The 72,089-nt window shown below is 44.7% G+C and overlaps 1 protein-coding gene across 1 annotated transcript; it reads left to right on the top strand.

Moving 5' to 3' along the window:
- Window positions 1-19,042: 19,042 nt before the first annotated feature.
- SIAH3 (siah E3 ubiquitin protein ligase family member 3) lies at window positions 19,043-66,115 on the top strand. The gene is made up of 2 exons (XM_074816955.1): window positions 19,043-19,265; window positions 65,347-66,115. The coding sequence occupies exons 1-2, from the start codon at window positions 19,131-19,133 to the stop codon at window positions 65,938-65,940; spliced, it is 729 nt and encodes a 242-aa protein (XP_074673056.1). The 5' UTR covers window positions 19,043-19,130; the 3' UTR covers window positions 65,941-66,115.
- The last annotated feature ends 5,974 nt before the right edge of the window (window positions 66,116-72,089 follow it).

Here is a 72,089-nt window from a genome sequence, read left to right as displayed (position 1 = left end):
GTGGTCATAGTACAGATCATCGCTTAGTGGTCTGTTGACTTGTTTCTCTGTGTTGTCCATGTTGTCTCTAATGCATCACATTGAAGCACCAAGGCAAAACTTCCTTGATTAGCATACCCTTGGAGACCTCTAAATATTGCCTCACTTCATTACTACTGCAAAATGATCAATATGCCTCACCAAAATTAACTGTACTTTGGATATCTCCCTTGCCTGATTACTGTGCATTTTTTATTCCTCAAGGATAATGGAGGTTTGTTCCCAGCCAAGATGTTATCATGGTTGTAGGCACAGCTGCAGAGTCCCTCTGTGCCTGTGGCCTTTTCAGAGTCTTAGTTGCTAATCAAAAATTCGTCTTTGTACATGTGCACGCTATTTGTATTTGGTGAGTATGAGCTGGAATTCATAAATGGGAAGTGATTGATTAGAATAACATACCCCTGTGCTTTTATAAACATTGGGATGAGGGCTGGAATACCTCACTCCTGACTGTCTTCAGCGTATGTCCACAAATCAGAGGTTGTTTTCCCACCCCTTGTTTCACGCTGAACTTTTAATGTACTAGCTGAAGCTAATCTTATGTGTACAACACCATATTGGCTTGATGCATTTGTTACAGATAATTAATATTGCTCTAGTCAGCCATCTTCTCAATTATTATCTCCAGTTGCTTCATAGTTATTAAACTATTATTTCAAGTGTGGTCAAGTGTCCATGATGATATACAGAGGCCTGTCAAGTGGAAAACTTTTAGGTGCCTTTTTATTACTCAGATCCCCAAGGAATACTGCTGTGGTCATGCTGTCTTCAAATATATATTTGACCTGTACTTCATATGCACAGTTAAAGGTTAGAATAAATATGCATGTTTCCTCTGCTTGTTAAGCGAAACTCTAGACATTAAGAGAACATGAGAGGAGTTTCCACTGATCTCCCAACTAACAGAGGAAATTGCTCATGCTGGCTGCACCTGCCTGCCTCAGCTCTACTCCACTCATCCATGCTGCTGTTTTTCCATATGTGCATTCATAGAAATCCATTTGCATGGAAATACAGCTCAGTAGTTAAGCCTTTGCATTGTAAATCCAGCTTTAATATTATCAGCAGTGTTCCCTGCTGTGCATCAAGGTCCAGTAAACCAGTCCTCCATACTGTGGATCGGAGGACCCATTGCACATCCTGTGTCTTCTGGAAAGACAATTTCACCTTCTTCCATGAGTGATGCCAGGTCCCTCTTGCTGCAGTGGAGGCCAGCTGAGCTGCTGCAGTAAGTGCAGGAACCTCCTAGATGCAACACCACTAACTTGTTCATGTGTTGTCCTCAGTAAAATCTCCTTATGAATGGTCTTCTTGAAGGACCCTTTCTGTACAGGAGGAGTTAGATCCCAGGGGAGTGTGAACTTCAGTGTGGAGGTCTAAGCGACAAGATCAAAGACTGCAAAACCCTGTCCCCCGCAGCTCACCGCCACATCTGTAGTCCTGAGCACTGGAAAATCAGTGGGAAAGAATATGAATAAATGTCTAAAGAAAAAAGCGAGAGTGAGAAAATGACAGGACAGATGATGTTAAATCTCTGTTCATCAGGTAGTAAAAATCTCCCCTCTAGAAAGAGAAAAACTGTTTACTCTCCAGGACAGATCCAGCTCCCAACAAAGTCATGCTGGATTCAGAGAATTGTCTTTCACAAGCTTCTTCCCAAGCACAAAAATGTCTTGGCTTTTTACTGAAAAAAATCTGAACACCAAAAGTGGTCAGGAATCCAGCTAAGGATAATCTTCAACGCCAGTAATCCTGTTTGACCAAGACAGGTCTCCCCCTTCTGCTCTCTGCTGTCAGACCCTCATACTTCATTTTCTCACAGTCACTCAGGAGACCCTTTTGTTCCCAAGCACAACTCACTGGCTGCAACAGCAGCCCCCAACCCCCTTTCCCCTCTCCTGTTTAGGTATGTTTTCACCACTGCCGTGACCTTCAGAGCTGATGTATGGAGCATCCCTGCAGGATTGTTCTCTCTGACATTGAGCACAGGGCTGGGCAATAAAATGAGGAATTAGCAGACATTTACATTCCAAAGTTAACGATGAGAAGTGTGAGCCTTATGAACATCTGTTTCCCCTGTTTTCAAGGGGGCCTTCAATTTACTCCTGGTTCTCATCCATGTGGCTATTACCGTTAACTGTCAGCCAGCAGTGCCTTGGGTCTGGGGAACAGAGGCTGGGTTGTGGAATAAAAACCCTCTAAATCACAGTACGTCTCCATTTTGGGAGGACAACTGTAACAGCCATGGGGTTAGGAAACACTTGGAGACCTTCTTTGTGGGTGCTGAGAGAAACACAGGGAAAGCTGTGCTGTCCTTGAGTCTGGAGCTGGACTCAGGGCTGTATAAATGAGGAAATTGTTCTGTAAGCGGCTGTGATCAATCTCCCAGGGCACCGCTGGTCCGTCTCTTCCATCAGCCTGCTAAGTCCTAGGCTGGTGACTGTCACCCAGGGAAAGAACAAAGACCTGACCCTAAGGTGAGAGAAGGGCCAGAAAATCCAGAAATTGGCAACTTGCAGGGGAAAAAGAATGAGAGGGAAAAAAATAGTAAGGAAAAAAACCCCAACCCGGGATTGAGTGTGTAAGGAAGAAGAAGTCGGGAGGGATGGATGAAGGGAAACTCTGGGAAATGACCACTGTTTCAAGATGGACTTGGCAGACACAGGAGCAGAACACTCTTCTCCAACAAAACACAGGCAGGAGTGAAGCTACCAAAGGTCAGTCATCTCCTGATCCAGGGTACGAAGGGGGCAAACTGGGCACCCTGGCACCTGGTCAGGGTGTGAGAGCAAAACATAGAAGGGACCCCTTATGGAAGAAAATGCCTGAGTGGATTATAAAGGTCAGTATAACAATAAATCTTTCTGGTGCCTCTGCCTTTGACTTTCAAAGCCTTGTAAGACATTTTTCAGCTGTTACACCCCTCCCTGATTTAGTGACACTGGAAGTAGCCTTCACCTCCCAGAGTCCCACACTTCATTGCCTTTAATAACCTCATGAAGGGTAATGAAGCATTTTAGGTTTTGTGTCAAGCTGGCTGGTGTGGTGGGAGTGGGACATGAGGGCTTTGGGACACCTGGTCAAGGTTTCAAGATGCCTTTGTGAAGGGACCTGTGGTGGGGATGAGGCATCCCAAGGCTCAGTCCTGGGGACAGGGTCTGCTGCTGCAGCAGTTTCATCTGAGAGCTTGGGGAGCTCCCCCATGTTTTGTGCCAGCTTCACGACCTTTCCCAAATTCTTCCTAGTCCCTCCATAACTTTCATGTGGAAATTTGGGGCTGAGGCAGTATAAGGACGCAAGGATGAAGAGTGGTCATCTGAGCCTCACATCTGCTGCCCACCCACAGGCAGAGCTGGAGGTGGGTTTTAGCGTTCCCCCTTGTCAAAATCTATGCACAATAATAGCCGGGGGAGGGGGGGTGGGGGGTGGGGGGGGTGGGGGTGGCGCTTTACAAGCCTGATGCCAAAAGCTACTTTCATTATGCATCATGCCACTTGCAGTCATCCGAATGCTGCGAAGCTGGTGCACACCTTAAATTATGGATCTGTGACAGCTGGATTCAGCGTGGAGGTGTGGGAAGCCTCCGTGGTTTACCAAATAACAGGGAGAGAAAGGAAAATCAACATGTCACACCAGTGTCTGTTGGCAGTCTGACTGATTTAACTGGCTGCATGCTTTTTAGCATTTGTGTTGGATTTGCTTGGCTTTTAAACACAGATGGGCTTTCAGGCTTGCAGCCATTTTCAGATCAAACACTCCACACCACTCCTGCCTCCATCGTCTTCTGAGATGCTTTTCGGCTGGCATAGATTGTCTGATGAGGATTTGGTTCCAAAACGGTGCCTCCAAGGTTGTAATAGAGCTTTTTCTTTTTGTCTGTTTCCCTTTTAGACAAGGTAACCAAAAAAACCCCAATTTGCACCCGGGAATCCTGATTGCATAAGTAGTTAAGTCCATCAAGTTCCCAGTGACACTTTCTGTCTGTGAGTTTCAGATAAAGACTGGGAGCTAAAGTAGCTTAATGGATTAAAGCAATTGCCTTCCCCACCTAGATACTTTGGCTGGAATCCGATTTTGGTGCTCAAGTGAAATTACTCATTTGCTTCAGGGGAGGGAGGTGGGGACAAAGTACCCAAATTACCCCGGTGTCCAAAAGCCCCCATGTGGCAGCTGAGGGGTGGCTGTCACCAGGACCGGGGCCATTGGTGCTGGTAGATGGGATGGCCCATTGATGCACGTGTCCCTGCAAGTCATTCCCCTGCCTGATGCTCTCCCCATAGGGGACTTCCTCCCTGCTAAAAATTTAGCCCCCTTTTGCATGGAGTAACTATCCCTCACAGCGAATGTGGAGAAGCTTGTCCCACTATTGAATACACTATGACAAATTCTACCAAATTCTTGTTCGCTTGGAAAATGGTGTTCAGAGTGAGGAGGTGCTAAATGGTTAACCTTTCTATCAGATCAGGGAGAGGCTCTGAGGTGAAAGCACCAGTAATTTACCTTCCATTAAGATACTGCAGCTTCTCATCTATTTGAAGGTTGATAGAAATTGTTCTCAAAATAATAAAGTTTTCCATGTAAAAAATACCATAGGTAATGGAAAGATTAAAACAGAAGTTGAGACATCACCAATCCATATATTCAATAAATGCCAAATGCTTTATGTAGTCATTCTCTGCTTCCCAATACACGTTACTAGGACCATAGCAGAAAATTCAAGAGAATTTACAGGAATTGCTGCTATTTTAACTTTCTTTGTATTTTTTTTCAGTTCAGCTTTGAGGTCCAGGAGAGAATAATTGAAAGCTGTCCAAATGACCTGAGAGATCAGTGGAAAATCTTGCAGAGAACCCATGACTTTTCATTTACAGGCCTAGAGCCACTTCCACAGGAGCAACACAGCTCTCAGGGCTGTTCCTTTCACTCTTCAGTGTGGTTGTAATAAAAGTGGACTTTCTTAAAGGATTTGTTTGTTTCTGTGTGCAGCTGAGGCCCATCACTCCTTATTTCCCAAGACATCCCAGAGCACCTGAGAAAATGTGTCCTGGAGGGTCACCTCTTCATTACTGTCTTCTCCAAGGTGTAACATCACAGTTTTGTCTGGTGACAGTACACCACAATTTTCACAAGAAGAAAGTTTCTCCAAGATAGCCAGATTTTGATTAGGAAGAACAGAACCAGCAAAGCTGAATCTGAACAGTCAGTGCCCTTTTTTCCTATGTAATATCTAGAAAAAAATAGCCTATGAGATCAGTAGTGAAGAAGAATCCATTTCTAACCTCTGCAAACACTGCTGCTTGAAGCTTATGTGAAATGTATCATGGCCAGTGCTTCACAGGAATGATGCATCTGTGTGACAGAGGAGAGAGACAGAAATACCACTTAATGCCAGATTAATCCAACACGATTTAATAATAAGACGCAAAAGAACATAGTTGTCATTTACCATCTGCTTTAAAATGCTTTGTGTTAACCGTATTTACTCCTCCGTCCGATGTAAGCTGTCCATTTAAACCCTCTTGACACACTCTCTCTGTTACCATTTCCTACAGATCCCTGCTTTACTGCCCCTCTCTTCTGGGCTTTTCTTCCTGCCTTAACTTTCATCAAAGTGTGATTGGAGCAGAAAAATGGCTCAAAAGCTGCTACAATGGGTGTCTCACATTATTTTCTGTTAAGAGTCTAGAAGACTGACCTTGACATAAGACAGTGAGTCATTGCCTCTGCTCCATGCTACATCGTGTATCCATTATTCCCTCTCATGAGGATGTAGAAGGAAGCCTGCTCTGCAGCCCTGACAAAGGGAAAGGTTTTCCTTGCCAGTGAAGTGAGCAAATAGGGTGGGAAATTGTTCCTGGGTCCTATCTGCAGCATCGTTTCTAGACTGCAACCAGAGCTGATGGAGATTTTTTTTGCCATGGAATTAGGGAGTTTTGTGGTCTGTGCTGATGTTTTTTCAAGTTTCTCCATGAGAAACCCAGAGTTTGAAAAATGGGAATGTTTGGGAGTTTCTTGGTGATGAAAACTTTTCAGATCATGAAAAATCATTGAAAGTAGTATGTTCTTGAAAATGTTTATTGAGTGGAAAAGACGTTTTTCACTGGAAAATATCAGGGATAATTTTCTTCTCCGCTCTAGCAGATCAAGTCACACCTGAGCTCGATCTCCTTTTTCACACTGCTTCACTTCTGTTTATTTTGCCTCCCTTCCCCCAAATGCCCCTCTCCCTCTCTGCCACTGACAGGGATGGTGCTGTGGTCAAAGGGTCAGCGCTTCCCATCTCAGCCCCTGTAGAAGACTCACAGCATCCTTTAAACATCCCGGAGGCCAGCGGGATTTCATGACACTCTGGTGTTGAGGTAAAAACACCTAAATGTTCCCCATTTACTTCTGACTCTAGGAAGCAGGAGAAGGCTGCAGCCAGAAAGGGGAACAGAGCTCTGAAATTTGGGATACATGGGCTCTCTTCCAAGCTCTCTTTCAGACACTGCCCAGACTTTTTGTGCAGGTGGCGATGAGACACTCAACCCCCATGGCCATGTGCAGAGGGAGGCTGTCATACTCACTACTGACCCACCTCCATGCTCTTTCTGTCCCCTGCATTGTCACATAAAAATTCCAGTGATCCTCAGCTGAAATGTTGTGGTACAATGACAGTATTAGTAGGATATGAGTGTCTGCCTTAGTCCTACTTGTTAGGACTTGTTAGGATCCACTAGCTAAAGAAATTGCTAGTTGTCCCAGTCAGCCACCAAATACTGTTTATTTAACTTACAAAATGCAAATGCTGGCAGTCAGAGGGTTAAGAGAAAGCAGCAACTAAGTACTTGTAAATTGATGTAGTGCCCTGAGGGTACCTCTGTTGGTAATAAAGTGCATCTCATAAACAGATCTGACTCAGTGCTACAGTCCAGCAAAGCAAAGTGGAGTGGATCCATCCCAAATTAACCTTAAGTGAGACTGACACTCTAACACAAATCGAACGCCCCTTAGGGCTCTGCTTACATTAATTACAAAGCCTTGGAAAACGATCTAGAAGGGCTTTCTCTTCTCCAGGAGAAATTAATTGAAAGGATCTGTAAAAGGTGGAAAAATCAGATGTACAAGAAGCAAAAGCCATTTAAATCCTTTTCTTTGCTCACCTTTATCATGATGAAAACCAGTAATATTAGCAATAACTGCTAAGTGTGGATTCATCTGGGTGCTGTTTTCCTCCTCCACCACTCTCCTTGTCCCTGACCTTTGAGATGGAGAAGCTCATCTTGTCCATGGATGTGGCCACTTCCAGATATGCCATGGGAAGCAAGAAATCACTGCTCCAAGGCTGGCGGTGGGAGGCGAATGGGGCTGTGAGAGCAAGAACTGTGTCTGGAAAATGCATGGGCTGGGAAAGGCTGGACTCCCCAGGGGACTTGAGGACACCCATGGGGGCTGTGAGTGCCCCTACAGCTGAGATTGGGGTGCCATGGATGCTCCCCACCCCTGCCTTGCCTTGGAGCACCCAGACACTCTCTGTGCCCAATCTTGCTGCAGGGACATGCTCTGTGTCCTGGCTGCTGCTGTCTCCAAGCCTGCACCTCTGCCCTCCTGCTGAGGGCTCCAGACCCATATAGGCTCAGCCAGGGAACAAAGGACAAGAGACACAGGGTGGCCAAGCCTCCTCCAGCAGTGTTTTGGAGGAACCAAAGTGTTCTTCTTTTTCTTTGCTAGAAGGAAATGCATTTAGCACCCAAGATCACCAGAGGGGTCAAGTCCTTCATCAAGACTTTGTCCCATTTGGGCTTGTGCATTGGAGCATCTCATCCTCAGCAGGCAGCAGCAGAAATGCAGAGGAGGTGGCAACCCCCAGGCTGCACGCTGGACCAGGGGCTGAATGAGGTTTGGATCCAAAAAAAAATGAAAAAAAATCCCTGGTCTGAACTTCGGGACTGAAATTTGTCACAGCGCCCCCTTTCTTGCGACAGGGTGTAGGGCCAGGGTAGGTGTTAGGTGTTCTCCAAGGCAGAGCAGCTCCTCCTGAGCTTTGGTTCAAAGCCACCATGCCATCAGGCAGAGGGGTGAAGGTGTTGCTTCGTGCCTTATCCTCCAGCTCTGCTGCTTTGCATTTCAGATGCAGGGGCATGGTTTATAATCTAATTCCAAAACAAAGGCTGGCATCTATTTTTTATGCTTTGTTAAGTAGCCTGTTTGGATTTTTATGATTCAACTAATATTTGTGGGTTTTTTTATTGTGAGCAGCCATCCAATAGCAATGTTAAATAAAAAGTGGAGTCTCTTTATTGATTTGCTTTTAGTTAAAAACAAACATGTCATATATAATCGAGATGTACACTGCTTGTAGATTGTAGAGAGCACATTTATAAAACCATCGAAAGAAATAATTAAATGGAATATATCACAGCCACCTTTCCGAATCATTTGAACAGGGATGTTACACACATAAAATGCTGATAGTCCTTCTGGCAAACTTCTAATACAATCATTTGGTTTGCACTTTAAATGCCTGGCATATTTTAACCCTGGAGATAAATGAATCTCAGTGGGATTGCTGAGTAATTAAGAAAAGTGTCTCTGATGGGCTTGCTTCTTACAGAGAGGTGAAATAACACCAGGAGAGTCAGCTGATCATTTGATATCTTTACATTAAAAAAGAAAGAAGGCAAACCCCAAGGCATGCCATTGTCATGCTATGAGACAGAGATTGCTTTCAAACAAGTTGGATTTTCAGTGTTAGCTGTATCGTGGTTTTATAAATTGCCATTTAAAATGTAAACCAGTGTCTGTTCTGGAAGGAAACCTCTCAAGACCACCCGAGTCAGAGCACGATGGCCTTGAGGCCACAGGTCAGGGCTCATCTGTTCAATGGGGCTTTCTTTGATTGAGGGCGATAGCTCGGTGGGTAGGTGGCAGTGGTGGAAGGGCTTGCAGAGGAGTGGTTTGCTGTCCGCTAGCTACTTGCTTGCAAAAAATCCACATGACTTGTTTATTTTCTAGTAATGGGTCAAGGTATAGTCAGGATGGTCTTGATAACCTTCTTCAAGGTTTTGTGTTGAGCTATCTGGATGCTCAGTCTTCCTGAAGGCTCAGAATTTTTTGGTAAGAAATATTGAATAGAGATTGAAACACTGAGCCCCGAAAAAAAGGAATCAAGCCTTGAATTACTGTCTGACTCTTTGATGTGCCATGATTAGCAACGCATGCAGTTTTAGTCCCAGTGCTATTACACACAGATCACACTGGGAATTCTCCCTTAGCTATGACTGCCAGCAGAGGGATGTTTTCGCATTGTACTCAAACTAGTCACTTTGCTGGAAAAATCTTCTTGGAGAGCAGGCTCTGAGAGTTTTCCCTTCAGCATAAAGTAGCAGAGCTAAATCCCAGGCTGGGAGCTTGCAGCCTTGACCTCTGAGGTCAGGCTCTGCTTGCCCCTTGGGGGTTAACTGTATCGCAGTCAGAAACATAGCGTCAGCTGGGATTTTTGCCAGTAATATTGCTCTCGGTTTCCACGTGTGTCCTCCAGCATGAAAAGCATTCCAGGAAGAAGGTGGTTGTATCCCCAGAGATGACAACTGATCTCGTTATGGAAAACATTAGTTATTCTCTGGAAAACAGACCCGGAATTAAGACATTAGGCAAATAGGACAGTCACCCCTTTAAATGATTATTTTCAACTAAAAGGCGTTGTTATTATTGGCAGAGAGGTGGCTGCAGGAGCAGTCCATTTGACAATTGTATTTGAGAGCAGGGGACAGAAGCACCTGTTTATTTGCTATATAAATCAAATTAATTTAGTTAGATTTACAAAGGCAGGAAGAAAAGCAATAAGGTCTGTCCTGTGGCTGTGCCCCAAAACAGAAGCAACACTGTCAGTATTAAAACTGCTCTCTCCAGGGAAACTGAGAGTGCAATGTGTCTGCAAGTATTTATTTGGTCATTGTAATTTCCAGCGCTACATATTTTAAATTTATTTCAAACACTGTTGAGAACCTACACCAGTGAGAAACCACCTGCCCAGAGGCACCCAGTGGGGTGACATGCTCACCAGCATGGAGGGGAGTTTTGCCATCTTGCTCCAAGGAAATAGTGACTTGAGGGTTTATGACCAAGGTTAATAACTCCAGATATATTTCATTCTACCACACAAGGAAGGTGGACTATTTGTAGGCACGTGTTCTGGACACTTAACTCTGATCTTCTGCCCCTCTCCCCCTACCCCTTTCCACTGCTCTACCAACATCCTCTGCCCTGTCTGTGACTCCAACAACGTCTGAAACATGGCACAGCATCACTTCTCCACCTGTGATGCAGAGAGGAGGTAAAAAGAGGTCATACTTCGACAATCCACCCCAGTGTTTCTCGCCTTGGTATTTGCCGTGTTAGTCAAAACAAGACAAGATGTGATGTGAGTCCTGGACATCACAGGCTGTCTCTAGCTCATGAGATGCTAGTCCAGATGCAAAGAAAGAAATGGTCACTGTGGATGTAGCCCAGAGGGAACTGGGTGGTTTTCACTGCACTGGTGATGTCAGGCATCAGTCTGCTCTGTCTTTGCTGACATCAGCATAATTGCAAGGGTATAATAAGCTGAAGGACTAGCAGCCTCTGGTTTTACCTCCTGAGAAGATTCTGAAGGTGAAATAAACAGTCTAAGAATGAAATTCTGCCATCAGATACCTGTCTACAAATGCCACTGGTGTCATGGGAGCACCAGATGTGAACAGGGGACGAGGATTTGGTGCTCCAGGTAAGGCTCTTCTTGTTGAGCATCCTTTTCTGTGCACACTTTCTAGGCAGACGAGTCCCTGCACCATCTCTGACCTAGGTGGGCTCAACCTTAGCTACCTGTGAACTGAAAAAATGCCACCGGCTGCCAGTATGCCTTTTGTGTATGTACAGATGTGAAAGGACATGCTCCAGACAAGATGTTACCAGGTGCAGCTCACGAGGAATGGATGCCTCTGGTGATACACTGGGACATGGTAATCATTTTAACAGCACTTGGCACTGAGTACTGTCTCCCATCCACGTTGCTCTACGAATCTCTGTGCCATTAGTTAATTGAACTTCACAGCAATACCTCAGCAACACTGGCATTGGCAGGCACATTTTTCAAATGAGTAAATGCAGACTTGGAAAGGCTATGTGTCCCACCTGGCCGGTGGTCATTAGTGGGATCTGTGAGCCTTTAGATAGCAGGAGCTGGTGAGACCTTCAGATAGAGGTGGTGGCTCCTGGGCTCACCAAGACCACGTGGGGAGGTTACTGCTAGACTCTGTCCCAGAGACTCTCATGAAAAGAAATTTAGAAAAGAGGTCTGAAATTTAGACCCAGTTGGCACTTGTCCAACCAGTGCCAGCCCATGTCTGTGTTGGCAAGGGGTATGGCTGTCCATGGGGAGCTCCACCGCCCGAAGCAGGATGGAAACCAGAGGGGACACAAAGGCTCTTGCACTGGTGTGTACCAAGACTAATTTGAGGTCACCTGGGCTCTGGGGCCTTCACTAGGGCCAGGCCAGAGGGATGCCACAGCCAGGGAGAGCAGCATGGGCTGTGCATGTACCCCTGCAGCAGGCAGGACCCCTTGCAGAGACTACTCCCAGCCATGGCCAGGGCTGGCCTTCCTGCAGTTCTGACTGAATAGTGCCAGTGACAAGTAGTTCCTCACTGAAGCAACCCCTGCCACAGCACCCACTGTCTGGGTGGGATGTGCGGGGGTTTCTGTGGGGTCACAGGGTGACACGTATTGGAGCTGCTGCTTGTGTGGCAATGCCCATCTTGCTTGGTTTGGGATTCACCTCACCTGGTTATGGAGGAGTGTGGTGCTACATCTGTGGGAGCTGCAGGTGTACAGTCAGTGGAGGCAATTTGGTACTTTTAGGTGGTGAGTCATCTACCCGTTTTAGATATCTCCTTTAACCTGAGGTGCCCTACACATTCTTCTCCCCATTGTCTCAGGAGGAATGAGTGGCTAACTCAAGCATTGGCATCCACTAGAGGAAGATGTGCACCACCTCTTATAGCTGGAAAACCCTCAATGAACATTTCCTAAATCTGCCTCAACTAGATTTTGAAGACAGAAGAGTCCAGGACCAGGAAAACATGGATGTAGGATCCAAAGCTCTGAAGAAAGCCTGAATTATTTATCATTCTTTTGACCCAGAAGAGCAGGGACTTTAGTCTGTCTTGCTGGGTCATTTGGACACAGCCCTCCACCTCTTCATTGCCCAGGCCCTCCTCCTCCATGGGGGAGACAGGAGCAGCATGACCTGGTTCAGCCAGGGCTCACCCACATGCCCAGAGCTGCTCACACTTTAACGTGAGCGCAGTGTCTGTCTTATGCCTGCTACCTCTCTGTCCTTTGCATGTGTCTGCATGTGCCTCTGTGTTTGTTTTAAAGCAGTTGGACCAAAAAAAAGCCCGTTGTGACTCTGGCAGGCTCCTAGGGAGGCCCCCAGCATGCTGATTACAAACCAGTGCTGGAGCTGAGAGCACACTAAGGAGATTAAAGGGTGACAACGGCGCTGCCGCCAGTCTGTGTTGATGACTGTCACTTCCCCTGGCTGAGTGCAGCTCTGGGAGCGAAACGCCAGCCCGCAGAGTGTGACCAGAGACAGCCTTTCAGGTGAGCTCCCTGGCAAATGAGAAACTCTCTGGCCCTTAAAACCTGTTCAGAATTAGAGACTGCCTCTGAACAAGCTACTGCCCAGGCTGTCAGCAGGAAAAGGAGCCTTCTCCATCCATCACTACGGGCTCCTGGTGAAAACAATATGTCCTTACGGTAATGTGGGCACCAGGCAGCCACTATGACTAGGAAATTATGGCAGTTACTTTATCTAATAACAGCATGAAAATGTGTCTTTATTGAGCTGCTGGCTTGCTGGTGAGAGTTAAAGGAGATGCTCTCTTGGGTATAACATTTACAGAGAGAAGTGGCATGAGATATTGCCATAAACTATGCTGTTAATAAGTGAGCAGAGGAAGAGAGAGCCGAAACCAGGACACAAATGCAGTGGTGTGAAGGTGGAGGCAGCAACCTTTTTCCCTAGGTAGCAAATGTCCCCCAAGGAGGAATGAATTCCCCTCTTGACCCAGTGACTAGAAAACTCATGTACTGCTAATAATAATGTGGGAAGGATAGCTTTTAAAGGAATAAAAGAAAAACACCTCTTGCCATATTAGTGTCCTTCAATACCAGAGGGAAATGTAAGTTTCTGCTGAAGGGAGATTAGCAGGAAAAGCCCAGCTCAGCAGCTGTGCATTGACAAAGTGCTGCAGGCAGCCAGGGGGTGCAGAAATTACTTGTCCTGTGACAGATGGGGGAGACATGACCCAAGCATATGAACGATGGCCGCATGCATCTCCAGTTATTCCATCGATGGTGTTAGATGTGCAGTGTTGCAAAGTAGCTCTGAGGGAGGTGACCACATGCAGTTGAAGGCAAGCTGCCCAGAGGGAGGAGGAAGACAGCGCTGAGGAACTGTTGGGAAGAACCTCAGAACTGTGAAATTGGTTCCAGTTCAGCAAATTCTGTTTTTTCCCTAGTTTTGTAAGATTATCTATGGCATTTATCACTGATATCTTAATCGGCATGTTATGTAACTGCTTTAAAGACTGCTTTTGATAGTTCTTGCCCAATAAAAGCTGTCCTTATAAGAAAATGAAAATTGTTGAGGCATTTAAGATCAGTTTCTGCTTAGAGCATCCTTTCAATTCCAGTGCAGCTATTCCTTATATTGCTGCATGGGGTCAAAATGGATTTTGAAAACATATTTGGCAAAATAATTCACCACAAATAAAGTACTTCAGTAAAGCCAACAACTTTTGACAGCACTTTGCTTTTGAAAAAATAGATCATTTTTGAAAAGACGGAAAAAGGTTCTCTGGTGTTCTTGACTCTCAGCACTGTAGACACCAGAGAAGATAAGAGGAAGGAGTACCTTCATGTATTTTCTGGGGAGGTTTGCGGTTCTCCTCCCTGCTCATAGGCAGCTCTGGCTCCCATGTGGCTGTGCTGAAGTGGTGTGAAATCTGCCCTGCAAGTGAAGAGGAAGTGTGGAAATGGGGACGCAAAGGAGTGGACGTGTCACGCCTCTGACCAGTGCACCATGATGCTGTGAGCCAAATGGGTCATTTTGCTTCTACACTTGTTGGCCCTGAGGAGCAGATCAGACTCAAGAAGAGATGAGGAGGGGGTAGAGAAAATGAGTAGAGAAGCTGCTAGGATGACCTGATCTTGGGCAAGAAAGGTGCTTTGCAAAGGAAACATTATCTGCCTATTGGGTTTGCTGAAGGACCTTTTGGGCAAGAACTGTCTTCACATGGAGAAGGTCTGTGATGGCAGAGTCTGCCCCAACTCAGGAAAGGAAAGCACAATGACTTTCTGCAGGCAGAAGCTTATGTAGGAAAATAATTCAGGCAGGAAATATGATAAAAAATGCTAGTGGTGAAGATAAATAACCTTTGGAAGAACTTAACAGGAGGTGCCACTGATATCTTTCATGGGAAACTTCAAAGCCAGGCTTTTTGGAAAGGGTGGGCTCCAAGCAAAGCACAAAGCAGTCTGTATAACATGACATGTGCTTTACAGGGGGCAGACTGGAGGGCTACAACTCTCCTCTCAGTTTTAAAAATTGCTGGTGCTGCTTCCCTAGGGATGTGCCTTCCAATGCCCCAATACAGCAGTTATAGGAGCTGAGGGAATACCAGGAGAATGGACAGCAGGTGGTGGCCCCTACTTACAAGCCAGCTGGAAACATCGTCTCACATAGTCACTGCTGGGGACAGGGTGTTGGGCTGGAGGAATCATTGCACTGAACTAGTGAGACATTTCTTACATTTTTGATTTAGAGGTCTGGTGAACAACAGAGGAAAATGATAACTAACTGTACAAACACCTCTCCTCAAAACCTGCTGTGAGACCCAGGAAAGCAGATGAAGCTTCATACATGAAGTTTGTATTCAGAGGATGTAGAAAACTGCCTGATGTCCCAGCCAGGTCAGGGGAAATGCATCCTCAGCACTTTCCATTCCCCCCAAGACTACAAAACGAGCTGAGCTGATGTACTCAGATGTAGACACTCACAGGAGAGGTACCTCGTTGACATGGATCCTGATCTTCCACCCCCTAGCCAGGCAGAACGTGGACTTGCACCTTGGCTAGAAGGTGGCAGAGACCTGTTTAAATAGCCAACTAGCATCCCTAGAAGGCAGGGCTGAGGGTGTAAAAGAGGTCTTTCCCTGATCCAGGACACAGGGATATATAAGTAGCAGAGACAGAGTACATCTCGCATCAGCCAGCGCTACCAGAAATCCTACCAGCAGTCAGCAATGGGGCCGTGCAAGCAGGCTGGTAATCTGCCTGAATGGATACTAATGATGCCCTGGACAACATCTGCCTCTCCTGTCCCTGGGACAAAGGCTAGTGTCGATGTTGTTTGAGGCAGATTAAGTTTCCCCTACGGCTGTCAGTAATGGAGGGCAGCCTGATGCCATCTGCATGGGAGTCATCCCAAGGATGTCAGAGAGAGGCACTCACCCAGGTTTATACAAGTAGGGATGAGAAGAGGGGACTTGGACTCACTGTGGTGTCTGGTGGGGCAGGAAATGAGAGCAGCATGTAGGAAGGTCACCCCCAAAAGAGCCCAGTCAGAAAGATAAAGAAATCTAATTGAAATCCAAGCCCTGCAATTTAATGTTGGGTTTGGACTGAGCAATGCATCTTCCAGGCTGTTGTCCTGCCAAGTCACACGGTGTCTGGACACCCACATCTTCCCACGAGTGTTCCCCTTTCACCTCGGCAGCTTGGACTGAAAGCAAAGTGGGCAAACTGGAAAGCTAGCACTGCTGCAGCCAGTTTTTATGTCTAGCTGATCCTATTATTGTGCTAACCTGACGCAGCTGCACCATCAGCTGAGCTGTTAGAGCATTATAATCCCATGCGTATTATGGTGATGCCACTAGAGCTGCTAATTTGGCAAAATCTGGATCTTAATGAAGATTTAGCCTATGGACTTTTGCCACATCATGCTTGCATCTTGGAAATAACATCTACAGTTACCAGAAATTTGCAACTAACGGTTAAATGGGATTAATCGAGTGCCCCTTCCACTTGCATGTGTACTTGTTCCTCCTCTCTGGCTGCATCCATACAGCTAAATAATGCCTTCAAGGACCTTCTCCATGGTTTGGGGTCAGGTAGGGCAGCAGACCTTGCATCCCCAAGCCTGGATGAGACCACCACAAACTCAAATTAATCGAGTTACGCTGGTCAGAGCCCCTGTATGCAAAAGCAGAAGAAAGACCTGGATCCACACCCACACACCAGATCACACTGCTGAGATTTTGCTTGTAAGCAAAGGCGTGTGCACGGCTAGCCGCCGCTGTTCAGCAGATGTAGGGTCACTTGTCAAGCTGATGCTTGACAAGTCATGTGTTGAAATGCAGTAAGTGGGTGCTGCGTGTAGGTCTCGGGACATGAACAATATGGGCAATAAAGCATTTTCCAAAAGCATTGCTGTGAACATGAACTCACGCACTGAGCAAGAGTTATGTTCAGATGCACTGAGGGCTCGTTTTCATCCTTTTCCACAAATATTGCTGGTGGGGAGATGCTCCTCAGAAGGTCACGTGTAGAAAGTGAGATGGGAACAGATGCATACGGGATTTGGACACTGCAAAGGTCCCTCACCCACCCTTGAAGGAGGTCTTTTCTTTGTAAGAACGACAACACTTTTTGGATACCAGCCTAGTGGCCAGGATGTCTATTTAGGTGGAAGATGTCCCTGTGTGCCTGTGGGATCAGGGACACCTGTCCTGCCCACCCCAGGGAGGCATCTGGATCTCAGGGGGGCTGGATCGTGGCACTGCAAGAGCCCCGAGGCTGGCTGGACAGCAGGGATGAGGGGTGCCTTCTCTGCTGCCCATGGATGTGGCCATGCCCCACAAGCCTAGGCATTCAGTTGAGCCAATCTGTCAAACAGAAATAATCCCAGGGGATTTAGGTGGCAATAACCAAAAAAAAATAGGAATGACCTTTTGCTTGTTTAAGGCTTTGATGGCAGAATACTTGTACTGATAACTCCAGATTGAAATTTGCTGGTATAGTGTTCAGCTACCAGCTACAAATCAGGAAGAAATAAATAATAAATAGCTGGATGCTCACAGTTACTTTGGGAACGGAGAAAAGGATACATTTAAGCAAATCAATTCACTCACTTGTCCTCAAGTCTGTCTGAAAATATTCTCAAAGTGTCTCTCAGCACTGCAAAAATTATCTCCTCATTTACAAGCAAATGTTAAGAACTGAGAGATACATATTCCTCCTGTCTTCAATGTTTGGTGGGGGGTGTTGTGTTGTCAGCTGTTCCAGCATTCACAATTTCCCACTTATTTATCTACCTAGGCCTCCTTCTTTTTTCTTTTTCTTTTTTTTTTTTTTTTTTTTTTTTTTTACGCACAAGCTCTCTGCAGTCTGGCAGAGCCAGTATTGCAGTATTGATTTAGGAAGAGGCAGTTGTGACGATCCAGTCCCAGGCTGAAGCCTGTGCTGTACGGGGGCTGCTCTATCCAGAGCAGCAGCCCCACCCCCAGCACAGGGCTCACATTTAAAAAGAAGCAAAAAAAGGAAAGAAAAGCTACTTTTATCTGTTCTGCTTTGAAGGGAAAAAGGATTACCAAGGCTAAATAAGCCATGTGAGTACTTAGCTAGCAAGCCTAAATAGCACCCTGATAGGAAGTTCTGGCAGAGACCTAATTAAATTAACTCTCTTTGATTTATTAACAAGCACAGCAACATATCACACAGGATTGTCCCGTGAAATGAATGTGTTTTCTGATTCCCTCGGCTGCTTCGGTGTAGTCACCTCCTGGAAAACCCAGTTATGGGGACTCATGTTTAATGAGACTCAATGGCTCGAGAAGGATCCCTGCCCACCAACAGAGATATGCACTGGTAATAATATGCAAAAGCATGTTATTTTCCTTGCACTTCCCTAATTCCTTTTTAATGCCTAGGACGATCTAATGGCTAATTCGTAATTTCCTGTCCACCGATATGCAGATGAATGACAAGCCAAAGTCTTCTGCATGTTTAATTATTCTGTTGATTTAGAAGCCACTTTTCCCTCAGTGCAAGTTTCTCTCTGTGTGTGCTCTCATGCATCATGTATTTCATTATTTTTAGAAGCACGTTCTGTGCCTTTTTATGCTCTCATAGTTCCAGCATCCAGTAATTGCTGTGTTTTGTGTCCAATGGACCTGATCCACCGGCAAGTGTAAATCAGGAAAACATCACTGACTTTAAATGGAGTTATGCCAAGTTACACCAGACCCGAGACCTGACCTCTCCTATTTTTAGTGATGGGGGAAATGTTATTTGTGTGCTGGGACCCTTGTGAAGTACCAGAATGTAAAATTCAGAAAACTTCAGAGTGGTTAAAATCCAAATTGAAGCCTGCAAATGCACAGACGTGAATCTATTTATATAGCGAGCTCTACTTCTGCTTAACCCCTGCAAGGAACTGTAACTCTCTTTGCATATTTGATTTCTCTCCCTCAGTAATACGTACTCTACTTAATCTATTTTTGCTACTTTCTAACAGTTTCACTGGTGGGCTTCTTCCCTACGTCTTACATTTACCTTTGGTGTTTGAGCGCTCTTTGGTTAAATTAAGGTAATTAATAAATGGAGACATTAAGCAATCAATTTTGCCTGCATATCTCCACAGCCTTACGTATGACTGGCTGTAATCACAAGATAAATGCAATGTGCTGATGTATGGTAATGTTCAATAATACATTCTCCACCAAGCTCAATTCATCAGGGAGTTTCTGGAGGGGAGGCATTTGTTATTGGCTGTCTCCGGACCTCAAGGATAACATTTCTGTCCTTTCCATTGGCCGCCCCGCTGCTGCAAGCCTCTTCCCGTCTTATTTTGATGATGAATATGAAGGCATGCTAAGCCGTGCCGGAGCGTAGCGCTCGCCGACTGCACTCCCTCCCCAGGCTCAAGGACTCAGGGGCTCCCTCGCTGCTTCCCCTACCCACCAGCAGCAGCAGCAGCAGCAGCAGCAGCAGCAACGCCAAAAGTTGTGATGCTTTTCTTCACCCAGTGCTTTGGGGCTGTGTTAGATCTTATTCACCTGCGGTTTCAGCACTACAAGGCAAAGAGGGTTTTCTCGGCTGCTGGGCAACTTGTCTGCGTCGTCAACCCAACGCACAGCCTAAAGGTGAGTTAAAAATATTTTTTCTCTTCTGACATCTTCTCGTCTTCCCCCACCACCACCACTGGCATTTCTCCGCAGGGAATGAAATGATGCTCTGGCAGCAAGGGGAGAGTGCTGTTAACACATTGCAGCCCTGGCAGAGAGGATGTTTGCATTGTCTGGCTGCATGATTCCCCTTGGAGCGAAGGAGAAGCAACCACTGCTCCAAGCGATTGTGGGAAGTTGCTGCTCCCCCTCCCCAAAGTTTCCTCATCCCTTTCACCTGTGTAATAAGCACGCGTGTTGCAAGAATCTGGAAAAAATTATTGGAAAAGTTAGTTGAATATATTTAAGACCCTTTTTAGTGGAAGGATGTTGGGTGGTCTCCCAGGCTGACACCCAAGCACAGGATGCTGCCAGGCAGTGGGGACCAGGGAGGAGGGGGGGATGGCAACAAAGGGGTCTCTGGCTGCTGGTCTTGTTTGCTTTTTTGGGGGAAAAAGGCTGTATTTGTCTTCTGAAGGGAGTCTGAAGGCGTTCCTCTGGCACTGAAACTGTCCTTAAGCTGTTTGCAAGGTGAATCTATTTTAGGCGGGAGAATACATTTGCCTTAATGCAAAACTATTTATAGTCCCCATAAAACATTTCTCTTACTCGCACAATTCTGGATTTTCACAGACAAAGTGTCAACAGCTCTGTCTGTGTCAGAGCCTTGATGTTTGTATGTAAAGGAGCAGCAGGGGCATAAAGCTATTTGGGAGGCTTTAATTACTTTATCATGGCAGTGAATGACCAACTTTAACAAAGTGACTCCTTTTTTGCAGTAAGTCCTTGCGTATCTGACTTGCCACTCCGCTAGACCCACACAAGCTCAGAAATTAATTTAATTCGGGATGACTTATCTTTGGCTCTGCTGGGGTCCCTGTGAGAAACTCAGAGGGGTTGCAAAGAACATTTTTGCTGAGCAGCAGGTCCCTGGAAGGTCCACTGATGGGGTAAATCCCTCTTCAGAGCAGCATCCTCCTCCCCCAAAAGGCAGATTTCCCAGAGTTATATTTCCAGTCTCAGGCTGTGCTCAGGCAGGGAAAGGTTGTTTACAACAAGGCACCAGCTCCGTGAGGGTTTCTGCACAAGGCTGTGCTCAGCTCGGCGAGCACCGCCGGCCGGGGCAGGCACTCCCAGGGGATGGACTACTCGGGTGCGGGCTTGCCTCTCCCGGCATCATGCTCCTCTGCAGACACAAGCTATTTAAAAAGCCCGCAGCCCTGTCATTATCTGAAAGGGTCTGGCCATCCAAATAGATCCAAGAAATAGCCACGTTCTTAAGTGCATGGGGAGATTTTGTAAATGAATGCTTCTGTGCTTGACCCCTTTTATATGACTGTCTCCTGCTACTTTTATCTATAATTTTAATTGTTTAAAAAAAAAATGAGCAGAAAAAAGGTTATTGAAGGTCACAATACAATTTCAATGCCAGTGGCACTGTCTGATGAGGTCCCATAAGCACACAGAGGGCTGTCCACTGACTGCTCCACTGGTATCTAGGACTAGAGCTGAATTTATCAGTTCAGGTCCTCTTGAGTTGCAGATCTGCTATTGTAGGAGCTGCAGCATTTTACCTTTGAACATATTAAAAAAAGTTGATGCTTCTGTTCCTCTCTGTTAAACACACTGGGTATTTCAGTTTATTAAAATCCCCCATGGCCAAGCTCTTCACTGGTCAGACCCAAAGCACGGTAGAGAGATGAGCAATCTCGGTACTCTTGGCAGCTCTTGAAAGCAGACACTGGATGCAAAACTCTCTTGGAAACCAACGGGAGCCTCTAGGAAAACATCTGACGTATCAGTGAAGCCCCAGTGAGAATTGTCTTGACCTGGGTTGGGATTTCTTCCCTGATAGGACTGCAGTGGGAACCCGATGGCATGTGTTTCCCCACATGGGCCTGTTGAGACATCAGGCAGATGGACAAGCTGACAAGAAACCTCTCTGCTCTGAAAAAACCCCTCTGACTGTAAAGTGAAATATGCTTTGAAGGTGCTCCCAAGTTACCAAACTCACATCCAGTAGGGTAAATACAGAGGGCTTTAGCACTGATCTGCTCCCAGGATGTTCAGATTAGTTTCCCACCAGCTCTGTAAAGAACATACCATCACTTTGTGCCCACACCCAGAAGAGAGGGTGGGTCAGACCCCTTTGTGCTCAGCACAGCACTACTGGCATCCACTGCCAGCACCAGCCGTAGGAGCCTTTGGGCCAACACCAGTCATCTCTGAGCAAAACACCTCAACCCACCTGCTCATGCCTGGTGGTGAAGAGGTGGTCACCTTCAGCCAGCAAGATACCATGTCCAAAAACTGGTGTCAGAGACAAGCCAGATGAACCTGCTTCTCAGGGTGCACCTTTCTCTCCAGGGGATGCCCAGGGAGGTTGTGGTTGCTCTCTCCAGCAACCTGGTGCAGAGACTTCTGAAGCTGGAATGGGGAAATCCCCCCCAGACTGTCCTGTATGCCAAATGACACCCGAGGGACCATTAAAAATGAAAGGGCCAAGCATACTCCTCTGTGGTGGTTTACAGTATTATGGCTACTTTGATGTTTCATAGTCTATTATTTCTAGCTGGGTAATTTCAACTGTAACATTTTGTTGACGTCCCCCAGATCTATCTTAACAATTGACAAGTGGAGTGAAAACTGTATTAAGGTTCACGGTCGATGAATACAAGCCTGCTAGGAAACAAGGGCTAGGAGCAATGTCATTTCTTTCCCTTCCCTTCTAGGCTTAAATGTTTGTGCTTAGTTCAAAACTGTAAGCTCTTTGCAAAGGGATTATTTTATTCTGTATCTCCATAGCACCCAGGCAAGGGGGCTCCTGGCTGACTGGTGCAAATGATAAATGACAGGCATCATATTCTGGTGTGATTATGCACACTGACATCCCTCACATAGGTCAGGTTCTCAATCAGTGCCAACGCACATAACTCCATTAAAGTCAAATTGCAGCAGGACCTCCATTCTCACTCCTTCCATCCAGGGGAGTGCTCAGAGATGGTAATGAGATCCAGCCCACCCTGAGGACCCGTGGTTGGTGATCACATATATGTGTCAGAGATTTGGCATCACGTAGAGCACTTGGTGAGCAGCAGAGGGCAGGGGAGACCTGGTACCCTCCAGGGAAAAGTTGCACCATCTTCTGCTGCCACAGACACATAGTTAGACCAAGGGGGGCTTCCAGTAAAGTTATGTCAGCATGCTGTCACGGCAATCACAGCCCAGATCTCTGACTGTGACCAGAGCCCATCACTTACCTCTTCCGTGAGGAGAGGTCCCGAGGTTGGCAGAGAAGCACAAGTTTCTAAAGAAACCTGTGTCTTTCTTCCCACTGAAAGGCTCATTAACTGAGAAGGCTGATGAGTGATTCAGTGTATCTTAAAGGAGAAGACAGTAAGAGTATCAGTGCAGACACCTCTATTGATCTGCTGCTATTTCCCTGTGCACGACAGGCTGACACAGGCAGCTCTAAACAAGGAAAGACAATTTTGCAACTGTCCCCCTCCATTTTGCCTGTTTGGCAGGGGTGTGAATAGGGTGGGGAGGTTGTTTTTGAGTCTTTTTGTTCTTCTCGATGCTTTTCTCTTTTTGTCCTCCCACAAGCTTTCCCAGGCATGGCAGCAGCACCCTATGATGCAGTGTTACTCTGGGATCAAAATTCACTTGCCAAGCAGAGAAAACCACATATTTACTTCACTTCTATAGGTCACCTTTGTTCTCAATTGTATTGTATGCATTATCTTGTAACCTGCTTTCCTTTAAGCATATAGTCGCCCCGATGTCTCCCCTTGGAGAGGCACAGCCAGGCAACAGAGTTCCCCAGCCAAGTGGCTGCTGCCTCCAATGCCATATTAATTAAAGGAGCATTGTTTATGCTGCTGGCTGCCGGGTGCAGCATGTGGGGAAAGTTTTAAGGTGCTCCATGTGCGTGGAAGAAATGAGCAGGATTTGCTGGTCCTGCAGAGATGAGGCTCAGTGAATTCCTCTGCATTTCCCCCCTGTTAATAGATGTGTGCAATCACAGCCTAGCGAGGTGCTGTGTACATCTGGGTAAAACAGACCTTCTTCATTCAAGGAGTTACCAGCTTTTTGCACGCAACTTTAACTCTTAGGGGAGTGTGAAAATTGTTCTTGTAAAGATTGAAAAAGTGGGTTTACAACGTTCTTGTAAAAACCACTGTCTTCATCTCTGTAGGACTTCGAGGAACTCATTGAATTACAAAAAGCAGCATATTTAAAGGAGGGCATAGATAGTTCAACCTTATATTCAAAAAAGGTTGTAACACGGTTTATGGGGCCAAGCTGTCTTCTAGCTATTTTTTAAAGCAACAAGCAAATCTGCTTTGAGTTAGGGAAGGGATTTGAGTCCTGTTATAACAGCTTCTCTCTGCACGAAGTGGCCAGCCAAATAACATTGTAATCCACTTTATCCCCAGCAGGATTAAAGTGCTATGGTACATTATACCCCTGTGAGATTTATTTATTTATTTATTTGGTGCAAGGGAGTAGAGAGACTCTGAAACCTGCTGCTAACAACCCCCAGACATCCTCTGCCACTGTCTCAGCCCAGACACCCTCAAATATCCTGTGTAGGTCTGTGATTTGGGGAGCCCAAGTGGCATTTGACTCCAATGTCCAGCAGGATCATGACAGCCATGGCAAGAGGGGCTGCAAAACCCCCTGTTGCCTGCAAACCCAGGCTCCTGGCAAGGTGCCTGGGTCCCATCCCAGCTGTGAGCCAGAGATGTGTGAGCACTGGGTACCTCAGACTTTCAAATCCTTTTGTAGGGATGTGGACAGCAGCAAAAAACACTGCTTGGACACCCCTCCTTCAGCCCTGCCTCTGTTTGAAGGGATTTCAGTGGGCAAAACTGGAAACTAAATTGGCCACAAGCACCCAGGGAGCCTCCGGTCATGTCTCCTCAGCTGCCTGCAGATGTGACCATAACGGAGCTCTGTGGAGGTGAGGCAGAGCACGCTCTGGCAGCTCTCCCCCAGGACTCATCCACCCATGCTGCTGCCTGGTCCCAGGAGCTCCCCTCTCCCATAACCCATTAACCTTGAGCCCACAGGCTCACTCACCTGCACAACTCATGGGGCCACGGCACAGGGCAATGTGAACTTTGCTCCAAGCACACTGCAAAGCAGGGCAGCTCTGAGCTTCAGCATGGTCTCCCAGAATAACAATGAATGGCATCTCCTTGGTGGAGGGAGAGGGATGAGAAGAGCTGCTGTCTCAGAAGTTTCTGTGTTAATATGCTCCAGCTTCCTTCTCCCCACTTCCAACCCCAAACCTGCTGTGGAAAATTAATCACTGCTGTTAACTGACCCTGCCTGTCATGCTACATCTCCAGACATGGGATAGAGTGGGTAAGCATCTAGTCCTTTCCTACTAACGTTTGACTTTGAGGGTGAATTTCAATAATAAGCCTGACCTGGTTACAAGATGGTTCAAGTCAGATGTTATCAATGAAAGACAATGCTGTTATTTTAATATTGGAGAAATGCCTCTCCGCTTCGCAGGGTGTTTAACAGCAGGGTGAGGAGTAACCATCAGATACCACCACATATCGCTTTGTAATCCACCCTCTCTGAAACGACTCAGTATATCAAGAATTTCTCAGTGCAGGCCTTTGGGTTAGACATAACAGCCCAGATACCACCCTCAGGAGAAATACTGCCCCAAAGCAAATGCTGTGGCTAACACGTGGTGTGCAGAGGAAAGATGGATGTTTTAATACAAGCCTTGATTACATGAAATGAGTGGTGAGGTCTCAGTCTGCTTCCCAGCAGATGTAAGTCACCTCTGGACATTCCCACAACTAGCATTAGTTAGCACATGTTGCTGGTTTCCTCAGTAGAAAAGCCAAGCACTGAATATAGTTCTGCAAGCCCCAGATGTTAAAAAGTCCCAGGCCATGTTCCCAAATATTGTGAATTTTGCCTCAAAGCCAGAATTCACAGAGACAATAAATTTTTGTTTAAATTTTGTTTAACCATTAAGATTCTCTCCTAGTATCAAAGACCTCCCAGCACACTTAGCTGGAGGGACACTTAGAAACTTCTTTTATTTTCTCTGAGACAATCTGAGGTTCTTAAGTAATCCAAGGAACAGAGTTTAAAGGAAGCACAGCAGATCTCAAGAGCTCTGGTAAAGCAGGGGAAAGGAGCCTCTGTGGCTATGCCCTATCTCCCAGGGGTTCAGTGCTTCCTATACCATAGAAAGCCCATAATCCTTGTCCTGCCTGGCTCAGAGCTGAGACTTTGGGTTCCTCCCCACACGGCCAAAGCTTTCCCATCACAATGGGCAATCAGTGTCTCTCAGCCGGGTGCAGAAGAGGGAAAAACTGTGAAACCTGCAATAATTTCACAGGGTGGTAGTGGGAGGACAGTCTTTACCCAGCTTTACCAGGGGCTGAATGAGGCAATGAGGAGCATGGGAGAACACAGCCACACTTTTCTGGCTGCATGAGGCTGGGGTGGTGAGGAGTGCTGCTACCCTGGCATGATGGGAGCACTGACCATGGGAACGATGACCATGATGGGCTGCCCTTAGCACCTCTCAGTGGCATTGCCACTGGCACACATGGCACAGCATGGCACAGCGCAGTGCAGAGCCATGGTCCTCCTTGGAGCTGGTGAAGATGGGTGCCAGGAGGCACATGAGCCACCAAAAAGGAGAGAATTCATTTGGAGAGCTGAACAAGATTTAGGTAATACACTGGGCCTGCTTTTGGTGTGATTTTTGCAACAGAGGTGAGCAGAGCTGGGCCACCATGTTCAGCTGATCTGGGTCCAGATTCTGATGGAGCTGTGAAGAGCCTGAGCCTGAAGTCTCCACCTGGGTCTGGCTGAATGTGACAGCAACTTTTCAGTCCACCTCTCTATATGTGCTGTATTTGGAAGTGAAAAGCATGGATGCTGAGACATTAAACACCTTATCAGACTGCATTATTTTTCTTTCTACAGCTTCTCTCTTTTTGTCGAGTGCCTTTTCTTCTGCGCTATTGTTCCTTCTCATCCTGCCCATTCCCTGCTATACCAAAGTTTTAACGCAAAAATTCTCCTCCTTTGACATTCAGTAATCTAATTTTGGGCTTTGTTTACTCCCACTGAAAGGAAAGCATCACTAATTTCACTGAAACTTTGGATCTCTTATTTTCCTCTAAGCTCTTTCAGAAGAAATCACCATCATTCCATCCTCACCTTGTTTGGTGCCACCAATTTCCCCATTGATAGATGAAGTCCCACTTTAAAACGATCACCAGCAAGACAAGGATCACTACAAAGAGCAGCAAAACATTGCTGTTACCACTCACAGATGCAGCTGGTGAGGAAGTCAAGTGCCTTACATGGCTGCAAAACCCGATTGCCATCGTGCACTAGATGAGGGCTCAAGCAGGAGGTGCCGCGGCAGCCTGTTGTCCACCCAGCGCAGTGAGCCATCATCATGATCTCTTCACCAGTGCTGGCCAAAAAGAATATCTTCCCTCTGTTTCGATGTGGCAGAGCAAATCCACTTTCTGCAGGGATTTAAGCTGGTGGTCTGGTGTGTGCACAGCTGAAGTAGGCACACACGTCCCTTCTGCTTCCATGCTGCAGGAGCAAGCAGCTGGGCAGGGCAGTGGCCTCAGCTGGTTTTCACAACCTCCCACAAAGCTCTTATCCCTAGGGATTATTGAGGGCTGTGCTGAATGGCAAAATTTCAGTTGTGCATGGAAGATGTCCTGAAAATTACGCTGGGTGACCTGCTGCTAATAGCCACCTGCAATACTCCTGATCAACTCTCCCACAGTGTTCTCCTCCAAAGAGGGAACAGCATCCTGGCATTGCCGATAAATCACCTGACATGTACACAGTGTACAATCTGAAGCACTTTTATTTATTTAGAGACATTTCTGAGCATCTTATATAACATTAATGGATTTATCTTTAGCTCTCCCCTTTAGTCTCAGCAGCAACATGAAAGTGTCACTGGGGGAAAACAGCTGAGACCTCTGAGTACTTTGCGTGTTTATTTTGGTATATTTTTTTTAAAAGGTAGAAATGTTTGAAACAACTTTGGAAAGGAATTAACCAGTTATTTCTACAGCAGATTCAGTGCTTTCAGCTCTAGTCTTTTCTTTCAGAGCAACTTTGTTCTGAGCTGATCCAAACTGAACCCCCTTTTCCTTCCAGATTGGCCTCCTCAGTGAAAAATAAATAATTTGCACAGCTATTGTAATGTTACTGATATTTTCCACATGGAAATATTAAGCTCCAGAGTGGCTAGCAAATTGCCCATCAACCCCTGGGAAATGCATGGTGAAGAGACATGGTCCTTGTGAATATCTTAAACACAAGATGACACACTCTCTCACATCAAGTGCCAGCTGAAATGGAAAGAGAAACAGAGAAATTGAGAATAAATGAGACAGAAAAAGATGAAATCGGTAACATCCCCTTGTGCAGAAAACAAACACTATAGATGAGCAAGGAGGCGGATGCTATGGAGCAGAAAACCACATCAGCAGAGGATGAAAACATTCTTCCACTCCTAGGGACTGCCATGTGGAAAATAAGGAAAGTAATAAGTGTGGAAATGGAGTAAATAACCACCACACAAGGATTACATAGGGCAGCTGGGGTAAGGGGATGGTTAAGGTCACCTTCAGGCTTTATGGAAATGAGAGGCTGAAGTGCAAACGGCAGGATGGCAGCAAGTGGGGTGATCACGGTAGTGCCCGGAACTCAGCAAGACCACTCAGGGGTTCAGTGTCAAGCATGTGCACAGATTCAAAAATATGTATGTTTTGCAGGATCAGACCCTTATTCAGACATATTTATTCTAAAAATTATCAAACTTGATCCAGCAAAAGATCATATGAAAAACCTGCTGGCGTCCGGCAAATTTATCAATCTCTTTTGAAGAGCACAGGACAGAAAATTGAAGACGTCTTCCTCTTTAACAGGGAAGTGAGCCTGGATGTGTCACTGCTGCATTGCAACATCAGCTCAGGTGAGGATACTTGGTTGCATGCAGGGATGTTATCTCTGCTGGTTGAGGCCCAGTGATATGAAAAGGCACATTACAGACCAGTGGGGGCCAGGTTTTCCTTGTGGGGCAGTACTGTGAGTTCTCTGCTTGTACTACCTGAGCTCTGAGGACACATCTGTGGTGCAACATCTTTTGGAGTCTAGGATCAGTGAGATTAATTGTCCTCAAAGGAAGATTGTCTTTCTTGTCACTGACAATCAAGGAAACCAGAAGACTAGCTTGGGATGGATATGTCATTTTTGTCTAGCTGAAGTTAGATGAAATGAACCTTACTGATACCCTACAGTTCCTTTGACCTATGCACAAGAAAACCCAATGAGTATAATTGTCTCCTTGAGATAAATCCAGATAGTTTGGGCACAGTAACACCAAGTATTATATCCACTACTATTTTACATGGGTTCAGGTAAGACAATCTTCTTTCCGCTGTCCAAAAGCAAGTTTTGAGGGAGATTTCAGATTTAGCAAAGAAATGTCTGGCAACGTAACTGCAGAGTGAGATCTTTCAATTTATTTCTACTAGAAGGAACTTCTGATCAAGAAAAAAAATAGGGAATAACTTTTGGGACTAACTGACAACAGAGAATTTCAGGCAAAAGAGGCGAGTAAACCATGGATGCTGTCACCATTGCCAGGCGAGACAAAAGGACAAAGGGGTCCTGGTGGACAAGCTGAACGTGAGCCAGCAATGTACCTTTGTGGCAAAGGCCAACTTCATCCTGGGCTGTATTAGTAGGACTGTAACCAGCAGGAATGTAACTTGTGAGACCACGTCCAGAGTACCAAGTCCTGCCTGGGGTTCCCTACCCCAAGAAAAGCACTGACACAGAGAAGCAAGCCCAGTAAGGGGCACCAGGAAGCTGGAGCACAGGGTGGGGGAGGAGAGGCTGAGGGCTGCACTTGCTCAGCCTGGAGAAGAGAAGGGAATTGCTGTCTACAATTAATCTATGAGACTGTATAGAGAAAACAGAGCAAGACTCTTCCCACAGATGCACACTGGAAGGACAACAAGGACCAGACATAAGCTGAAACAAGGGATATTTTGACTAGATATGAGTTAAAATGCCCTTCTCACGGAAGGGGTGAGGCACTGGCACAGCCTGCCCAGAGAGGCTCTGCCATCCGCATCCTTGGAGATTTTAAAAATTTGGTGGGACCCCAAGAAACCTGATCTATCCTTGCAGTTAACTGTTCTTTGAGCAGGGGTTGGACAGAGGGGTTGAGCAGAGGTCCTTTCACACCCGAATTGTTGTGACCCTGCAATCCTGTATAAAAACAGAGCTTGGTGTGCAAGGAGGGGTGCAGGAGTGTAAGGGTCTCAAGAGCAACCGTTGAACATTTCAATCAAAAATAACCAAGCCAAAGTCATATCTGAAAGACATATCTCAAAAGAATGAAGAAGGCAGACAGACAAACATGTGGGACACTCTCAGAAATCATCACAGGAGACTGATGCCAGTGAAAAAGTATGGAGCTATAGCAGTTACATAAGTATTCAGTACTTTAAGCTCATCAGAAATGCAAATCCTTATGGTATTCCAAAGCCCAGGGATATTACCAGCTAATGAAATCAGTCTGGATTGGAAAGGAGGTCACTGTGGTAGATGAGGTATGACAAAAATGAGAAAGACATACTTCAAAATATGTTTTGGAATAAGCACCCTTATTGGTAATTACAAGCAATATAAAATAAACTCTAAAGGAGAGAGGACAGATTGTTCAAATTCTATCAGAAAAGACTGCACCGTGGCACAAGGGTAAACATGTTCTTAAAGAGCGCTGAGTGGAGCAAATAACATGGAGCAAGTCACACGGAGCAAATAATCCACTTGGACAAATCTGCCTTTCGTTCTCCTTATGGGATGGCTGCCAGCAGAACAAACTTTCTTTGGGTTTATTCAATTAACTGCTTCATGATTACTTTCCCCCTACGGCAGGATCCCTAATGCTTCAGGCCCACTTTTTGGCATCTGAGCTGTGTTAATTAGCTGTGCAAAGAGGTACAAAGCAGAAAGGCTCCTTAGGTAGTGTAATTTCTGTTCCCTGCCTGGATTCTGGGTCTGCTCCCAGGCTCTATGGAGTTTGTTTCTGTTTGTCTTTGGTCAGTGAAAGACAGACATGCTGCATAGACTTTGGTGACTTAGGATGAGATAGCATCACTAGAGGTGAGGAAATGCTGATTTACCCAGCCTTTTTAGGCCAGCTTGTGGTTTATAATACGGAAGTCTGTGGGTGACCTGTATTTTGCTGGGGAAGCTTAAAATATTGACATTCCACATGAGTTTGTCGGTCCCTTAAAATCTGGTCATTGCTCTGGTGCAGGGTGAGCAGAGGGGAAGATAAAGCTTGGTCCTCATGCTCACAGGCCTTTGTGGGATTATTAAAAGAGTTTGCATTAGTATGTTGGACTAAAGTGGCAGCTGAAATGTAGGTACATGTTCTCCTTTTCTGCCTTGGCTGTGAGAACATGACTCCTGGCAGTGGCCGTGAAGGCACTGAGATCAGGAATGTCCTAGGCCACTGTAGCAAGCTTCAGCGGAGGATATCTGACAGAAGCCTGAGCACTGGTCCTTGAAAAGTGTTTTGCTGGTGTTTAAGGTTTGTTGGCTTGGGAGAGGTATTCGCATTTCATTTTCTCTCCTCTCATTCCTACAAAACAGTTATGATGTGGTCAGGGGCTCATCTGGCTCATTTAGTTTCCTCTCTGTCATTATTCTGGAAAATGTTTTTTGGCGACCTCTTTACTGTTGTTAGTCAAGCAGTATCCTACATAAATATTTACCTCAAGACATGTACCCAGGTTTAGACCTCTCATTATCTGTGCTTTTGGGAGTGGGTGGAAAGACATGTTTTCCACAACCACATGCCAGCTTAGCAGAATGAAAACTCAAAGAAGGCAGCAATGCAGCGGGAACATGTGCCTTACAAATAGGGGTGTGTTTACTTGCAGATAATTCATTACTATGCCCAGGTCAAGATTTAAAGTGTAGCAGGAAATCAGACAAAAATGCTTGCAGTAATTCACCATCGCTTCATCTGGTTTCCCCCTTACAGCCAAACTGGAATCATTTGTCCAATTATAATTTCTACCTGGAATCTCAAGGGCCTAAATCATACGGGAAATAATACAGCTTTAAAAATAAAACAAAAATTTTACTGGGTTTCTTCTGTGATAGAAAATATTTCAAAAAAGAGACTCAAAAATGTGAAGGTCATGCAAGGTTGCACAAACATAACCACTGATTTGTAAAATAACTGATTATTAAGACTGAATTTTCTTTCAGGCTGTTGGTAAAAGATGACGGCACTATCAGAAAACAGATCTGAAGCCACCTTAATCTCCAGGAGCTTCACAAGGCAACTGGAGATAATTTAGTGTTGCAGCTTACTGGTGAGGTATCTCTTAATAATTTTTAAGCTTTTAATGACTTTTTAATAATAAGCCAGTGATTAGAAAACAACATCCCAATTCACAGATAAATCCAGGCTGTGTCTGAGTATTTTGCCTATTTGCTGCTTTAACTAAAGCAACTTTAATTTGCCAGAGGCCAATCAACAGCCTATAGCAGAAGAACTCAGGCTGATGAAGCAGATGTTGGGAATGGGAAGACCTTTTCTTTACTTGCTCATAGGGAAAATTAATTGATGCCAAAACCAGCCTTTCAGCATTTTTTGCAATAGTAACTTTTGCTTCTTGACTTTTACAACATAGAAAAAACTGCAGATCAGGTAGCTTCTGAGTTGTTTTTCATGGAAAAGGGCCTTGATGCTCTCTACAGGCAAGTTACACAGTGGGTTGCAGCCAGCTCTGGTCCTAGCTGACCTGTAATTACAGCTCAGGCACTCCAGTAAGACCTGTGCCACCTGGTGTTTGCAAACAGCTGAGTGTTGAAAGATGAGCAAGAACCTAGTCCAGCCCTCTGCAGGCAAAAAGTCCAACAGCCTAAGTCCAGTTTTGCAGATAACAGACTTCCCCAAGACCAGTGAGCATCTGTTCCTGAGTTCATGGGAAAAATCAGGCTGAGCTCCCTGGAGATCACTCAGGGATAACGGACCCAGTGCTCTGAGTCCAGGCTACAGCTAATGGTGACAGAGAGTTTGCTGTACTTACCTCTGTACCCAAAACTGCTTTTCCTCTCAATGCACAAACACAGCCTTTGAGCTCACCAACAACATGTGCAGGTTGCCCATCACCTGCCCCTCTCACCCCAGGAGCTGGGGTGCGAGAAAGGATGGAGCAGAGATGCCGCAGAGGCTAGATACGAGCCAGGCCAAGCCTCATGGATAAACAGCTGCACTGGGTGGGTGCTGTGCCTGAACTAATAAGCCCTGCAGGAGACAGGATCTGTTCACTGCAGCATTCTGCCAAGTTGTTGTGGTTTACCTGCCTCCAAACCTGACGGGCACATCTACATGCTGCAGTGGTCCATCATGCTGCCGGAGCTGTGGGGAGGGGATCAGCTAGCTGGGATGCTCAGCAGGCATCTATGCCTTTGATTTCTCTCTCTGTAAATTAAGTGGGGGACAATGTTCTCTGACATCAGTTAGGTAGTTTGGGATGGAGGCCAAAACAGTCAAATCTCCTGCTGTAGGTTAAGCTGCTGTACGTGTGTGAGGGACCCATCCACAAAACTGGTCCTGTTGCCATAAATACTGTGAAGCTGCCAATCCTTTTGGTGTCAGTAAGTCTGGGGGGGATATGCTCTTCCGATCTCACAGTCGGGTTGAAAATATGTAAGACCCAAAATGAGGATGCTGAAGCTTAATTGTAGCCACCTAAGTTTGTAATTTTTTTACCTTAATCCCTTAATGATGATTATCCTGTAAGTAGAAAATATAAAGCATTTTAGGAGCATTAAGTAATACTTAGAGGGCTCATTAATCCACAGTTAATATGCAGCTACCACTGAGAGGGAATGAAGCAATCATGTCGCCTCAGCATTACGCAGCATGCCATCCCCGCCTGCTTTCAGGAGGGAAGCAGAGGATGCCCGCTTCACCTGGGACCATGGGAGGAGGTGGAGGTGGACAGAAAATGGTGGTCTGAGGTAGACACCACAAGGCATGCGCAGCCCCCTAACCTCCTTTGTCATTATGCATTGGGGCTTTGGGGCAGATCTGCATCAACATCTTGACTTTTTCCCTAACACAGACAGCAAAGTTAGCACCTTTTACTTTCAGTGTGCAACCAGAGTAAAATTCAGCCACCTATGTCAAAGTTGAAGGTAGTGCTTTGGAAAAGTGTGTATTAGTGCTTTTCCCTGGCAAAGGCAAAACACTTGGGAGGTCAATCATAAGTCATCTAGGCTTCACCACACCAATGACCCGATTAAAAAATGTGTGGGAGTATTTGCCAGCATTAACTTCACTGATAAACAAAAATGCTCTTCATAATTTTGGGTTTTCTTAGTGGTTCCCCATGCACAACAGTGATTAGACTGTGCCTTGTGTAGCCCCAAACATGTTGAGTTCCCAGCACTGAAGCAGAGGCAGAAACTGCAGAGTCTGCAGTACCGCCATCCACTCTCAAGGCTTTAATTCCAGGGGGATTTAATTCTCATAGAAAATGTCCTAATGTCATGAGGCAAATAAAAAACTTGTCAGCTCAGTGATTTTTAGGAGGTTCTTAACTGGCAGAAAATTCAAGGGGGCACTGTGCACTGCCTTAGGACAGGGTAAAGCAAGAATGGAGGGGCATGTCAGGCAATAGTAAATGTACCTATACTATGTGGTCAAAGACAAGGTTTTCCTTTTTCCTGCCAGGGAACTTAATTTTCTAGATACCTGTCACCATAGGAAATGAGTACTGAGGCTGTCACAGTTCCAAATGACTGTTTTTTCATGTATTATCTTCGCTTTCAGTGTGTGAGCTAAGGCTAAGGCCACTCATGCTGGCCAGGTTATGTGACCAGCTGAATTGCATCTTGGACACAATACAGTGTCATGGCCAAATCTCCAAAAAGGTGCAAATCCCATCAGCCCAGGGTGGCTGCTCTAGATGCAAAACAAAAAGAGGAGCAAGAGTAGGAGTCCTGGCTTTCTGGTGGACTTCCTTCTCAAACCCAGTCCCAAAGCTGAAGAAGGAAAGAAATGCATGTGCTCTAGGCGTTAAATCCTTCTCTGGACAAGAGTGGCAGGGGTGCATCGCCCCCTGAGCTCCCAAGCCTGCAGCTGTGTCCTGCAGCTCATGCATGGGTGCTACCCTGGTGGGAAGTAACCTGTGGTGTACATGCAGCATCGGCAGCCACCCCAAACCTCATAGCCAGGAAACAGGGGGTATTGACAAGTCATCCTCAACATATAACAGTTTGCTGCAAATCAGCCTCCTCCTTCCTGCTCTGTGCTGTCCTCATCACTGATGTGGACATATCCTCTGTGCCTCCTCTAATCCAGAAGCTATGCCCGGGGAAGCAATAAATGCCATCCCATGATGTGATTCTCCTGATTTTTCAGAATTTTTATCTAAGCATAATCCATTGATGTTATTTAATTACCATAAACCAGCTGCCTTATAGCATCCAAAATACATCTATTTGCCTTAATTTTACAGTATGGTAATTAACTACCAACAACTAATTTAAAACATATTTACAGAGGGAAATGTCAGAGATGCATCACTTTTTCATGCCCAGTAAATGTACCTGCAATAATCAATTTGGTATTTAATTAGCTTGCTTATGAGCTCACCTCTGAGAAAAATTATTTCAGAGAACGTGTTAACTATGATGCTTAAACAGGTTCTCAGAGAGAGGATGCATCAGCTCCAGGTCAGCAACAATTTTTTGCTGTATTATGTTGGGGTGTTTTGCTGTTCATACAGGCTTAATGTAGTTATGGCCTTCACATCATTTTTAAGTTAAACTATTAACCACACAGAAAATCAATATGCAATAGAGCAACGTTCATTAAGCAAACTATAAATCAACTCTTCTGTAGACACAGCAGGTACCAAAGACTTTCATAAAACTCTTGGCCTGTCATGATCAAAGGAGAGGAGACTGTTACCATGAACAATAAATTTCTGTGCATCAAATCTGGGTTAAGTGATATATACATGCTACCAAATATTAATTGGGAAGGGAATTTGTGTCTGTCAGGACCTATGAACAGTGTGGGCCTTCAAGGGTTCCTTCTGCTGTAGTTCCCTGAACAAGACGGGAATCGCACAAGTTAAATGGCTTTTCCATTTCTGTATCATGCTTAGGGATATAGTTCTCCTGGGTAGTGCAGTGGTGGTCCCTGAAATGAGGGTTGTACCACCATCTCCTGGGATCACTGAGCTGCCTCTTAGCCACCAACTGCAGGAACTGCAGTGCATCATGCTTGTGTCTTCTTTGCCCTAATTGAAGTGCGAGTTGCAAGGCTGAGGATTTTCCACTTCTTGTCACTGACTTTGTGTACTCACAGCATGTTCATCCATCACTGAGGATGATGAGCATGTAGGGGGAGGAGCAGGCAAAAGGAGGAATCCCATTTTGAAACCTCGCTGACATAACACAGACTGAAGCTTTGGTGAAGGTACAGCAAAATTTTCTAGCCTCCCATACATAAATTCACATCCTTTAAAGCTAGAAAAGGCTCTTATGGTAACCTAACCAAGCCAGTTGCAAAAATCCAAAGCCAAGATCCTTTCTCAGGAGCTTAAGGCCATAACTTCGTCTCCCTGATGTCTTTTAGAAAGACCTCTAGTTTGGACACAATGACTTTCGTCAATAGAGATAACATGTCTAGGGGCAAAATATGATATTTTTAGAAATGGTACTGTCAGCAGGAAAAAAAAAGGCAACATTTGATTACCTTGGAAGGCTTTGGGGAACCTGGGAAGACGTTGTTCAGTGTTTTCTTTTTCCTAAACATTAAAGAAATAGCAGCAATCTGAGATCCCACACAAAAAGTCTGGAAATCAAGTACCCCCTCCCTCCTGCTCAGGAGAACTTTGATATCCCCACAGAAACACTGCGTCTGTTGTAAAAAACAGAATAACTTTGCTGGGGGTTGGAGGGAGGCAATGAAACAACCCCAGAAAAATCAATTACAGCCGATTGACAGTAGAGGTTTGTATCGATTCAGTGAGACTTCCCTTCCTCAGGATAGTCTTGCAATAGCCTTACATTCCCTCGGTGCTCACCACGTCAGCCTGTTCCCTCCACGGCGGCTTTTCCCTGTGCTCCTCTGTCTACCAGCTTTCACAGGTGCAGTTACAGCTCATCTCGACTGCTGGATCAGCATTTTTTGCCCTCTGAGGCTTCGTGAAAGTCACCCCAGTTTGCAAAACGACTGACTGGTGCTTCAGCACTCTGTTAAAGTCAGTGATGTCTGCACACACCACTTACCCCCACAGCAGAGTCCCAGCTCTCTCCACTGCTTTCCCACAGTAGCTGTAGCATCCTCCCCCTGCCCCATTTTGCCAGATTGCTCCTTTATTTTTCCCCCAGTCACATCCTGACCCATCCAGCTGGTTTCCCCATCCAAGGGTGGGCAGAGAGCAATTTCCCTGCACAGCATCTGCTCCTGCAGGCTCCTGAAGCAGCCCTGGTCATCCTACATCAGGGAGATGAGCTGTGGGCTTTCTGCTCCCTCAGCCTTGGGGGTCCAGCCTGGCAGTGTTACAATGCCTTAATGCCCTGCTTCTGTTCTAATTAAATATCGAAAATCCTGTTTCAGGGGACTGGATCTCCTTGTAGATTTTTTTTTCTGCAGTAGAGAGTCCATGGCTCATTGGTCTGGAAAATATCATGCTTGTCTTTGGCAAATAGCCAGTCTTTCATAAAATGTTCCTCAAGTAGAAACTCACAGTCTCCTTATAAATACCGTCACCTATGTTTTAGAGCTGAAAAAACCAAGGCCTCTCTGAGGTTAAAGCAAGGTCTGAGACACAGAAAGGAGAAAGACCCAGTCTCCTCTCTTTTCATTAAGAAGGTGTTCTCAGTAATTCTATGGAACGAGAGATGAAACCTCTTCTGAGGGAAAGTTTCAGGGGCTCAGCACTTACAGGTTCACACCTTCTATCAGCAGAAAGAAGTGGGTTTTTTTGAAGAAGTTCAAAATACATTTGATTTTGAAGTTACAGAAAGCCATTAATTATGCTGTTTTCAAAGATAATCAGTCCAGGCACCTGCCACATACAACCAACAGAAATACAGTGGGGGAAAAAAAAAAAAAAAAAAAAAGTAAATGTAAGGTGATAGCATTTATAGTCCAGAAAAGGTGTCTCTTGAAGGACAGACACTATTCCCTATCTCTCTTCAAAGCACATGAACCAGTAGCTTTGTGAGGACATTTCAGCTCCTGACAGGGCTATTGTGTCAGCCCCAACAGTCTAGAAAATAAATTTAGAAAGTTACTTTCAAGTCTGTGCTGCATTGTCTCAAGATTACATTAAACTTATTATCCAAATAATAGAAAAAAATGAAAATGCTGTTGAGTCTTCAGGGGCAAAAGTGCAAATTTCATGCAAGATGCCTTCTGTTTGTCCCTGAGGGCAGCGCCTGGGCAGCACCCTGGGATGCTGCCTTCCAGCTATGCCTCTGCTGGTGACGGTCATGGAAGGGAGACCTGCAGCAAATGCCTTATGCTGATTATTTAAGAGGAAGAAGGAAGTTTTGGCTGAAATAAATCTGTGACAGAATATACTTAGGACTAAATTGCAGCTAAGTTTTTTGTCCCTATTTCACAACGGGGAGTGCATTGTGCTCGTTTCCTTGAGATTTTATCCACCTTTGAACCAAAACTGGAGAATGGATAGTGAAAAGTGGGAGGTGGTTTCAAAGCCAAAAAAGGGGACCAGGTTTCAGTCCCTTCCCTTTGGACAGGTATGGTTATATCCCTGCAGGGCAGGCAAGGACCCCAGGACAGGGCAGGAGAGGTGCATGACAGCATTCTAGTGGCAGCAGCTCTGAAGTTCAGCCTGGCTCGTTGGCCATTCTGCAAACCAAGCTCCCTGGAGAGCAACAGGGTAATTGTCCTGCGAGTGGTCGAATCTGCATTTTTCTGATCACTCAAATTCAGTGCAAAACTGATGATAGTGCAGGGCTTGTACTTTTCTCCTGTCTTTTTCTTCCCCTTAATATAGCAAAGTGGTCCGCTACTAATGGACGTGCATTAAACTGCTTGGCACAGCATGTTCAGCACTGAGAGCAGGAAATGATCATTTCAGGGCCACTGCTAAGAAAACCTGTTGAAGTGTCTTGGGGCAGAGTGAAAATCTAGTACTTGGGGATTAATTATCTGGAATTTAATGAGGCCAAAAGCCAGGTAGCAATTAAATGTCTCTAGATGGAGAGGGTAGTTTCATAATAGACTTCAGCGGTGAGGCTAGCTTAAAAAGTTTTTGCTCTCTCATCTGAGTCTGTTACGAATATAACCATTTTTGGGGCTGTGCTGTGAACCAGATTGCTGAAGTGATCTGCATTGCAAACTCTTTTGGGGGATTATATTTGAGCTGTGACATTTCAAAATTAGGCTCAGGTTTCTGCCAGATTGGAGCAACGAAAAAGACATATGTGTGTGCGTGCACTCACGTGTGCGTTTATACACATCAATATAAATGCATTGCAGAAGTGGTGCTTGCACAGAGAACATACAGTATCAAAGCCTGAGATTGGTGGGTTATGTCTATACTGTTAAATGAAAGAGGGATGGGAAGCAATCTCTTGCCTGAAGCTAAATGCCAACAACTTCTTCAACTGGTTATGGTTAGCTCTCACTATAGCAATTTTGCCTTGGAGAAATGTAGCTGGAGTGGTGCAAACAGAGCCAGGGAGTGAGCTGATAATTCAGGTATGTGGATGATCAGGAGTCCAGTGCTTGGGTTCACTACTTGATCTTCTTTTGCTGAACATAGCCATATATCCCTCTCTGAACATACCCAGGTCCATATACTGGCTTTGTGTTTTGGGCCCATCTGTATGATGTATCAAATTCAGAATATTTTGGGTTGATTTTTGACCTTCCTAGTTTTATCTATATATGTAAATATATGAATAAAAGGAGGGGTTTTTTTCACAGTAAATTATTCTTTGAATAAGTCAACAAGAAGTCCTTTTTCTTCCTGATTTATGTTAAGAAATATGTGAATAGTTCCTGTTTAATGTTTTTAAGAAAAACGTGTTGCACAGTAAAACTCCTGAGCACTGTATCATCTGCTATATAGGTGTCTACTTTGCATTAGCCAAAATCCAGTCCTATCCCCTATTTCATCCAGTCCAGTTTTTCTGCAGAGTTCATGTTTCTCTCCGAGTACAATAACCATATCACTTCAGTTATTACTGTCATAGCAAGGAGATCAGACACGCTCCCTGGCTTCTCCATGCAATATATCAACTCTGGTTATGTAAAATATTACAATAAATTATTACATCAAACAGGATGCAGACAACAGGATTAAAACACTATGACATAACACGTATAATATGAAATTATAGGCACACTATCTGACTAGGTATATGTGTATTTATTAGTTTGCATATGGGGCCTATGAAAAGATTTGAGCAATTTGAGATAATTTTATTTTTAAAATCAAGAATCAGAATATAACCACTCTGGCCTTGAGCAGAGCCCTTTCTTGCCTATTGTAAAGAGTCTGGTTGTTTTCTTACAGCCATGGATCAGCTCTCCATCACATATTTTAGTTTTTAAAGCTATAATGAGATCAGCCATAGCTCAGCTTTCCTTAACTCTCCGCAGGCTTGTATCAATGCAGATGTTCATGAAGAAGAGATAATGGTTTAAAAGCTCTAATTTTGTTACCCTCTCTGCCATCTAAGCTGATCCTAATGTGATTAGGAAAGTCCTTCCTTACTTAGGCAGGGTCAATTTGTCTCAGTGGAGGTAGGGAAAGGAGACACTGAGGGTGCTAGTGCTGGCTCCATGCTCAGAAATGTTATTGTGGCAGCTGGGAGACTTGTTAATGAGGTGTCCTTCATCACATCCAAATGCAGGGGAGAGTCACCCACTTTGTCGTTTCTTCTTTATTTGTATTTATCTGGAAACAACGGGCTGCTACATTTCCACAAGTGCACTTTATTTAAAGAGAGGCTCCCAAACCTTGTCGCTGTGGTTGTACCAGATCAGGCTGGATTCATCACATCTGATTTGTCACACAGCTTCACCTCAGTGTGGTGGAGGACCACAAGAAACCCAGTGCATCAGGCAGCAAGCTGCCAGTGTGTTGACAGGACACATTTGGCTGCCAGACCTCCTAAGCACTTTGTATCATACACAACCAGAAAAGGAGAAGTTAATGCAGTCATAAGGAAGTTTAGCTTAAGGTCAGAAAATAACAGGATGCTACCAAACTATCAGAAGCTCTTGTGAAATAATAATAGTAACTGACACAGGGAGGAAGCCCTAAAGACATGTTGCTGCAGTGTTGGGTAACGGGCCAAGATTTACCTATCAGCCAAGGGAATATCACAGGCAGAAAGCTGCAGACTGCGGGATCGGGGTGGGCTGTGGGGCTCATGCTGGCCACCAGAGTTGGGCAGGAGCATCAAGGAAGGAAGGGCAGAACTGCAGGATGAAGTCCATCAGAGGAGAGATACATGATATAAGTGATGCTGAATGTGCCTGTGGTCAGGCCACATCTGTGCTGTGTTTTGGGACAGCCTCACACCGAGGAGTCGTATGGAAAAGTTAAAGACAAGATCACTTCTCTTTTTCTGCATTCACCTAGAGCAGGCCTGGGTGAAGAGAAACACCACTGAACTTTCATATGGGCACTCCTGTCTGGCCATGGGGTGTAAATTACCACTTCTCTCTGCTGCAGTTCTCCATCACATTAGTTCATCATGAATGAACTAATTTTAAAAAGATCACATTACCGTATTCCTACAGCATCTGCTCAGCCCTTGCATTCACCCTCACACCTGAAACATGAGCAGGCAACCACAGCTCAGGTTAACCTTCATTTGCACAGACCGAAGACTGTGCATCTAATCTTCACTATCAGCTTAGCCCATTTCCTTGGGGGTCACCTCTGACAAAACTAGCATGTCAGTCTTGGTCTCATGCTGACATGTTGCCCTGATGTCTTGTTTCTTATGCACTTATTTTCTGGTCATTCAAATGCAAATCACAAAATTACCCTGGCAATTCCAGCTACTGGTGCTCCACACTGCTTGTCGTCCACATGGTTCCTCCACTGCAGAAAACTGGTGTGTGGTGTGCATCAGCTCTTCAAACTGCACGGGTGAATGTTTCCTACTATCTTTTCCCTATAAGTGTTTCTAGTGTAGGTCTGGGGGCTGTAGTTTGGTCTGATTGCACCCCTTGCTTTTTCTCTGCATTGTGGTGGTGGATACCATGGACCGGCTCATTTGTCGTTTGTCCCTTCCACCTTATCTCAGCACTGTATTGCAAGGTCTTTCCCCACTACTTGATTAAGTGCAGAGATGGCTCAGTGCTGTGGACTATCTTTTCCATAAAGGGCACAAACAGAAGTTTGTTTCCAAAAGCCTCATTCTCAGTATTTTAAAATTTTTCACTTCCTGCTTTTTTGGTCTTAGCATTGGGGTATGTTTCAGCTTTGTTTGCCAAACTGCTCTTTCATTAAGTGTGGGTGTCCCTGCAGCTGGCCTTGTTCAAACAGGATTTTCAGGATTACAACAGTAATATTGCTGAGACCTTATACAAAGTGGGAAGGTTTTTTTCATGTCTGATGCAACCAGATGCTATAAACTTCCAGTAAAATGGTTAGTTTCAGGCTGTGGCTCCTTGCCTGTTCTGCATCACCGGAGCCCTAGAAGTGCTGTTCCCATTTCCTTCATGTTTCAGCAATGCTGCCAGGGAACTACAGAGTTTGGTTTATTTCATGCAAATGTCCATTTTCTGTTCCCTTCCTTTCAATCTTCACTAACATTTCTTGCCCTTTTGCCCTTTGTGGTGGGTTAACCCTGTCCAGCAACTTAGCACCCACCATCCACTCACTCACTCCCCACCAGCAAGATGGGGGAAAGAATCAGAGGAACAACAGTGAGAAAATCTCATGAGTGAAAGTTTAAGTGAAGGAAAGAGAGAAAACAAAGAACAAATGATGAAAATACAGTCACTTGCCACCTCCCACCAGCAGACTGATGTTCACCTGGTCTCCAATCAAAGACTACTTTGGAAAGACTACCTCCCACACACAATTTATTGCTGAGTATGACATTATGGAATATACCTTTGATCAGTTGGGGTCATGTGTCCCCTCCAAACCTCTCACCCACCCCCAGTCAACTTGCTGGAGGGGCAGAGTGAGAAACAAAGACCTCGATGCTGTGCAAGCACTTCTCAGCAACTACTAAAACATCTGTGTGTTATTAACACTGTTCTGGTCACAAATCCAAAGTCCAACATCATATGGGCTGTTATGAAGACAGTTAACTCCATCCCAGCCAGACTCAGTGCTCTCTATTTTTGATTTCACTCCACACCCACAGTGACTCCTCCCTTCTTGCACACTGCTCTTTTCTGGTGCCAAATCCGAAAGATACCTGACTAAATGGAGGGTCCCATCTTACTCAATGGAGGAAAATAGGCATGCCTAGAGTAGATGCAAAAGCAGATCAGGAGGTGAGCCCAGAGGACTATGCTATTTACCTTGACTGTTAGGAGAACCTATATTGACTAAATTGTATGCAGATGTCTGTGAACCTGTGATGTTAGGTAAGATGAATCACACTTTTAGTTTGAGTTGTTTATGAAACCTTTCAGTGACTTCAAAACTTTGAAATACAGAGCATAAAACTTTAACCAGACTTCTCTTTTTGAGATTGTAGATACTCTAGCCCAGCAGGCTCTCACCTTCCACTACCTAAATGGTCAACATCTTCAAAGGTATTTTGTTCCGTGACTCTTACTAAAATGTGAATTTTGTCCTTAAATAGAGTCAACACCATGACACACTACATACATCACTTTCCACTTGCATACAAGTGTGTGAACAACAAGTGGAAATACAACTCTGGGTGCGTTTTTTACCCCTATGCCTTTGTGGTAACTCTCAACACCAACAAATCACAATGAAAGTGCTTCATTTTCATTAGCTGGAGGGATGATGAAGATTAAAAGAGAGAACAAGAACAAAGAAACCGGATTTTCTTTTATTGGACATGCTGGCTTTCTATGCTGGAGAGAGGAAATTGTAACCCTCCTTTTCTAGGTCACTTTGTTCAGGCACCTTTTGCTATGCACAAAGAGATTCTGTAAGCAGGATATGCACAACTTTGAAGTATAATACAGTTATTTATTGGTTGACACAGACAAGACATAGCTGGGAATTAATGTGCTACCAGGCTAAGTGTTAGTATGCTCAGTGTCCCCAGTAAGACACCTGAAGAGTCCTTGCTGGTCAGGCAGTCAGCCATCAGGTGGGGGAGGGTTGGTTTTGACTGCATTTGTGGCAGATCCTCAGTGTTGCCAAGCTTCCAGTTTCCAATTCTGTGTTGCCATCTAGGATTTTATATCTTCCCATGTTTTTCTTCTTGAATTCTTGTGTTGCTCCCTATCCCCATCTCAGCAATCCTACGTCTGCCTTTTCTCCTTTCTCATTTCATGAGTCACTGCTCTACAGACTTTCTCCCAGCTCTTCCTCAGTGGTCTGAGCCAAGGCTACGTAGCTGGGCTGAACCAGAGCCAGGTGCTGGATTCCTGGATCACAGACAGCTACATTTCTAGGAACAGAGGAGGTTGCAAGTGTGTCAGGGCATAAGTGATTTATGGATGTGCAGATCCACAAGTGATTTTTTGCTAGGCACCAAGATCAGCAGTTCTGGTGAGGATGCATATTATGACCGATAGGTTGTGACACCATGACACCATGCCAGGCTTGCATGCCACTGATACCACGTGCCCCACATCTGAGGAACACCTGTGCAAAACATTTCAGACTGAACCCCTAACCTGGCTGAGCCTAGTTTCATTGTTCCCACACTCTTCTGCAGCCACAACCACCACCAGGCTCAGCTCCCATAGACAGAGCAGAGACCTCCAGCACCTGGCTTCTCCTTTTGAATGCATTTTCCCAATATCTTCAGTCAAGGGGTCCCCTTTTTCTCAGCTAGCTGTATGAGACCCATTTGAGTGTGGTGTCACAAAGCAGAGTAACTCTTCTACAGTCAATAGTTCTTAGGTACTCATGGTTTTCAGTGGTCCCCCAGTATATAGGGGATGGTTAAAATCCCATGACGGATGGTGCTTTAGCCAGTGTAGGGGAAAATTGTGATATTTCCTTTACCTGTCCATGAACATGACGTTGGGGACTCAGGACAAGATCCAGCTCCTAAAATACAATTAGATGCTATTTGATCTCTAACTCCAAAAGACTAACCTGATCACTTAGACACTGTAAGAACCCCTGTACAAACCCCAGCCAAAGCTGGCACTGAAAATGTGCTTAGTGTGTCTCCTCACTCCCAAAGGGCTGACATCTTAGGACACCATCTTGCTCAGCTCAGCATCTCCCACTTGTATCTCTCTGGGTGCAAAATCAGGCAGACTCATGCTCCCCAAGGGACTAGATCCTGTATTTAATTTGAGAGTGTACCCAACATAGAGTGACAACATGGGGGGCAGGAGAAGACACAACTCCCTGGTAGCAGCCTTCAGTCTACGTTTCATCCACTGCTTGCAGAGCAACCTAGAAATGAGAAGTCTCTCCCATAGAGGGGAAGCCACATCTCCTACTGCCTACAGGAGTGACCTAATGGTGGAAAAGATCAGGGCAGGGATAACCCTCCACTCTTTCTGTTGAAGTGAGGTCATCATGCAGTCAAAAACACAAGCATCTTGGGCTAGAAGAAATACAACTCCATACCTACACCTCTTGTGGAAACAGTAAACTGCAGCCTGGTTTCTTTTAGCTACTGTCTCCCGTACAACACAATCCACAGAAACAAGGACTGGATCCTAAATTTATCTTCCCTCACATCAGCACACAAAATGTGAAAGCCTCTGCTGTCCCCACATCTCCCTGCTCCTAGCAGTGCAGCTTCGTAGCAGAGGTGCAATGGCTGCAGTGGAGCTGTGCTGGCTTTGTTCAGCTAAGAATGTGGGTTTATAGCAGTTCACCCATTCTGTACAATCCTTTTTCAAGGTATCTGTTATGCTCAGTGCTGGAGAAATAACAATAGCAGAAATAATGAGGGCGGCATAATGGTAAAGCAGCCAAGTGAGAAATGCACCACTCCAGTGCAAATGAGACCCATTCTGGCCACTCAGCATCTGCTCTTCTCCCTGGAGCCGTGGCTCCTCTACCAGCCATGTCTAAGAAACCTTGAGGTGTCTCCACTGAAACATGATGTCACCTGCACACAGCTGAGCATGTTCAACTGAATGTGACCCTTCACCAGGTGTCTGTAGTTGTGCTGATGGGATTTGGATGTATAATGAGAAGCCAAATTTACTTGAGATACCCTTGTTCCAGAATGCCAATATCAGGAAACAAATGACATAAAAGGAAAGTAATGCACTCTTATGCCCATACTATACACTTAAAATTAATTCCCTGTAACTGAAACTGATTGTTCACATAAATCTCACCCTGCTTTTAAGCTAGGACATAACCTCAGCTTAATTGATATTCGTTCTTGAAGACAAAGAAATCAATTTGTCATGTCTAAAGAGCCTTTAGGTTTTTCACAGAGAAAGACTTTTCCTGGCAAATGAGCTTGTCTTTTTATAGTTTCGGGTTTGTGAACATGGAAGATATTCCTTTAATAGTTACACACATAGACATAATTCTCCTTGGTGGGCTTAGAAACAAAACCACTTTCTGGATGTGTCCTTACTGTAGTCTCCTTGGCTTTCAAATGCCCAGGTGTGTGAAAAGTTGCACAGGAAGTTCCCATTCTTTCCCTCACTATCTCACTATTCCAGAGTAAGGTGACCATTTATGATTATTTATCAGTGTGTACACAATCATGCCCTGTGGAGGCACCTACTGAAATGTGAGTATGCCATTTCCATTCCTGTTTTATTGTTCTTTAACCACTGCCCACCCATTAACATCCTCAGATTCAGGCAAAAGTGCACAAATTAGGTGGGAAATCTCATTTTACCATCAAACCTGCAGTGTGGGCATATCAGCATAAAAAAAATATATGTGTGAGAAAGCTCAGCCCCATTTCTGGCTGACTGGAGTTTGGATGGGGTTAGTCTCATACCCTCACAAGTACACCCTCCCTTAAAGTTCTGAACCAAGCAGGTGGGAGAGCGAGGAGTCTGTGCTAGATTTTGAAATGAGCTTGTACAGCAGATTCACTGCATGCTTATCATGCCTCGTAACACACACTGCGTCCATGTCCTACGATTTATGTGCTAAGTATTTCCAATATAGCAACCACATTGATTTCAAGGGCAGTTTGCAGAGCAGTGTGACTCTTCAGCTGACAGGGAAGGTAAAGCCTGACTGCCCTCTTCTAGCCATAGAAGAGCTGTGGTATGGCTGAGGAGTTGAAATTGGTCCAAAAGAGCTGCTGACACAATGTGCACTTGAACGAAGAGATGTTTTTTACATAGTGCCTTATGAAAACAAACACGTACCTGACATGTAACTGCATCTTGACATAAGATGCCAAAAGAAAAAGCCTTCCACAGCAAACTGCTTATTATTTTCCCTTCCAAATGACCGAGTCCTTAGGAAAGGTGCCAAAAGATGTCCCTGAAGGCTGACAGTCTCTGTGCAACCATTAACCTTCAAAGGCTTGGGAAGCAGCACATGAACTCCCTTGATGTGAATTTCTGCCTCTCACTTGTGCAAGCTGAGCCACCTCTGGGTGTGGGAAATTCATGTACGGCTGTATTCACCAAGTCACAGCACGCCAAGGCCACAACACCAAACTGCAATCATTCATGCTGTGTGATGGCCAGTACACTCCCTGGATTCACCCTGTAACAGCAAGAGCTCTCCTTGATGGGCTCAGAGAGACAAGGGGCTGTTTCTACCACGTGCAATGCAGAGGCCACCTTGTGTCAGAGGCGAGCTGAACCACATGGACACAAGATGTGTCACTTGCCCTTTGGGCTAGGGAATGGCTCCAGCCTGGTTTATTGACATGTATAAAGATAGCCTAGGCTGACAAATTAGAGATGAAGTCTGGATTGATGTCTGGACCTTGACCACTTGCACCACTTTTTCCTTGGCACAGGTTTAGGCTGCCCTACCTCCCCTCAGTGAAGTTATGTCTGTAAGCCAAGTTGTGTCACCGGAGCTTGGGACCAAAGATCTGTCCCTAGACCTCCTTTATTTGGCAGTTTAGGCCTTGAACATGAGGGCAATGTGTATCATTTTCCTTTAAAAGTTGCAAGCCATGATGAAAACAGGGATGCTTGCTTTGTCACACGGAGTCTTTCACAAAAGGGACCAGTTAGTATAGAGTTTATCAGCTAGACGGGCAGTGTCAAGGCACATCTTCACATGGCAAAGAGAGAGCACGGAGGTACTCCAGCTGGTTAGCTGAGATTCTGAAAGCAGTCTAAGTTCAGAGTGGGATGTTGACAGTTCTGTCTCATGGCTCAGTTAGGGCAGAGTCCAGGGAAGAGCAGAGATGTTATTAGGAGAGCCTGAGTTCATAAAATCACTAACCTGAAGAAGGACATGGAGACAACAAGGGGACTGTGTCTGAGGCAACATGGGGACAAGCCAGTGCAGGGCTAGGCAGATGGATCAGGAAGAGACAGAATCAAAGGGCTTGAAGTTGACCAGGAAGCTCTAGAGCCAAGGCAGAAGCAAGGTGGGATTTGTCTCACCTGAGCGTAGGAGCTGAAAACCAGATGTCTGCATCAGTCTACTCAGCTTAGACTCCCTCAAATCCCCTTACAGGCAATGGAGAGAAATAGCCAAGTGATGCCAGACTGAACTACGAAGGAAGTTTAGCTATAACTCTCTCTACAGCTTCAGATGGTTTAACTTAATCCTGATGTTATTTCATACACAGACTTTTCTAATTTTTCAGCCTGTATTCCTTTAACTGCATTCACCTGTGTAAGGCCAGTAGCAAGGAACTCCAGCAAAAGGGCATTTGCAAGTTAGTTTGAGTTGATACTGCTGTCACTGATGCTCATTTTCATATCTGACTGTTAAGAAAAAGTTTTAGTTTACCTTACTCCGTATCTTAGTGAAAATATGTTGCTTAAAACTCTTTTTTACCTTAATCTCTCATCCTGAAACATTTGATTTCCTCTCATCTGCCAGTGTGGCCTTAATGACCATCACCTGGAGTTGTGACTGTGTCTCTCCTTTCCGGTTCTTTTACTGTCCCTTCTACCTCACTGGCCAAGTTACATGATTTGAAAAATAGTATCCAGCCGTCACTGTTATGGGGACTTGGCACCTTTCTAAGTACAAAAGAAAACAAAATATTGTGCCATAATAAGTGAAAATGAAGCACAGAGCAGATCACCACAATGCTGAGGTTCCTGAATCACAAGGGTTTTTTCCTTGAAGGTTTCTCATTTCACAAGTTCATCTATGTAACTACACTGTAACCAGGCCCACAGCTATTTAACACAACGCTGAGTCTTCTCCATAACCTATTAATTTGGATGATCTCTGTCCAGTTTAAGCCACAGTTGATTCAGTCCTATAAGTCTCGGCTGCTGCTGATTGCCATTCTGATAAACGGCGACAGAGTGAAAGGAAGAAGGCAGCATGGGCCTGCTCCTCCATTTACTTAATGTATGCTCAATAGCATTGCCCTGTAATATATCTGTTACCAATCAATACTCGATATAATTTTAGTGAATGGTACTGGAGCAAGCCCAAAAACTAAAGCAGATCTTCGTGTGAAACAGGCAGCAGGAATAAATGAAGAGAAAGCTCACATGGGAAGCAAAATGGAGATGTGACCTGCAGGTCTGACTTTGCAGTGCTGACCTCACAACATCAGGTCCAGCAGAAAGAGAAAGTGGCTTTGGGGAAAGAGCATTTGTGATGAATGAGTTGGGACTGAAGTGATAGAAAGGGAGTGGGAGGTTTCCCACTGTAACTGCATCATCACTTTCTGTGGAAGCAGGTTCTTTCCTACCTGCCCTGAAGTTAGCTGCTCTCACCAGTGCTGACAAGACCATAAACAGGGATGAGGTTAATGATCTGTATCTTAAGCTGGTGAGTACTGGGTCTGCTCTAGTTGGCAGTGGTGGAGGAGCTGTGTTCATACAGCCCTGTTCTGTGCTGGAGCACGCTGGCATAAGTGGCTGTGGATGGAGGAAAGCAGTGAAGATATTAAGTCTTTCATTGATCTTTTAACTTCTGGTCTATGGTCTAAATCTGAAGCAGGTCGTTCCATATAGCTTCACACCACAACCTTGCAGAGCCTCCTGTTTGTGCTTCCCTGAGCCCATGAAAACAGGGCAGTCAGCTCTGATGTTCTGCTGTAGAAAAAGAGTTATAACTCTGTTTTCCTTCCATCCAGTGCTAAGCTGAAACCCCAGTATGAATATAAAAGAGAACCCAACTCCACAAAGTTAGGATACTGCTCTGAGGACTTTCTCTGGATGCACTAAACAGACCTCTATAAGCTAAGGGCAATGGGACAGTTTTCCAGCTTATGTTAGATAGGAAAAAGGAACAACTAGTCAACTAATGACTAGTTAGTAGTTGGTTCAGTGGCAGCCAGTTCTTACAATTTTCTTTCCTTCAGTACATGAGACAATGCCAGGGCACTGTGTCACACAATGGGAAAAGCCTGGCAACTCAGGGTAAGTTACAGGGAGAAGCAACGCTGTTACTTCAGAGACAGCTGGCAAATTCAAGGGTCCAGGGTGCAGATAGAGCACAGGCTCAGACCAGGACAGGTGTTGCGGTGCTGAGCTACAAGTGCATGACATACAGCCCCTACAGTCTAGGGGCAGGAGGGTCTGAGCAGAAGCCAAATATGTATGTCCTGAACTTGAGACTCTGCAGGACTGCTAGGGTCTAATCTTGCCTTCACACTGCTCAGAGTCAGGTTATCCATTACATTCTTCAGTATTTCCCCTAAAACTTGAACGCTATTTTTTTCCCAGCACTGAGGATGCTTTTGAAGACCAGCTTTGTTACCTGGCATCAGGGACTGGTCTGCAATCAGCATCGGGCTAGGCACACAGGAGTCTGCCACGGTGGCTGCTGTTGGGAGCAAATTGTCCTATTCACTTACCCACTTTTGATTCAAAACCTCTTTGGTGGGCAATCTAGCTGCAGGCAGTGATGGAGGGAAAAGGGTCAAGCAAGTACGTGGTTAACTGCTCCTTTGTCTGTATGAAGTCCAACAGCTAGACTGCACTTCCAGGTAACAACGGGAGGAAGCCAGTGCAAGCAGAAGGTCCTGCTGGGCTCTGCGATTAGGGCCCATGGTTCAAGGTCCTGTTGTCGCTGAGCTTTTCCCACATGTAATTCCAGAAAGAGCCTCTGGTAAAGGCAGCGTTCATCTCATTATCAATTCAATTTTTGTGACAGCCCTGCTAGGGCTCTTAATTTCTTGTGTTAAAACAACAAATGAGATGACCCAACTGCAATCGCTAATAGGTATCATGGGTCAGTAATCATTCATTTGTTATAGTGCCTCTCACAGGAAGGATGGAGATGAAAATTTGTCCTCCTAATGGCAAGAGCAGTAAATTAGTTTTATTTCACTGTTAAATCTAGAGGCCTGAAAATGAGGATGACCAGCCCTTATCTGGGAAGAAAATGTGTCAGCTCAAGGGATTTTCTGCATTAGGCAAATAGGCTGCTCATAATCACCCATTAAACAGTCGCAGCGGCTGTCTCTTGACACCCTTTGCTGCTCTGAGTAGTTGTTGCATTGGACGTTGTGAAACTCTTCAAGTCTGATGTCCAGGTCTGGGCTAGTGACCCCAGCTCCAATTGTAGCCAATGAGGAGAAGTGAATGTCTCCTGCAGGTGCTGCATGGTAATTTCATCTTTCCCTGAAGATCGGCATGTTCAAAATAGAGACAATGAATTGCTCTGTGGAGGTACATCTTATCTCCATTATTAAGGGAGCTTCAGGTGAGTAGCTCAGATTTGAACATGTCTGTCTTTTAGATATATACATTTAGACAAGACAAATTCAACTCAAAATTTATCCAGTTGTTTGTCACAGGTGTTTCTTCTGCTAAGTAATTATATACTTCTCCCTGAAGCATTTGCAAACCCCACGTGTCTAAAAAATATTATTCTGAGTTAGCATGGACTCACTGTGGATCTGAAAATTGAAGTCATCACTTCATGCTCATAGGGTGGAAAGGAGGGAAATGAAGGGTTTTAAAGACAGATGGAAGCTATGTTGACAGGGGCATGAAGGTGCCTAACAGCCTTCACTGAGCAAGTAGCTGCTGATGAAGTCTCAGAAACAATTGAGTGGCTTCTCCTGGGAGTGTGAGTATCTCTCTTGAAGTAACTACACATGTGATTCACACCTTTGGTCTGACAGGCTGCACAAAACACCACATAGCCATTCCTACTTGTTAAGCCTGGTCCCAGAGGTCTGCCCTGAGCTCTCCTAGCCCTATATGAAACCAGAAGGGGATGTAATGTCCACCCTGACTGACTCAGGTAGTCACAGGGTGTGCAGTTCCTTACAGAAAAGCCATGTTGTTCACCCCAGAATCACATCCCGACAGGGAGCAGGGACTGCAGCTGGGAGCTCAGTGACCGGAGCCCTGGGCGGTGGAGCCATGCCCTCTCTCGCACACATGCACCCTGGCCCAGGGAGCAGGTAGGCAGCACTGCAGCCTGAGAGACAGGGAGCAGATCTTCCCTCGGTCTCCCATCTCTGAGCCACCACACTTACTACCTCCAGCCCTGGCAGCCCTTTGGGAAGAAGGAGGGAAGTTTATCCTGGGGAAGAAAGGCTGAAACACCTTTGATGTGATGAAATGAGTGGTCTGTCATCTTGTTCAATAACATGTCACACAGAAAGCTCTATAAAAAGCTCTCTATAAAAAGCTGAAAACACAAAAATATACCCCACTCTTAAATCCCCCAAACCTATAAGTGTATCAGAATAGTTGTACAACTATTCACTTTTACGAAGCACAAGGTATGGAGTATTGTACAGCCAGCCAAGTTTATGAGAGCATGTATTAAGCTGCCTGCATGGGGAGGACCTAGCTGAAGTTAAAACATAAAACCTTCCCACAAGACAAGTGAGAGTGTGAGGGGGAGCATAAAAGTGCAAGAATGGCTTTGAATAAGAAATGTGGCCCCTCTGTCTCCTTTATGTAATGCTACACTTGCACTGAAATAGGAAATGTTAGGATGGAGAGCCAGAGAGACCAGAGCCAATAGAAAGAGCCTGTGATGCTGCAGCCAGAGCTGCACAGCTTACACCAATGGATTTCCAGCAAAAGCCTCCCCAACTTTAAAAATAGCTAGACTCCAGGAGCTGCTGGGTGATGATGGGTCTCTCGCCTCTGGATTGTTCAAGGTTTCCCCATGAACAGCATTGTCATCCCCTGGTGACATCCAGCCAGTGAACCTCACCATGGTGCCTGCTATGGTCATGGAGCAGACCCTCCTGGAAGATGTCGAAACATGTAGAAGACAGGGATGTGATTAGAGACTACCAACATAGCTTCACCAGGGACAAATCATGTCTGACTAATCTAGTGGCCTTCTACAGTGGAGTGACTGTATCAGTGAACAAGGGAAGAACTACAGATGTCATCTACCTGGACATCTGTAAGGCCTTTGATACGGTCTCCCACAGCATGCTTACCTCTAAATTGGAGAGAGATGTGTTTGATGGATGGACTGTTAGATGGATGAGGAATTGACTGGATGACAGTCAATGGCTCAATATCCAAGTGGAAACTAGTAACAAGTGGTGTCCCACAGGGTCTGTACTGGGACAAATACTATTTAGTATCTTCATCAATAACATAGATAGTGGGATTGAGTACACCCTCAACAAGTTTGCAGGTGACACCAAACCAAGCAGTGCATTTGATTCGCTTGAGGAAAGGGATGCCATACAAAGGGACCTTGGCAGGTTTGAGTCTTGGGACCTTGTGAGTTTCATGAGGTTCAACAAGGCCAAGTGCAAGGTCTGGCACCTGAGTTGGAGCAACCCCTGGTATAAATACAGACTGGATGGTGAATGGATTGGGAGCAGCCCTGTGGAGGACTTGGGGATACTGGTGGATGAAAAATCAGATATGGCTCATCAATGTGCACTTGCAGCCCAGAAAGCCAACCATATCCTGGGCTGTATAAAAAGCAGCGTGGCCAGCAGGTTGAGGGAGGTGATTCTGCCCCTCTACTCTGCTCTTGTGAGAGTCCACCTGGAGTACTGCCTCCCACCTTGGGGTCCACAGCACAAGACAGACATGGACCTGTTGGAGTGGGTCCAGAGGAGGGCCACAAAAATGGTCAGAAGGCTGGAGCACCTCTCTTGTGAAGAAAGGCTGAGAGAGTTAGGATTGTTCAGTTGAAGAAGAGAAGGCTCCAGGGGGAACTTCAATATATAAAGGGGGCTAATAAAAAAGACAAAGAGACACTTTTTACCTGGATGTGTAGTAACAGGACAAGTGGTAACAGTTTTAAACTGAAAGAGGGTAGGTTTAGATTGGACATAAGGAAGAAATTTTTTTGTGATGAGACATGGCAACAGGTTGCCCAGAGAAGTTGTGGATGATCCATCACTGGAAGTGTTCAAGGTCAGGTTGGGCAAGGCTTTGAGCAACCTGATCTAGTGAAAGATGTCCCTGTCCATGGCAGGGGGGTTGAACTAGATGATCTTCAAAAGTCCTTTCCAACCCAAACCATTCTGTGATTCTGCGACTCTATGCTCTCTCTTGGTGGCACATGAGGTCAAAGGGGAGGTGCCAGCAGGCTAGGGAATGCCAGGAGACTCCTTCCCCAAAATGGTAGTGCTGCAGGAAGGGCAGTGTGGGGACTGACTCAACCTCTCCTGGCTAGGGGAGACCATTTTGTCTCAGATCTGAGGCATTTTGACAGGACAAGTTGGAAAAAAAATGAATACTGTATTTCTCTGTGCTTTGCTCCTTCTGCAGGTGGAGCGCTGTAGACTTGGAGACTGCCAATACAGTACCTTTCTGTAAGCAGGAATGTTAACTTAGGAGGTTGTTGTGGGCTTTTTTTTCTTCAACAAAACCCTTTAAACTTTCACTCTATTTATAGAGATAACATTCTTGCTCTAGGTGGAACATCGTCTTCTCTGGCTAACCTGAGCCTCCCTTTCTGTTCTTTCTTTCCACCTGCATCTCCCCCATGTGAAGAAAACTTCTAGAAGAACTATTCTTTGAGAATTTGAGGGGGAGGAAGAAGAAGGAACAGGCTATGATTTGCACAAAATTAAAAGAAGTATTTGTGACACAAGCTAAATGTTCCCACAGAAATGTCCTTTTCCTTACTGTGAAGAATATCTCAGTGAAGCATCAGCAACATTACACAAACTAAAAAAATTTCCCCAGACTTGCAGTTTGTTTTTCATGCCAAAAGCTAATGGATCATATTGGTTTTCTGGATTGTTCTGCATTTTTTTCTCCTTTCTTAAGACTGACTGAACAAACTCAAGACACACTTACAGCTGACAGTAGAATAATGATGAATTTTGGGTTGCCTTGTAACAGGGAGATGTTTTTCATTCAATGCTGCACTCACATTGCAGGTTCCCAGAGCAAGGGCAAGCTGAAAGCTCAGGGCTAGGTCACTAGTGGAGAAGAGGCAGGGACGCATAGAGGAAAGGAGAGTTACTCTGAGCCCAGCACAATTTATTTTCTCCACTTCTCTTCCTAAAGCTCGTGAAACTGAGCATGACCTCTGCCACACCAGGCCATTGTAGATGGGTTTGAGATGCCTGTCACCCGTTGGTACCAGGAGTGCCTCAGCAGGAGGGAGACAGGCGTGATTTTAACTACTCTTGCATTTCCCCAGACACAGCTCTCAGGAGAAGGTCTTAACCAAAACTGAGGAGTGTCTTACAGTTCATACATTGCTCAGTGACTGCTACAGAGATGTTAAGCACAGGCACAGCCTATGAGACAGGACAGGGAGCCAGTGTCAGCAGCATTGCATGCCCTGTGGTCCCTCCCTGCTCCACCGACATGGCCCCAGCCCAGGGTCTGAACTCAGCTGTGACCTGCCTGGTGTGGGTTTAATTGCACATTACCCTATGACAGTTGCAAGAAGAGTGTGACATAGACCATAGAGGAAATCCTTCGCCAGTAGGTGTGTGTGGATGGGATTGGAGACATCAGTCCCACAAGAGAGGTTGCAGGCTTGCTCAACAACAACCACCTTATCCCTTCTCTCCTTCCAACAGACCAGTAATGTTTGTGCTGTCCTTTGGCACTCCTGGGGTGCATTTCTGAAAGAGCAGTTAGTGGATTTAAATGTCATATAATTGTTATAGCTGGAGGTTGCCTGATGGAAGGGAAACATTTCCATTGTCTCAGGGTGGATTTGGTCTAATTATCTCAGATGACAGCAGCAAATCTGCTCCTCTTGGAGACATGCTGTTACTGTAGTAACTTGTAAATTATTATTGGATGATGAGTTATTAGAGCCAGTCTGAACTGTAAGTTTATGAGCACAGTGGGCAATCATTTCTTTTTCTTTTTTTTTAAATTCTTTTCCATATTAATTTATTTTTCAGTGTGAATGTAAAACACAAAATCAACAGGTCAGATATAGGGCTCTTGTGAACTCTGCCTCCCCTATCAGACAGAGCAGATGCAGCTCAGAACTACTTTATCACTTTGCTTTTAATTAAAGCCTATAATGGTTTTGCACTTTGTGAACAGGCTTTATCCAAAATACAAAGTGTATAAAAGATGAAGTGAATCTTCAGATAATTCTACATTTTGGATTATCTCTTTTTACATATGCAGGCCATTCACTACATCACCCAGAGCCACAACCAGCATTGCCTCATGGGCAATCTAGTGATAAACAGTGGTTACACCCTGCCCTTCTGGAGAAGAGCTGATAGCATGTGCCTTGGCTTTCCATATATGCCTTGTATGACCAAAGGGGATGGCATTTAGAGGCATCACCCTTGCTTAGAACAAGGTATAAAATTTTCTTCTAGTCCAAAGAGACGACAGCAAATGTCTCCATGCCCCGGTGCATCAGCAGTTGCAATGGAATATCAAATACTCTGCACTATGGTTTGTTGTCACTGTATTGTGTCCAGTCCTAAAATGCAGCAAAAAAAATTCAAGTTACAAACCAGGTGCCAAGCGCACATCCCACCCTCCAGCCTGGCTTCTTCCGAATTCATAATGGGACCCCAGCCCTTCTGCGAGGCTGGGCAGTGTGCCAGGAGGAGGCTCAGGGTCTCCCAGAACCAAACCAGAGAGGGAGATGGTCAGATTAACCTTAAACTACCATCAGAGGAGGAAAACCATGTTTCTGACCTGCAGCTGCTCACCCTTTCCACGTCTATTGCGGACAGTAGCTGTAGCTCAGTATCCAGGATGTGGATTCATCCTCAGTAGCTGTCTGCACTTCAGGGAAGCTCCTCATGACAGAGACAGAGCCTGTCCCTGATCCTTCTGTGGTCACAGCAGGGACATTAGCTCCTGCTCCAACAAAACAGCCTCAGTTGAGCTCCTCTCTTGGGTATCTCTGCAAAGGGCTTAAACATTACTGGCAAGAGCACCCTCATGGGCTTCTCCTTGAGGAAGAGGAGCAGTTTATTGTCTTCTTCTACTGCTCCTCTTCATTTTAAAAGACCTTCAAAATTTCCGGGAAGCCACTGTTTCTGTCAGGGGGTCCCAAACACGAGTAACAGAGAGCAGAAATGTAACATGGGTGAGGGTAGTGAGTATGGGTGCAGGATAAACCTTCACTGAACAAGGATGCACTGGGCACTATGAGCATGTCTGGTCCTATTTGTTCCCACAGCCATGGTCTCATACTGTGTTTACTCAAAGCCAGGATGCCTTTTTTCTGTTGTTACAGATCTTAAATCTAAGATTCACCTTTGGTTAAGCCCTTGGAGCTGGCACAAGGCAATTACCCAGAGCAGGTGATGTATATCAACTTGCCAACCTGCCAGACCTCCATGGGTCCAGGTGTTTCCATTTCATCCATTTCATCTCCATGCTTTTCATTTATTTTGGCTAGCAAATAACGGTGCCAGATGTTCCACAGGAATTGCCCATGTACATGGTTTTACTTGTATATACTCAATGTATTTTATTTCTCAAAGAAAGCACAGAAAGTGATCTCAGGTAAGATCCAGTAAACACAGCAGTTAAACCAGGGTCCTTTGTCTGGGTGTCCATAACCCATCTGCAGCTTTGGCTGAGGATCGGCAAGGCGGTGCATCCCCCTTCAGAGTGAAACACAGAAAGTTTCCGTGTCCTCCCACCTGGGCTGAGAATTGTCCATCAAACTTGGTTTTAAACCAAGAGAGCTGGAGAGCATGACTTTTGTCCACTCTGCTGGTGTCTACACCTCGGTATCTCTCAGAAAGCATCTATGAGACTGAAATGCTTTAGTATGGATCCTGTTTATATTGCATTATAATTATATTGTTTTCAATATATTGAAGAATGTCAAGTTTTTTGATTATTTTGCGCTTCAGGTCTGCATGACAGTTTATGCTTAAAATACTGATTTTTGGAAAGCAAGCAAGGGGTTTTAATTTGAGGATAATGTCTTTCTTTCCATCTGGAATCCATTTAAAATGCTGTGACATATTTTTGCTACATCTACTACAAAAACAAATTTTTTTTTTTCCAAAATACCTCTAAAATACGTGGCCTCATCTAAAATTCAGGGTTCTCTGATACAGAGAAATGTGGTGCTGCAATGTGGACATGTACTAAAGCAAGCAGCATTTTCTCTGAATACTCAGAGGTGTGTAATTATCATGAGGACATCCATTAACACATCCCGTGCACTGTGTCACCAAGTCACGCCTGATTATGTTGCAAAGTGAGATTAGCAAAATGAGCTTGAAGTTGTCCTCTCACTGCCATTTGATAGTAGGGAAAACAAATCCTTCGACTGCCAAAGCTGCAACTAATATTCAGTACTTAAGAAATTCAACTGATGCATTCATAATGAATAGGATTTTGTGTAATTAAAATTTTAAATAAATCCCCAACATGAGCCCTGGCTTGGACTTCTTAATTTCAGATATGGAAGTACAGCTTTTGACAAAATAGGTTGAGGGTTGTTTTATTTTTTTTTTCCTTCTCTTTTCTTTCATCTGGGAGATTTACAAAATCTCATTAGCATACTAAAAAATAGCAGAAAAGAAATTAAATGAAGACCAGGATTAAAAGACTCACTACTTTCTTCATGTCACCTTTATAGTTCTTTTGAGCATCTGTCCCTGTGTGGTGGGTGTAAGTAATGTGGAGGTGGATGTTAGTGGGTGGCAAAGCTTTTATGAGGCAGAAAGAAGCTGAGAATTAGAAAATTATTGGAGGCAGTTTCCATACAGATGAGAAGAAGCAATCAGACCCTGAGAAGCCAAAGAATAGAAAGAAGACAGTAAGAAAACTGAATAAATGGCACATTTCACTGGCAAAGAAAATTTGTTTCAGCAGAAACCCTGAAAGTTGCCATAGAGCTCTCACTCAAAGCATCCCACAGCTGCAGGTCCAGGCCCCTCTTTGCCTGCAGAAATCTTTAGGTCAAATCCAAAAATCCACCAAGTTCTCATGGCATGTTTCCAGGTTGCTCACCTACCTGCGGCATCCCTTGTTGTCCCTTGTCACACGTAGGGTGGTGGAGAAGATGAGAGAAGCAATGGCACATTAGCAAGGAGGTCCTGTAGCTGGGAGGAAGACCGTGTCGCCCTGGAGAGCTGGACTCCACTCATGCCTCTTCCTGGAAAGCCCTGTATGATTCTGGAGAGTCATTTACAGCAAGCTGTTCATGGATGGCTTCTAGTCAGTCCATCTCTGCTCCCAGGTTCTCAACCTAAAGTCATAGACCTGATTTGCAGATAGTTTAATCACTTGTAGCTGCATCTGAGGTTAATGGAGGCTGGGTTTTGAAAATATCAAGTGCTCTAGGAGGCAGTTCTACTATCAAAAATCAGGGGCTGTGTGATATGAGTAACAGAATGGGATCAATACACTTGGATCTTTAATCTCTTCATGCTTGAATTCCTTGACCCTAAACTGGGAAATAATATTGCCATTGTACTTTAGCTCAACATCATAGGTATCAGCTGACATATGCCTGTGATGCAGAGACAGCCACAACAATAAGCCTCATAGAAGAAAAAATACATGACAAAATGAACTCTTCTCAGAGGGAGTTTTTTTTAAAAAAATGCAATCTCAAATTTGAGACTATTTTCACAAGAATGGGAAAAATAAGCTCATCATCAAAATGTATGGGCTTCCATCCGCCCAGGTCCCACTATTTTTTAAATAAAAAAGGTTCCAAAATTGTTTGACCTGGACAAAACTGTGTTTTCCCCCACTGCATTATTCTCAGAAACATTTAAAACAGACCTGTAAGTGTTATGAGGCTATATATAAATATGTGTATGTGTGTTTATGTAAATGTATATATATTTTAATACATATTTTAAAGTCAGCCTGAATCAGGTGTTATCCCAAACAATGAAAATTTTACTGAGTTGAACACAGTAGGAGACTGGAGTGGGGTCAGACGTAGCAGGAGGTAGCATTAGCACAGGGGGTAGGTTTGTAACAGGGGGTGTGAGAACAGCCCCTCTCAACCCCTGGTTCCCACCAAGGGTCACAGCTGTTGTGAACATACACGGCTCTTACCAAGTCTTCTGTAATCCAGCCAAGAAAGCTGTAGCTGAGGAGGAAAGTTTGGATCCACAGAAGGAGTAGATATGGGTACCCTCTTGAAAGGAGGATTAGGTTGTAACATCTCAGGGTGTGCTAAAGCTGGACTGGGGTAGAGAGGGAGGACTGTCCACTGCTTTGGGTTGGTTGGCATGTCCAACAGTTTTATTTTTATCTCTGCCACTTTCTGCATGACCCTGCTCAGAAGTCCTACCGTGATGGCCACCAGACTACACCATTGGCTTCCTCAAGCAAATAGCCCAGACCATGGGTGAATTAATGAGTGTTTGCAAAGTTGTGTGTCATCACTGAATAAAATGCAGTTGCACAGGTGTAAAGTGCAGGAAAAGGACGATTATGCGCAGAACGTGTTTTGCTGTCAGAAACCCTTATTGACTGGGCAGCGAACGAATACTTGTCCTCACTCCTTGGGAAGTTCTTGGCATGCACTGGCACTGTTCACAGGCATGTAAAAGGCTGATTTTTTAACAAGTTATGTGCGTTACTGTAAGTAAAAGTATGAATAAGGCATCTAGACTCCCAGTATAACACTAGTGCAGAAAGGCAACATTTAACCTTCACTCTGAATACCTGAGCAGCACTTATTCTTCTACAATGCAGTGGTGTTACTCACCCTCCTTTTACTCCATATCATCAGGGTCTGGGTCCTCTCCCATGGGGTGGGAGGACTGGATTCAACCCTCCCTCACCCTGAGGGGTTTGCTTCAAGCAAATTCTCCATTTGCAAGTCAGGATTGATTGTAAGGCATTTGACTGCTCAGGGCAGCAGCCACCAATGTGCAGCAGAGAAGCAGGGCTTGAAGGATCATGGTGTAGCCAGTGCCTGCACCCCACAGTGTCTGGAGCTCAGCCAGCAAGGGTGCAGTGTGGGTTGCTGCCTCTGTTTCCACTATTTTTACCACAGTTGACCTAAGGTCTTTGCTAGTTAAAATACAAAAGGTCCCGCAGAACATGAGGAGCAACACCAAAGCCCTTCCTCCTGGCTGGGTGCCTCAGCTTTGTAGCTGCAGACTCAGAGATATGCTTGTGTCTTTGCTACCTCTTGGAGATCTCTACCTCTTTGATCTACCCTTCAACCTTCCCCTGGATTTTCTATCAAGTCATTGGTGACTGGAGGTGTAATGGTGGTAGGGAGGCACAGATTTACACCCTCACATGAACAGGCATCCATTTCTCTCTCCACGGACTGCGGTGTCTCCAGTGCAGCAGGAGAAGCCCGTAGTGGTACAACTCTCTCCTGACTGAAATAGGGATGTCTAGAAAACAGAAAAACCTCTGTGGGTCTACGCTGAGGAAGGGTTTTGTCCTGGCTGCGTGTAGAGCGGTGTCTGGAGGGAAGAGCCTTTGGCATCTCTTGGGATGAAGTAAATTGCACTCCAGGGCTCTGCATGGGCTGTAAAAGAAGATGATGTTCTTCAGTTAGACACCTAATGCTCAGGCATCAAAGTTAGAACAGATGAGTCACACCTGGAGCAGTTCGTTGCATTTTTAGCAGAAAGTCTGCAGAAAGGCTGGGGCAGGATCCAGAAGCCCTGAGACACAGGTCCAAATATAACCTCTTTTTTTTTTTTTCCATAAGAAAAGCACCATGTGTTTATAAATTGCTCTTTGCCAAATGACTTGTTCTTAAAAAGAATTACACTGTAATAAGCTACATCATTAAAAAGAAATTTTTCTGTGAGCAGCAGAGCCTGATTTCCTGCGGTTTGGTGTCTCGTGGCGGGATTATCTCTCATCTAATGAGGAGCACTCTGGCTGAAGCCCTTTCTCCTGTTCATAAAGGCACTGTCTCATGTGGGTTCTCTGGTGTCCATAATACATGTGGGATCAGACTGCTATTGTTTAAGTTCTCTCCTATCTGACAATGTAAAACTACCCACATAGCAAGCTGCTCCTCCCTGGAGACGTGAAAGGGTCATACTTCTCTACCCTGCTGCCTCTTCTCACAAAACTGGTTGAAAATTAAAGTCTTTAAGACTTCTATCACACAGTTAAATTTGACTGAAATTGGCCAACAGGCTAAAAGATAATAGAGAATAATACTGGACTGATGCAACAATATAATAAAGCTAATTTTATTAGGTAATCAGGCAATAAATGATGGATAATAAATACTGGAGCAGATTAAACATGGAAAAAAGTGTTCATAAATATTTATTCAAACATTTAAATGCACTCAAGGTGACCATTATATGCCCGTTTTGCATTTCAATTTTAGAGGTTTGATTCACAGCCATATGAAAGATCAACAAGGGCACAGGCACCCCAGTAGTTACACTCATACCTCAAAAGTGAAAGTAAAATAATAGTTTTCTGGGAGATTTTTTTTCACAGACAGGGAATTTTTAAACCTTTCTTTCAGAATATTACAAAATTTAGAATTTAAAAACAGGAATGTTAAATCATTCAGAAACCAGATTTTGAAGACGATTCTCACCTAGTCAGAAAATAAAAACAGATCATGTGATTTGTGTTGGATTTCCAGAATTTTTAGTAAACCTGAACAAAGTCAGACCAAAAATCCTTTGCCAAAATGATTCATGGAAATGTTTTGAAAATGTGAGATGTGAAAAGGAATTCTCAATTATTTGCGCGCACACACACACACACACACAAATCACAAATGAAAAAAAAAAAAAAAAAGAAAAGAAAGATACATTGAATAAATTGCTCATCGTAATTTATTTTTCCAGTTCCTGAGCCATAGAAATGTGCTTGTCATAAAGTGATTTTTGGAGATACTTTTCTTACCTTGGATACAGTTTAGATGGATGAGCTACCATTGCTCTTCATGCTTATCAAATTAGGAGAATGCATTTCTAAATTCAATTACGTCCTCAGTGGAAATGGTTTCTCTGACTCTGGTAATCTTTGGAGAAGAATTATACACAGTCTATAAAGCTTCACATTTCAAAACCTAATTTTGAATGTTATTCAAGAGGTTAATTTAAGATTCATTTTCCTAAAGAGGAGTTAAATAAAACTGATAGAAGGCTGGAACTTGTCGAGTGGTTGAGAGGTTTATCAGCATGTGAGTATGAGTTCATTAGTTTTAATTAGTATAATCACTAATGTTGCATTAACAGTTTGGTGAGAGAAAGTAATTGCTCACACCCACTGTATTAGATTGGGAGATCAGAATTCATTTTATGAGGCAATTAGCATTTCAGGGATTTTTTAAAAGGTTTTTACAATCTGCCATTGCAGTAGCTTCCTTCACCAAAAAGAGTTTAAATTAACCATAACTTTCATCCTAATGGGATGCAAAAATTAATGTAGAATTAAGTGTGAACCAGCAATCCCACTGCGATAAGCAGGCAGCTAAAACCACAAACCTCGATTAGTCTATAATGACCTGTTTTATTTCCCAGACAATGATAGTCATTTATCTGTCCTCAATTCATTATCTTCTTGGAAAGTTTATTTTCTTGAATTTTATACAGCAAAACAAATAAAATATGAGGAAGAGAAAAGCAAGTAATAATTCTCCAAAGAAAAAGCTGCAAGGTTCAATAATAGGGCTTAAATAACCAATTATTCTTCATATCAAATGTCAGACGAAGAAGAAACAGCTTCCTTTGACACCCAGTGCCTTGGGAAGAACCATGAATTTCACAGCTGCAGCAATCACAACCCTTCTCTGTCCATCACATGCCTTGACAGCTACTGACAAAATGAGAATGGAGATCCAGGACTTTGTCATCTTTCTTGGCAAGGAAGCCCTGCTCATCTGAGAGTTAGAACAGTTGACCCAATTCTTCCAAAACATCCTGGAAAGCAAAAGTGCAAGTTCTGGAGGGAAAAACTGCTTACAGTAAGAATGCTTACTCTCATATCAAGGCTGTAATGAAAGCCATCACAGTATGCATAGAGAGATGAGACAACACACCATTTGCAACATATCTGGCACCTATTATATGGGTGAACTTAAAACAAATCTCTGCTCAAAAATAGCTGAATAAAGCACAAATCTGCTATAACTTGGATATGGCATGAAGGAGAACTGTTAGATGATAGAATCATACTGTTGTCCCTGTAATTTTGGGTACATATGTTAAAATGAGTAGACATGGGGAGGTATTCGGGGAATTACATGAGTCTTCCTAAAGCATATGTTAAAGCAAAATGTACATATATATGTATGTCTTCTTGATTTTTATACTCCTTGCAAGCATTTCCAAAGGAGTTCAGAGAAAGACAATGTCCTCCTACATTTAAGCATGTAAAATTTAGGTACAACTAGACAGATTGGATCTCAGTCTTAGTCACTCTGACCCTCCACCTTTAGGAGTTGAATTACTCCAGTGAAGAGAAGGGCTGCCTCACTCTATTGACTGAAGAGGCAGTCTAAGGTAACCAGGTTTCTGTCTTGGGTGGCTGAAGTAAATGCTTAAGAAAGGGTAGGATGAATCATGACCAGCGTGTCTGTGCCTTAGGGTTTGTCTATGCACAGAGTTATTGTGGAGAGCCATTACTCTTCCTGAATAACATTACATGTGGATACACTTTTGGTTGAATAAGACTTACTCATTTCTCTTCAACATCCTCCTGACAGAAGCAGAGAGGTTTGCTTCCTAGTCCTCACGTGGAATTTTTCTGCAAGAGCTGCTGCCTTTTTAGCTAGCTCCCTACCTTAATCCAAATTTACTTTAGTATAAAAATGCCCTAAATTTGCCATCCATCTACCTTTAAGACCCATTTAAGATTTATGGAGGTAAGTGCATCAATTAAACACAAATACATTGACAAAAAAAAAAAAAAAGCAAGCATCATATACAATAAAAACTGTTATTTCACAAATTATGGGTGTTATAAAGCATATTGTTTCAGGAGAAATGCCTGTATTTGCCAGTGTGTTTCATTAAAGAATAATAAAGCCATACATATTTCATTTCCTTGTTCTGAGCTGCAAGAGCCTTAACTATATAAAATGCCCCATGCTGTCCTTGCTCTGTTGGGCTTTCTTTTCTTTTTAATCAGATTTTCCCCCCAAAACTAATGAAATCGCTCTTTAAACACATACATCACTTTCATTTGAAGTGACTTATCATGGCTCAAATGATTTCTCTCTTATCCTGGAAAACAAGGGAACTGCCAGCACCTTTTGCTGTGCAGATCGAGGTCTGGATTGTCCCTGATCTCCAGAGTGCTGAGTTCCTGGCATTCCCACTGGTGCTGTTTTAGGGGGGAATATTAGGTGACTGATGTCTGCGGGGTCTGCACCTTGCATATCTGCGCTGGTTCCTGGTCCACTTGCTATCACATGTAATTTCTCTCTTCTTGTAGTATGCACCGACCCGCTGTGCAGCTGCACAGACGTCCACGGAGCAAGGCATCCTTCCTCCCTGCCATCACCACGAAGCAGTGCACGACCCCCAGCTGGTTCCCTGCACATGCCCACTCTACTCCTGCCCATGGGAAGGGCACCTGGAGGTGGTGGTGTCCCACCTGAGGCAGACCCACCGCATCAACATCCTTCAGGGGGCAGAGATTGTCTTCCTGGCCACGGACATGCACCTGCCCGCACCCACAGACTGGATCATCATGCACTCTTGCCTTGGCCACCAGTTTTTGCTGGTCCTCAGGAAGCAGGAGAAGTATGAAGGCCACCCCCAGTTCTTTGCCACAATGATGCTGATTGGCACACCGACCCAAGCCGACAACTTCACCTACCGGCTCGAGCTCAACAGGAACCAGAGGCGCCTTAAGTGGGAGGCGACCCCCAGGTCGGTACTGGAGTGTGTTGACTCTGTCATTTCAGATGGAGATTGCCTTGTGCTGAACACTTCCCTGGCTCAGCTCTTTTCCGACAATGGAAGCCTAGCGATAGGAATTGCAATAACCACCAGCAAAGTTCACAACGCTGAAGATGAAATGTGAGGGGGAAGAGGAAGAGGAGAAGAAGGAGGAGGAACAATGGTGCTCTAGCTGCCTTGTGAGAGTCAGAACTTACAGACTTTTTGGGGGGGTCTCAGGTCTTTTATGGTATTTAGTACTCGTCCACAGTGGGCATTATGTAAACATCCTGTGGTTACAGTCTCTGTGTAATGTATTTTCTGTTTTGTTAATACAATTTTATGAGAAATTTTAAAGAGGCTTATCAATTTATTGTCAACCTCCAGCAACACTGGAAAAAACACTTTCTCCTGGAAAGCGCACCCAGGGTGACTCCTAGAAACCTTTGGCCTGAGCATGCTATGCAAATATGTTTCTTTCATTGCCTAATTGCCTGGTATTAAGGAGTTCCCTGTGCCTGGTAGAAGGTAAAGTATTCCACTAAGGGACAAGAGCACCCAGGTTTCCATATTAGCAATAGTGATTTAACTCTTGTCCTGAGGTCACAACAAACTGCAGGGAGTCTGCAGTTTCAGAGCTCCCTTCAGCTTCTGAGGAAGCAACCTTCACCACCCAGACAATGAAAGCTTCAGAAGAAAAGTGAACAACTCTGCTGAGCCAGGGCCTGGAAAGTCTTGTTCTGCATTAAATCGGGGATGACAGATAGTGGGTGGTCACTGTGAGCATGGTTAAATCTCACTCTTGTATCATGATGGGCAGTGAGAGACTTGCTAGATGGTCTGGCTCCAGGATGGATATAACCACAGCCAGCCATTGGGGCATTACCTTTCCAGCTGCTGTTTCCTTAAGCATTCAAAAAGAGATTTTCAGAAAATAAAGTATCAGAACAGTCCTAAGCTGTGTACTGATCCTGCTGTTGAATGCTGTGCCCCTTAGACCCACAGTGTGAGCTGCTAAATATTGATTTAAAATAATGCAACTGGAAGATCTGTTTGCAAATTGGCTATGTGGGGGGTGGTGATGGTCCCTTTCTTCTGCTGAGGGCGTTTCACAGATGGCCGCGGTCACAAGGAGGCGCGGGCTTCTCCAAGAGCTTCTCGCTTGGATGGGTCCTTGGGGAGAGTCAGAGGCAGGTGCTGGCAATCTGACACTCAGTCCCATCTGCAGTCAGGCGTGTTTCCTCCATAACCAACAACAGCAGTGAAATTCCACCACAGTAGGTGATGTGTTGAAGGAGGGGGCTCTACAGTGAGTGTGACACATGAGAAGCATGGGAAATTGTCTTTTCCTGTTTTCCCTTCTGCCCATGTGTGGCTGTGGCCTGGCTGCTCCTGAATGCTTTTTTGAGAAACATCTGGTGGGTTGGGTCAGTTAGTAGCTAGAAGGGCTCATTGCTCGAGTCCCTTGGAAAACCAAGGAAGGGGGGAAGCGAGATAAGGACAGTCCTTCAGTGTTTCACAAGGCACCTTGTTGTAGCTAGCTTTGGGTATGCAAAATAACTGATGCTAATCTCTCTCACCTGCTGCTCTCCTGGGAATTATTATAAATGATGCGTGAAGTAAAACGATTTGCAATTTTCCTGAGATGAATGCTATGCAGGTAATGCTTTCTGAGTTGCAGATGTACCTTGCCTCCTTACCTGGGCTTTCATAGCAGGTCACCACTTAGAGAGGAGCTAGGGTCTCTTCAACAGGCTGCTCATGACCATGCAAGCTGAGGTCTGAAGAAGTTTCTGTCCCTGTAAGAGTGTGCTGAGGCATACCTTCACAGCTCTCCCACCTCTGAATTTGGGGAGCCAGGGGGGCATGCTGGTTTGCAGTGCTTCACTGGAACAGGTAGGCTTCAGAGTGGCTTGCTTTTTCCCTGCGATGTTAAATATTCAGAACCAGCAACTGCTGCCCTTTCCCTAAATGATAGCAATAAATAAATCATTGGCATTTTTGTGGACTGAAACTGGCTTCTCCAACTCCTCCAGCAAATATTCTGCTTCTGAATTAAAACAAGGCAAAAGCAATAAAACCCCAATAAAAACAGTTCCTCTAGCTTAAACTTTCTGAGTTCTTTGTACACTGTGGTAATGCTGCTTTTGTTGCCTGATTACAACTGGTCCTACAGAGGGATATCCCTCAGGTATTCACTTGTTCCAGAACTTTTGTTCTTGAAATATCTACTGAAATGAATAATGTGCTGTGGTATTTTGGGGCATGCCCCTCACCAAAGGATGAGTGTGACAACAGTAGTTCTCTGGGATGGGCATCTCCATCCCTTGCCAGTAACCTGTTTTTTCTGGTTTCAATGGGGCAGGAAACACAGTGGAAATGTGACACCCCTGACACAGAGCTCCTCACATCCCATGTGTCCTTCTCCCAGAGCTTTCTTGTGACCACAAAAACAGTTCAGCCTTTCTATTTCCTTCCTAGTCCTCCCCATCATCTTGTGGCCACCCTTCTCAGCCCATTCTCAAGCTTGCCTCCTCCCACTTTTGCCTCTTGGGTGCCACTGCTTAAATTGTTCTCATTGCTCTTTGCAGCCAACCGGGTAACCTCCTTGCTTGGCTCTCTCCACTGCTGCAAAGCCCCAGGACTAGCAGGGATTTCAGAAATCCAGATATGTTGGAATACTGATGAAAATCTGCCCCTTAAGACTCCCAGTACAGAAAACGAGGACACGTTTTGGGGAGAAAAGAGATATGGGTGCCTATATCCAGCATTCATAAGCATCTCAACATAAAAGTCAAATGTTTAGGGGTATATTTAAGGACTTTATACCACAGAGGACATTCTAATTGTGTCATAATTCAAAGCCTATGAGCAACCCTTCACTGCTACAAAGAAAAGATGAAGCAAATATTCTGCATTGTGAGACAGAAATCCTAGAATGTTGCCAAGTAGGATCAACAATGAAATTCAATTTATATGCACTCTTTCAGTGCCCATAAAATAGCACTTTCTACAGCTACTCATGGTTGAAAGGCAGCTGTAGCTTGGCTTCCCAAATTTGGGCTGAAATCGGAACTTCTAGAATTCATTTTGTTCTCTTATGTTTAGCATCTTTATAATGTATTGTACCCAGTCACTCCAAATTCCTTCAAAAATGTGAAGAACACAGCCTTACATCTCTTTGAAGTAAGGAAGTACCCTTCATTTGGTGCAGGAGAAAATGAGGTCTCAAAAAATTGCTACACAGCTGTTGCAAAATTCTGTTTTCCTACCTACCTGAGAGAAGTGTTCCCTCTTTATTTTGTTTTTTTTTTTTTACATAGACAAAATGAGGGGTTGGTAGATTTTTTTAGAGTTTTTACATATCTGTCTTCATGGATGGATCTTCTTGTGCCTAGATTAGTAAATTGCAGCAATAATTTCATCAGACTGAGCCAGATGGATTTCTACCAGACCCACTAGAAAACCTACTTTGGTTCTTCTGCACTATCCATCAGACACAGTGTGAATGTTAATGTCAGATCTGCAGTAAAACAGCATTAGTGCTTTCAGCTCAATCCCATTATGAATTAAGCTCACATCATATATCCATGACTCCTTATAAATCAGCTGAAGCATCCCGAGTCTCATCATCTTGAAGATGACAAAGGATCTTGCTGTGCCAGTGCCAGCCCGAGGGCTTTCTGAGAAGTAGGGCAGTAGTCCTCTTCCCACTGGACTCTGATATCACATTCTGTTTCATACCATCCTTTATGAATACAGGCCAGTAAGCTACTAGAGAAAGGAGGGATGGTAAATTCTGGACAATGAAAACGGTATAACAAAATGAATGGTTTACAATAAATTTCTGGATACTGCAGCATGGCTCTCTCTTTTGGGCATCAGAGGAATGAAACCCAATTGACAGTACTGTAGTATAGTTGATTTATCTGCTTTTCTAGCCCATAACACACCTGAAAAACACTTTGATCAGAGAATAGTGTGTCAGAGCAGACTCAGAAATGCACTTCTGCTTCAGCTGGATGAGAAACACCTTCTCACATGGAGGAGCTGCAGCTTCTGAACTGTTCAGACAAAAGCATAACTTTTTAACCCTTTTTTTTTAAATCCATCTAACTCTGCATGCTCACACCATCTGAGTGAATGGCAGAAAACAAAGATTGCCACATGTATCATCACCAGAACTATTCACACAAAAAGATGATTCATCTTCAGCAGAGATGACCCTGCAGAAGACAAGGGGGTTTCACAGCAGGGTAGCACAGGGCAGTGCCTGCAGGCTCCAGAGACATACACATGCAACTGAGGGCAGAGCTCAACCTCCAGACAGAAACATTACTCAACAGAAACCACTTGAAGTGAGGTCACTGTGGGGGCTGTCAGGAAAATGATCAGACCTCCTGAGAGCAGCAAACCAGTGGGGAGATGAGGCTCTGTGCAGAGAGGTGTCTCTTCACATCAGCACCTTCCACCCAGCACAATGGTCTTTCATCTGCTGGGAACCTTGTCTTGGGAGCAGTGCAGATGAGAGGATCAGCCCTTGGCACTCCAGGTCTGTGTGTGGATGGCCCTGATGTTGCATAGTGATTGCAGACACCCAGCCCCAATTCTGTCCCACAGCTCCTCTGGTTTTGGTGGGTACCCAGCTACCTGTAGCTGCTAGTAGTTCCTCCAAGTCCTGGTATCCGACAGCTTTGTTGTCTTTCACCTGCATAGCTCCCACCAAGGTAGGAAAGTATTTGCCAAAAAATACCCAAAAAATCTTTGTCAGAACATCAGGTTAAACCTATACCTCATACCCGTGGTTAGGACTATGATCACTCATTATTTCTCTCTGCGCAAAGGCAACAGACTAATGCATAACTTTTTTATCCCTCTTTGAGCTCTGCCCCTCCAGAACATGCATGTGAAGGATTAGCAGGCAGTGATCATCTTCAAGAGAAGGGTGAGGACTAACATCCAATGTAAACGTGGCTATTCTCGCAGTACTTTCACAAAGGGATGCCAGGCTCGAAAAAAGAGCCTAACAAACCTTAGCGGGAGGCAAATGGGAAACACCAATTGCAAAGCCTGCTGTCCTTCAACTAGATTGAGCTTTATATCTTCCAGGTACTGAAAATCCTCTTGAGACATTGCCTATCTGAATACATCACTTAATCTTGTAGAAAGCCCCAGGACTGAGGGATTCTTGCTGTTAGAAATTGTATCAAGTAACCTTATTGAAGATAAATGGCTTTGAACTTTCATGGCAACAGTGATGAACTGCTTCAACATCCATGCAGTGCAGGCTGAAAAATCAGAGCTTTTAGACAAAGAAATAAACTTATTCAAATGCAAATGCAAGATGTGGGGCAAAGTTTTCAGGTGATCCTGAAAGCACTTTCTTTATTGCTGCAGACTGAATGTCTGCATAGCAAGAATAATTTCACTGCCAGTCAGGCCCTATTGGCTTGAGTTCAGGAGAAACTCAGATATTCTTCCTTCCTCTGCTAAGGGAGACCACTTTAAAAGTAAAGCAAAGACTGTCATGTATAAAACAAGACTGGAAAGGATCTTTCTTTTCAGACCATACTACCTGGCCAGCAGACAGTGGGGAGAGCGCTACACCTCACAGAATCACAGAATCAAAGAATTGTCTAGGTTGGAAAAGTCCTTGAAGATCATCTAGTCCAACCATCAACCCAACATTAACAGTTCCCAACTACACCATATCTCTCAGTGCTAAGACGACCCGACTCTTAAACACCTCCAGGGATGGGGACTCCACCACCTCCCTGGGCAGCCCATTCCAACGCCTAACAACCCGTGCTGTAAAGAAATGCTTCCTAATATCCAGTCTAAACCTTCCCTGGCACAACTCGAGGCCATTACCTCTTGTCCTGTCGCTTGTTACTTGGTTAAAGAGACTCATCCCCAGCTCTCTGCAACCTCCTTTCTGGTAGTTGTAGAGGGCGATGAGGTCTCCTCTCAGCCTCCTCTTCTCCAGACTAAACAACCCCAGTTCCCATCCGTTCAGGGTGGGAAAGTTGCAAGCACAACCTTATATAGACACTCTCCATGTTACAATCCCTGCTTCAACTATTGAAGATAACAGCTCTCAAGCAGCTGGCTTGCAGCCTTTGATGGCTTTAAGACTGTTTTCTGAAAATCTACTAATACTGACTTTTAAGCCACGATGGTTTTAGGGCATGAGACACCGAGGCTCCACTGAGGCTCGGCGAGGCTCATCAGTGTGTGTGCATGGGAGGGATACAGGCAAGCCCTACATCTTTGCCTTTGCCTTTCACAGCAGGA

The sequence above is a fragment of the Strix aluco genome, chromosome 2 (assembly GCF_031877795.1).
Source record: "Strix aluco isolate bStrAlu1 chromosome 2, bStrAlu1.hap1, whole genome shotgun sequence".
Taxonomy (NCBI): Eukaryota; Metazoa; Chordata; class Aves; order Strigiformes; family Strigidae; genus Strix; species Strix aluco.
Note: the sequence above shows the minus strand (reverse complement) of the source record. Positions and strands in the feature narration are given on the sequence as shown.

Excerpts from the sequence above, each read along its gene's own strand:
- SIAH3 (XM_074816955.1), top strand. The coding sequence starts at position 19,131 with ATGCTTTTCTTCACCCAGTGCTTTGGGGCTGTGTTAGATCTTATTCAC. Across the intron at positions 19,266-65,346 it reads ACCCAACGCACAGCCTAAAG|TATGCACCGACCCGCTGTGC; the intron begins GTGAGTTAAAAA and ends CTCTTCTTGTAG.